The following is a 56,896-nucleotide window of genomic DNA, read 5'->3' as shown; positions in this document are numbered from 1 at the left end:
ACTCAGGGAATCCAAGATAATCTCCCCAACTCAAGATCCTTAACTTATTCACATCATGAAAGTCCCTTTACCTATGTAGGTTTCCAGGATTAGGCTGTGGGCATCTTTGGGCATACATTGTTCAGCCTACCACATGATATGAAAGCTTAACTGGCTGGGCATCTGCTCTTCAAGGGACCTTGTAACTCCTGGGAAGTGGGGAGAGGAGCCTGATGGAGGAATTTGGTGTGGCCTGATGCCTGGTTGCAGAGGTGAGACCTGGGATGCAAGAGTGGAGCCATGGGAAGGTGACTTCTGATGAGCCCTCTACTAGGATCGGGCAGTTGCAGAACTTCTTGAATGTGTCATTTTGGCCGGGAAGTGCTCAAGGCTGCAGGCAGAGAAATTGAGAGTGGCCTTAAAGGTTCTATCTACCCTGGCTGAAGATAGGACCTTGTGGTCAAGACCGGGGACAGCATCTGGGGCCATTGGGGTGGTGCATGGTGGTACTAGAACTTGGGGCTCCAAGGCAAGAGGATGAGCTGTGAGCCAGTGTTTGGGTGGTGACTTCTTGGGGAGACAGTGTCAGAAGTCACCTACTAGTAATTGAAGGGTGGGAGGAAGGTGTAATTCCATTTGGACAAGGGTATGGAGTGAGTGCTCTTCTCGGCCGTCGCCAGGGGCAGCGGCTGAGAGGAGCTACACCACTCCTGAGGTCAGGGGCAGTGGCTGAGAGGAGCTACTCCACGTTCAAGGTCAGGATGGGTGGTCGTGAGGAGATACCCCTCATTCAAGGTAAGGAGCAGCGGCTGCACTTTGCTGGAGCAGCCGTGAAGAGATACCCCATGTCCAAGGCAAGAGAAACCCAAGTAAGATGGTAGGTGTTGCGAGAGGGCATCAGAAGGCAGACACACTGAAACCATAATCACAGAAAACTAGCCAATCTGATCACACAGACCACAGCCTTGTCTAACTCAATGAAACTAAGCCATGCCATTTGTGGCCACCCAAGATGGGCGGGTCATGGTGCAGAGGTCTGACAGAATGTGGTCCACTGGAGAAGGGAATGGCAAACCACTTCAGTATTCTTGCCTTGAGAACCCCATGAGCCTATAAACAGGCAAAATGATAGGATACTGAAAGGGGAACTCCGCAGGTTGGTAGGTGCCCAATATGCTACTGGAGATCAGTGGAGAGAAAACTCCAGATAGAATGAAAGGATGGAGCCAAAGCAAAAACAATACCCAGTTGTGGATGTGACTGGTGATAGAAGCAAGGTCCGATGCTGTAAAGAGCAATATTGCATAGGAACCTGGAATAAATCAAGGCAAATTAGAAGTAGTCAAACAGGAGATGGCAAGAGTGAATGTTGACATTCTAGGAATCAGTGAACTAAAATGGACCGGAATGGGTGAATTTAACTCAGATAACCATTATATCTACTACTGTGGGCAGGAATCCCTTAGGAGAAATGGAGTAGCCATTATGGTCAACAAAAGAGTCCAAAATGCAGTACTTGGATGCAATCTCAAGAACGACAGAATGATCTCTGTTTGTTTCCAAGGCAAACCATTTAATATCACGGTAATCCAAGCCTATGCCCCAACCAGTTAATGCGGAAGAAGCTGAAGTTGAACGGTTCTATGAAGACCTACAAGAACTTTTAGAACTAACACCCAAAAAAGATGTCCTTTTCATTATAGGGGACTGCAATGCAAAAGTAGGAAGTCAAGAAACAACTGGGGTAACAGTCAAATTTGGCCTTGGAATATGGAATGAAGCAGGGCAAAGGCTAACAGAATTTTGCCAAGAGAACGCACTGGTCATAGCAAACACCCTCTTCCAACAACACATGAGAAGAGTCTACACATGGACATCACCAGATGGTCAACACCGAAATCAGATTGATTATATTCTTTGCAGCCAAAGATGGAGAAGCTCTATACAGTTAGCAAAAATAAGACCAGCAGCTGACTGTGGCTCAGATCATGAACTCCTTATTGCCAAATTCAGACTTAAATTGAAGAAAGTAGGGAAAACCACTAGACCATTCAGGTATGATCCAAATCAAATTCCTTATGATTATACAGTGGAAGTGAGAAATAGAGTCAAGGGACTAGATCTGATAGACAGAGTGCCTGATGAACTATGGATGGAGGTTCATGACATTGTACAGGAGACAGCGATCAAGACCATCCCCCAAAAAAGGAAATGCAAAAAAGCCAAATGGCTGTCTGAAGAGGCCTTACAAATAGCTGTGAAAAGAAGAGAAATGAAAAGAAAAGGAGAAAAGGAAAGATATAAGCATCTGAATGCAGAGTTCCAAAGAATAGCAAGGAGAGATAAGAAAGCCTTCCTCAGTGATCAGTGCAAAGAAATAGAGGAAAGCAACAGAATGGGAAAGACTAGAGATCTCTTCAAGAAATTAGAGATACCAAGGGAACATTTCATGCAAAGATGGGATCGATAAAGGACAGAAATGGTATGGACTTAACAAAAGCAGAAGATATTAAGAAGAGGTGGCAAGAATACACAGAAGAACTGTACAAAAAAGATCTTCACAACCCAGATAATCACAATGGTGTGATCACTCACCTAGAGCCAGACATGCTGGAATGTGAAGTCAAGTGGGCCTTAGAAACCATCACTATGAACAAAGCTAGTGGAGGTGATGGAATTCCAGTTGAGCTATTTCAAATCCTGAAAGATGATGCTGTGAAAGTGCTGCACTCAATATGCCAGCAAATTTGGAAAACTCAGCAGTGGCCACAGGACTGGAGAAGGTCAGTTTTCATTCCAATCCCAAAGAAAGGCAATGCCAAAGAATGCTCAAACTACCACACAATTGCACTCATCTCACATGCTAGTAAAGTAATGCTCAAAATTCTCCAAGCCAGGCTTCAGCAATACGTGAACCGTGAACTTTCAGATGTTCAAGCTGGTTTTAGAAAAGGCAGAGGAACCAGGGATCAAATTGCCAACATCTGCTGGATCATGGAAAAAGCAAGAGAGTTCCAGAAAAACATCTATTTCTGCTTTATTGACTATGCCAAAGCCTTTGACTGTGTGGATCACAATAAACTGTGGAAAATTCTGAAAGAGATGGGAATACCAGACCACCTGATCTGCCTCTTGAGAAACCTTATATGCAGATCAGGAAGCAACAGTTAGAGCTGGACATGGAACAACAGACTGGTTCCAAATGGGAAAAGGAGTTCGTCAAGGCTGTATATTGTCACCCTGCTTATTCAACTTATATGCAGAGTACATCATGAGAAATGCTGGGCTGGAAGAAGCACAAGCTGGCATCAAGATTGCCAGGAGAAATATCAATAACCTCAGATATGCAGATGACACCACCCTTATGGCAGAAGGTGAAGAGGAACTAAAAAGCCTCTTGATGAAAGTAAAAGAGGAGAGTGAAAAAGTTGGCTTAAAGCTCAACATTCAGAAAACTAAGATCATGGTATCTGGTCCCATCACTTCATGGGAAATAGATGGGGAAACAGTGGAAACAGGGTCAGACTTTATTTTTCTGGGCTCCAAAATTACTGCAGATGTTGATTGCAGCCATGAAATTAAAAGATGCTTACTCCTTGGAAGGAAAGTTATGACTAACCTAGATAGCATATTGAAAAGCAGAGACATTACTTTGCCAACAAAGGTCCATCTAGTCAAGGCTATGGTTTTTCCAGTGATCATGTATGGATGTGAGAGTTGGACTGTGAAGAAAGCTGAGTGCAGAAGAATTGATGCTTTTGAACTGTGGTGTTGGAGAAGACTCTTGAGAGTCCCTTGGACTGCAAGGAGATCCAACCAGTCCATTCTAAAGGAGATCAGTCCTGGGTGTTCATTGGAAGGAATGATGCTAAAGCTGAAACTCCAGTACTTTGGCCACCTCATGTGAAGAGTTGACTCATTGGAAAAGACCCTGATGCTGGGAGGGATTGGGGGCAGGAGGAGAAGGGGACAACAGAGGATGAGATGGCTGGATGTCATTACCGACTCGATGGACATGAGTCTGAGTGAACTCTGGGAGTTGGTGATGGACAGGGAGGCCTGGCGTGCTGCGATTCATGGGGTCGCAAAGAGTTGGGCACAACTGAGCAACTGAACTGAACCGAACTGAATGGGGTGAGTGCAGGAAGTCTCAGGCTAGAAGCTGGGGATAAGGAGTCTGTGCAGATGGTGTAAGCTGTCTAAATCAGCACCAGGACTTTCCCAGTTGGGGATGTATGCGGCTGGGGTGGGCCAGGGACTGCCTCTCATTGAGGCAGACGTAGATATCAAATGACCTAAGAAGAGAGCTGACAGACCCACGGGAGTCAGAGCTTGTCAGACTTGCTAGTAGGGTGTTGAGGCAAGGGTAGGGAAAGTCATTGGTCCCAAGACCCCTAGATATGCAGAGGCAGAGTATGCCATCCTAGGTGCCCCTCATCCCTCAAGAGGGCAACACTGCCTGAGAAATAGCAGCAGGGGTGGGGCTGCTGACACTGGCATCTACTGGATCCTGTGATGGTCAAGAAATTCTTGAGGAGCATGGAGAATGGTAACCCACTCTAGTAGTATTCTTGCCTGGGAAGCCCCATGGACAGAGGAGCCTGGCGGGCTACAGTCCATGGGGTTGCAAAAGAGTCGGACATGACTTAGTAACTAAACAACAACCATGGGGAATATCCACACCACTGGGGAACATCAAGGCTGCAGGTGTTCCAGGATGGGGGGGGGTGGGTTATGGTGATTTCAGCTGTGCTCGGGCTCTGCCCATGCTGTCATCTGGCTGGCTGAGCTGCCATGAGCTCTCCCAGGGCTTTGTGGCTTTTTCAGGAGAACTCCAAGCCAAGTGCCCTGTCCAGGTTGCCCTGACACAGCAAGAACTCTCTGACCCCACCTGGAAGGCAATGCCTATGACTTGAGAGTGTGGACCTTCCCCAGGGGACAAGGGTCTAGGGGGCTGGGTCGGCTGCAGGGGAAAGTGTCAGGGGCAGTGTGCCAGCAAGCAAGCATGACTAAGCAAGTACATGTACCAGAGGGCACTGCTGGTCCCTCCTTCCTGCCACCTTTGGGCATTAACAGGTGTATCTTTTCCCATGGCCTCCCCACGCCAGTGCTCACCTCTGCCCCAACTCCCAGCTTCCCTGAAGGGAGCTCCCTGGCTGAGGCAGGTGATTGGATATCCCTCTTTTTCTGACTGTGATCCCTAAATTCCCTTTATCCCTCACAGGTAGGTAGGTGGTTCCTACCCTGTGACCTCATCACTCCTCTTTTACCTTTCTCTGTGTTTTTCCAGCCCAGGAGGGAAAAGGAGAAGCACAGCCTCAAGGGGTGGAAGAGGCCAAAGTCTCAGTACCTCACAGCCCAGGCAGTTGGGGGGGGAAGGGGTGGGTAGGGGAGAGGGGGTGGGTCCAAGCACACACTTTCCGGATGGGCTGCTTCTAACCCTGACTCTGCAGTTTAAAAGCTGTGTGAATCTGGGCAAGTTGCTTAACCACTCCAGTGCCTTGACTTCCTTATCTGTAAAATTTTTTTGTTGTTCAGTCGCTAAGTCGTGTCTGACTCTTGGTGACCCTAGGGACTGCAGCACGCAGGGCTTCCCGGTCCTTCACTATCTCCTGGAGTTTGCTCAAACTCCTGTCCATTGAGTTGTGATACCATCCAACCATTTCATCCTCTGTCACCCCCTTCTCTTCTTGCCCTCAGTCTTTCCCAGCATCAGGGTCTCTTCCAATGAAGTCGCATTAGGTAAAATGCAGGACGATAATTGCGCGTCTCTCTAGAAAGTTATTGGGAGAACTGACTGCGTTAATACATGCAAAGTACTTAGAACAGTGCTTGACACCAAATTAGCACTCAGCTCTGGCTCTCTGGCTGGGTTTCACCCTCCCCTTCCTCTCCTCCCTCCTCTCCACCAGCCCAGGGCCAGCAGGCGGGAGAGCGGCCAAGAAAGCCCAGGAAATGCCGTGCCGGAGGATTAGGGTAGCCAGCGGGCTGAATGTCCAGCTGCAGAGCTGGAAGTGGCAAACTGGTTTTGAGTCCGGACCCTGCTGGAATCCAGAGGGGCAGGGACCAGCGTCCTGAGTTCACCGCTGTTCGGTGTTTTTCTCCTCCTTTTGTTGCCAGAGGTTCCCAGGAGCGTTCACAGAGGGGGCGGAGCCTGAAATAAAGCCTCTGATTGGCTGCTTTCATTTTCGAGGCTTGTCAATTTCCAGCCAGACAGGGCAGGGGTGTAAAGGATTTAAAACTCAGAAAATACTTAGGTTAGAAAAGGAAGGAGGGAAGACGCGGCAAAGGAGGGACAGGGGAGGGAGCAGAGGTAAAAGATCCTTCGCCAGTTGTCTGGAATGGTTTGTCAAATCCTGGGGGCTGAGGGCGGGGACTGGACGGTGCCCGCTGAAGTGGAGTGGCTGTTTCGTTTGAGAGAAGAGAGACAAAGGGAGATGCTGCGAAGAAACCTTTTAATATGTGGTCTTCGTATTAAGGGAGCGGGGGAGAGCTGAGAGGCTGCTTCCCTGAACCACAGCCCCAACTCTTGGGCCACGAATCCCCCTCCCCCTTCTCATGTGAGCTGCCTGTAGGACCCTCTCTTCCTTTAGGGCCCTGTAAGGCTCCCTTTCAGTGCCCAGAGTCAGTTCTTCACTTGTGCCGAAGCCTGGAGCGGGACCATCTGCTTCTGCAGCTCCTCTTGCTGCTTCCTCGTTTTCCCTCTCCTCCTGTGGTGGTGGGGACAGGAGAGTGGTGTCCTGGGTAGAAGCCTCCAGACCAGCTGGGGTCTTCCACGGGGCTCTCCAGGCAGCTGTGCCCAGCTACCAGCTCTCTGCCCCAAACAGCTACCACTCTCCAGAGCCAGGAGGGACCCCAGGAGACTTTCAGCTGATTGGGGAGGGGCGAGGGGACACAGGGACAAGGACCCCCACCCCTCCACTGGGAAGAGGAGGCCTAGGTTTGAGTCTCAGTGCTACCCCAGCCTGGATGTGTGACTCGGGGCGAGTTCCTGCTTTTCACTGGATGGGGGCCCACCTGTTTTCCACGTCTTGCACTGTGTCTGGCAGTGGCTGGCCCAGGGTCTCCGGCAGGAGGGCAATGGCAGCGCTGGCAGCCACTGGGACAGCACCGTAGATAAAGAGAGGCACGGAGGGGTAGAGCTCGGCGGTCATGCTCACCAGCGGGCTCACAATGCTGCCCACTCGCGCTAGGGTGCTGCCCATTCCCAAGCCCGTCTGCCTGTGGGATCCAGGGGGTTGGGTGTTGGTTAGTGTTCTGGCACAAATGCTGAGGTCCCAGCTGAATTTGGGGTCAGGGCAGCTCAGGCCCAGCCCCAGGAGACTCCCTGGTACCTGCTCTGTTCCCCATTTTATCAGCTAACCAATTTGGCATTTATTTTGGAGATAATAATAAAAAGAATAAGTTGGGAAGAGTTCTGGCCAGAGAATCAGGACATTGATTTTTGCCTTTGCCCTTAACTTGCTATGTGACCTTGGACAAGTTTCTTTTCCTCCCTGAACCTCGGTGTCAAATTAGCTGAGCTTGGTCAGTTGTTCTCAGATCAGCTGGGGGACTTGATTTTCAGTTGCCCTAACCCCAGTCAGAGGAGGTGGGCTTCCCCAGTGGCTCAGTGGTAAAGAATCCACCTGCAATTCAGGAAACATGAGTTCAGTCCCTGGATCAGGAAGAGCCCCTGGAGAAAGGAATGGTAACCCACTGCAGTATTCTTGCCTGGGAAATCCCATGGACAGAAGAGCCTGTTTGGCTACAGTCCATGGGGTTGCAAGAGTTGGACGTGACTTAGTGACTAAACAACATCAGCCCCACACAGACCTGTTGGATTAGAATTCCTAGGGTGAAGGGACCTGGAATCTTCATATTAATATGTTAAGAACATTCTCTATGAGAGCAGAGGTTAAAAACGTTGATAATAGGGAGATAAACTGCTTGGATTTGAATCCAAGCTTCCTGACTTAGAAGCTGTGTGACCTGGGACAAGTCACTTAACCTCTCCGTGGCTCAGTTTTCTTATGTGGAAAATGAGAATTATCATAGTACCCACCTCATAAGATTGTTATGAGGGCCAAAAGAGTTGATATTTGTAAAAAGTTTGACAGTGCCTTTATACTATTGTTCTTTCAGCTGAAATCCCTTGAGGGTATAGGACAATAACCATGACCTCTCAGGGTTCTCATTCCAAGTTGCCTAGGGAAGCTTGGCATTTCTTTGGTATCTCATGTGAATTTTGCATCCCATTCTGTATTTGTTGTTGTTTTGCATCCCACTCTTCAAACAGACATGTTTCTTGTGTCTTAATGCAAAACTATCCCCTCCTCCCAACCTTGGCACTCAAAAAAGTAGTGCTGTATTTATCTGTACAACTACCAGAACAACCGCTATTAAGTGTGGCTCTTGTGCTAGAAAACTCCTTTTCATGGTTGTGGTCTTCCGTTTCAGACATACCATTTGGTTTAAAGACATACCATTTGGCATTTCGATTTGGTGGCAGATTAGATCTTTTAATGGCATTTAGATCTTCTAACTTGTGCCTTGGAGATCTGGGGGGACTTCAGTTAATTGCCTCTGAGATGTGTCTTCTTGGCTCCCCACACTGTCCCAGTTGGTGGCCCCCTTTGACATGTGCCCTAGGGTCTGACCTGTATGCAGGGGGAATGTTTTGCCCCAAAGTTCCTCCCATTAAGCTCCCACTCACCGGATCATTGTGGGGTACACCTCCCCAGTGTACAAGAAGATGCAGTTGAAGGAGGAAGCCAGACAGCCCTTCCCCAGCACAGCAAGAGAGGTTCGGACAATGGACTTATCTAGAGAAAAAGGAGGAGGTCAGCGGGATCTTGGGAGAGGGGGTTGAGAAGTTGGGTCACTTCTGGGGATGTGGCCAAGGACGAGGGACCAAGGTGCTCATGGGTGCTCACCCTTGGGTACCACCCCATTGATGAGGATGCAGATGCCTGCCAGCAGCAGTGAGGCCATCTGGGCAGGCCGGCGGCCCACATTGTTGATGACAAGGAAGCTCACAAGCTTGGCAGGCAGGTCCACAGCACCAAAGATCACCTGGATTAGGTAGATGCTGACCCCAAAACCCTGAAGGTCCATGACCAGCCCGTAGTAGGCAAAGCTAGTGGCAAACCTAGTGGGGAGGGATGAGGGGTATGGAGTTTGTTAGGAAGCTTAAGGAGGGGGTGCTCATCCCAAATGGGTGAGCTGCACAGGGTACCTTGCTTAAGAATCTACAGTCTACCTTGGCTAATATTTCTTCTGACATTTAACATGCACTTTAGATATTGGGGTAGTCCTCTAATACTTTGTCCACCTGATGCGAAGAGCTGACTCATTGGAAAAGACCCTGATGCTGGGAAAGACTGAGGGCAGGAGGAGGAGGGGACAACAGAGGATGAGATGGTTGGATGGCATTACTGACTCGGTGGGCATGAGTTTGAGCAAACTCTGGGAGATAATGAAGGACAGGGAAGCCTGGCATGCTGATGTTCATGGGGTTGCAAAGAGTCAGACACGACCGAGAGACTGAACAACAACAAAGTCCTCTAATCCCCCAGATTTCTTAATCTGTGTCTCTAGTGTATTAGGGAATTTTCACTTAGTTGCCAGGTAGGATTTATATAGTTTTAGTCTTTATTTCATCTTGGATATCAAAGCAATATCTTTAGGGGAAAGGTGTTGGGAGAGGCCAGAGTTTTCCACGACCTGTCTGTAGTCCTGGGATGGGTATTGTGTTTCTTAAGATGCCAAGAGCCCAGAAAATAAAGCTCAGGTTATTGGACAGAACCCCAACCTGGAGCAAACTCCAAATTGGAAACAAAGAATTCAGTGGCAGGCTTGTTCCTTCTGACCATGTTTCTCTTAATTGTCATGGGATTGCTAGACGATGGGGTTAGGATGGTGGCATGTAAGAAGGGTAACAGGGAATGTTGCAATGTGAAAGGAAGATTTTTCATTGGTATCAACCTTGGCCAGAATCTGCTTTCAGAGATGAGCTTTGGGCATCTTATTGTTGTGCCAGTGTTTCTGGCAGACACCACAAGGCTAGTAAATGCTCCAGAAGTTTTGCAAGCCAGCCTTCGTGATATAATTCTGCAGACTCTGGGGGCCATCAATCTTGATGAGGTGTCTCCATATTGGAACAGAGCTGATAAAAGGAGAAGAATATGGAGAGATTGATGCCCAGTTGGGGACCAGAGGCAAATTGAGGCTGGAGGTTGTTTGATTCCTTAAGACTCTTTATGCCTTTCACAGCTGGTCTGTTGACTTCCTCCCTCTTGTCTGCCTTCTTCTACCCACTGTGGTCCACTCCTTCCCCAACCAGCCTCTTGTCTCTTGGTCTGTCTGTCTGTCCATCAGTCTGTCTGTCTGGGCCTACCACAGCATGGAGAGGCAGAGGAAGAGGCGGCGAAGGGCAGGGCAGCGTATCAGCTCCAGGGCTGAGGCCTGGCTCTTGCCTGTGGTCAGCTCCTTCTTCAGACTGGCCTGGAGCGCCTGCCGGGATGGATGGGGCTCAGGGCTTGGACTCCCCCAGGAGCTCCTCCCAGCCTAGCCCCTTACTCAAAGAAGCCCTCTGAGTCCTGGGTTTACTGATGGGTGGGATGTTGCAGGAGATCTCGGGGGTCTTACCTCCATACTTAGATTGGCTCCCTCTTCCTGCTTCCCATTGATCCAGGCCACTCTCTGCAGGTTTCTCAGGGTGAGGTCCAGCCTCCCGGAGGAAGCGTACCAGCGGGCCGACTCGATGAAGAACCTGGGGGCAGGAGTGAGCGTAGGTGTTGGCGTGGCTGCAGTTCCAAGTCATGTGGGCTGGAGGTAGGGCGGGCTTTCCAGAGGGCTGCAGTGGGATTTCCTCCAAGGCTGGGAGCCCAGGACTATACCAGAGCCCTCTCTCTAGGACCACAAAACGGTGTTCAGCTTGGTAATGACTTATTCCTCAACATGGGGTCTTGGTTCTTGGGTGCTGGGTAAAGGGAGCAGGGCAGACAAGCTGGAGAGCTGAGGAGGCTGGAGAATTGGATACCTTTGGGCAAGTCCTTCCACCCACAGCCTCAGTTTCCCCATCAGTTACACTGAATCCCTGGCCTGGGTTTGACCTTCTTGGACTCTGCAGGTGGAGTGTACAGCAAGATCTGGGGAAGTCTCATCCCCTCACATCTGTCTGGGCCCTACGTACCAGGAGTAGATGAAGAAGGCAAAAAAGGGCGCAGAGACCAATAGCTGTAGGTAACGCCAGTGGGGCACAGCATAGGCCATACCAGCCAGGAGAAACTGGCCCAGGCTGTAGACATAGCCAGTCAGGGTGCCCACGTAGGCCCGTGTGTGGATGGGCATCCACTCTACATCTGGAAAGAGGGTTAGAACAGAGTGGTGCAACTTACTGGGTGCCACGTGGTGGAGACCCCTGGGGCCCGCTGAGACTCCCACTATCTGTCCAAACCTTGGTTTGTCCCAGAGCTCAGTGGGAGATACATCAGATGAGGTTGGGGGCCATGGAAGGGGGACTGGGGGGGGCTTGTGGTGGAGGTAGGGATGGGGAGGTAAGTTTGGAATCCTCAGGAGTTGCCCCTCCACTTCCTTGCTGTGTGTTTTTGCTCCTCTCCAACCTACTGTCCTGGCCAGGGTCCTATTTCCCTTCGGAGCACCTCTGACTACTCAGTCCATCCTCAACAGCAGTCACTCCTCTGGTCCTTCTTAGCCTGGGCTGGATTTCAGCCTCAGTGACCAGAGCAGCTCAGAGGAGACAGAGACTTTCTGCCATCCCGGAGAGTTGAGGTGGGAATGGGAGCACCTTTCTGCTGAGGTCTGAAGAGGTCCAGCTTCATTCCTTGTGGGCTTCAGTTGTGTCCGACTATATGTGACCCTATGGACTGCAGCCCACCAGGCTCCCCTGACCATGGGATTCTCCAGGCAAGAATACTGGAGTGGGTTGTTGTGCCCTCCTCCAGGGGATCTTCCCAACCCAGGGATCAAACCTGTGTCTCTTACATCTACCTGCACTGGCAGGTGGGTTCTTTACCACTAGCACCACCTGGGAAGGGGCTTCCCTGATATCTCAGTTGGTAAAGAATCTACCTGCAATGCAGGAGACCCTGGTTCGATTCCTGGATTGGAGAGATCCACTGGAGAAGGGATGGGCTACCCACTTCAGTATTCTTGGGCTTCCCTTGTGGCTTAGCTGGTAAAGAATCCGCCTACAATGCAGGAGACCTGGGTTCAATCCATGGGTTAGGAAGATACCCTGGAGAAGGGAAAGGCTACCCACTCCAGTATTCTGGCCTGAAGAATTCCATGAACTGTATAGTCAATGGGGTCACAAAGAGTTGGACACGACCGAGCGGCTTTCACTGACACTGGCCTGGCCGCCTGGGAAGCCCTACTTTAGTCCAGAGAATCTCAAATCCTTAGATTCTCTTTTGGGCTTGAGGAATGACCTTGGGGGAATCCTGTCCCTTCCCCCTAGCCTCAGGTTCTCCATCTGAGAAACAGAGCCAGGGGGGTGACCCATCTGAGGATGCATGTTGATGAGTCATGGACAGGCCATGCTCCGTCCATAAATGTGTTTGGTCTACATAATGCTGGCTTGGCTTATATTAAAATATGAGAATTAATTGCAAATGTTAAACAGTTGGGATATTTGACAGTAATAAAAGAGGGGCAGGGGCAGATCTGATAGCCCCGATGCTTCTTGTCTGGAGCAGCTGAGTGGCAGCAACCCCTCTGGATGGGTGTGTCTCTCTTTTGGAGACAGTCTTCACGCTCTCTAATGCCTCTCAGCTCCTCAGTCATTTATGGGAACTGCCTGGCCCTAACAATGGAGTTTGTAGTTGCATGTCTAAAGAAGAGGTCAGGATAGTGTGAGCTCCAGGACGAAGGCTGTATGCTGGCTGCAAGGGCAGAACAGGCTGAGTGCCAGAAGGGTGGGCTGGGAGAGGAGGCTGGAAGGGGGCTGTGGGGCTGGGTGGTTGGAGGGCGAGGGTGGGGGCCTGCCCTGCCCTCCCAGGCCCCTCACTCAGTGTCATGCAGTTGAGGACAACGCCAGCTGTTGACATGCCCGAGAGGAACCGGAAGGCGCAGTAGGCGGGGAAGTTGGGAGCGAAGGCAGCACAGGTTCCCGACACAGCTGTCTGCAGGTAGTTGAAGATCAGCACCTTCTGGCGGCCCAGCCTGTCAGGGGAGGGGAGGCCTGCAGCAGGGGTTTTGAGGACCAGCAAGGGCCAGGCCAAACTGGGAGAGGCGCTGGCCTGGGACCGTGACGTATCATGAGGCTGATGCTGTATATCCTCAGTCCAGCCCCAGTTAGGCGTGCCAACCACCCACTGTGGCCCTCCCGAATTCAGCCAAGGAGTCCCCAGTCCCAGCCTGGCTCCTTGGCCCTGCCCAGGACTGACCTGTCTGCTAGGCACCCGAATGTCATGGCTCCAAGAAGCACTCCCATCATGTATAAGGACTGAGCCAGCTGGCGTAAGGCCCTGTGAGAGCACACGAGGTCCCACTGTGGGGAGAGGGAGCAAAGGTCAGGCCAAGGTGAGCCTGGGCTTCAGGGAAGCCCCCTACCCTCCTTCCAGCTGGCTCTCTGAGGCCGGAACACCCCCTTCCTCAACACTTCTGTTTGGTCCCGGAAGCCGAGACTCTTTTCTTGACCCTGCAACTCCACGTTCCCTTTTCTACAAAGGCCCCCATCTGGAACCCTTTCTCCGTTGAGACTGTGTGTGTGAGTGTGTGTGTGTGGTGGAGGGGATGGTAAGATGGGGACACAGGGGTTGGGAGAAGAAGCTAGGGGCCCAGGGCTCCTCACCTCAGTGACGATGGTGGAAGGGAAGGTGCTGTTGTCGTAGATCCAGCCGTGGGGACAGGGCTCTGTGGCCCCTGTGCCGTTGGTCTCTGTGCCATTGGGAAAGGGCGGTCCCCGCTGGGGGGAGGTGAAGAGGAGGCAGGACTCGGGCCGCCCCTGCCCATCCCGGGGCAGCCAGGCCTCCAGGTCCCCGTCCTCGCTGAGGTTGGTGTCGGCAGGTGGGCGGCAGTGGTGGGTGGGGATGGCGGCGGTGAAGTTCTGCAGGGTGTTGTGGGAGGCCAACAGGATCAAAGGGAGGATCACCAGGGTGACCTGGATCTTCTGGAAGCGGCCGACGCCCCCCAACTGCAGCAGGAGGTCATTGAAGGCCATGGGGCCAGGCCTGGCCAAGTTGGCTGGGGGCTAAGGACGTCCGGTCCCAGGCCCTCCGTCTCTGTGGCCCTCCGCCTGCTGCCCTGCACTGGAGGAGACGGAACGCTGTTGCTTCTGCAGCCAAGTCGCTCCTGGAACTGAATCTGAGCTGGCTCTGTGGGGGGACAGCAGCCCGGCCAGGCGGCCCCTCCTTCCTTCTCTCTCCTAGTTTTGTCCCTCCCTTTCTTTTGCGGCCTCTCCTCACTTGGTGGGGGAGGTGTCGCTCCACTTTCAGGGTCTGCTGTAGCCCTGACCCCTACACGGGCAGTATTTAATCCTTGGCCTGGAGGGAATGAGTTAAAGTGTGACTTGGTATCAGAAGGATTAACCCTCTGGGTATCCTGGTATCAGTGGAATTTCTCCAAGTGGGTATAAAGGGCAGGAGAGGGTGGACTGAAGTGGCAGTGGTGGGAGTGGATGTCCTGGGAGGACCCACCTGAGCATCTGGGGGCAAGAGGGGATACGGTGGGACCTTTTTGTCTTCCTTTTAGTAGGAAGACTGGATTCTGGGAAATGTGTTGGCCTCTTGTGGGGCTTCTGTCCTTTTTAGTGGGAAGGATCCAAATGGACCATTTTTGGGAGAAGTTGCCAGAGAAAATACAGGATGCCCAGTTAATTTGGATTTTAGATCAGCAAATATTTTTTTTTCTTTTGTATAAGTATGTCCCTAACATTACACGGGCTGTACTTATACTAGAAAGGTATTCCTTGATCTGAAATTCAAATTTAACCGGACATCTTGTATTCTTACTTGCTAAAATTGGCAACCCTGGCCTTTGGTCTTCTGGGGACAGCTTACATAATTTTTTTTAGTAACTTAAAAAATTATTGATTTATTTGGGTGTGTCGAGTCTTAGTTGTGGCACATAGACTCTCTAGTTGTGATGCATGGGCTCAATAGTTGTGGCATATGGGCTTAGTTGCCCCACAGCATGTGGGATCTTAGTTCTCTGACCAGGAATCAAACCCATGTCCCCTGTATTGCAAAGTGAATTCTTAACCGCTGGACCACCAGGGAAGTCCTGACTGCTTACATCATACAGGACCATAGCTTTGTTCAATTGGAAGACACAAAAGAGGCCAAAGACTACTTTTGAAGCAGTGGGATCTCAGACTAACATCATACATGTAGATTGAGTCTTTCAGTATCTCAGTTTCTATTTTCTTGTTCATCCTGATTCAAAATTTTCCTTTGTCTTGTCTCCTATCTATAGCTTCTTCTTTTCCTTCTCTTCTTTTTTTTTTCTCCTTCGTCTTCTCCTCCTCCTTCACAATAAGCATGAACTTATTTTACTTTTAGCTACAACTCTAAGACATTCACTTGATTTCCTCCAATAGTTTGGCTTCCCAGTCCAGTTCTCTCATGCTCAGGGCACTGCCGAGCTCTGATTGGGTGGGTTTCTATGGGATCCTACTGGTTGGATCTTAACTTGGGGTTGTCAAGAGAGCATCCAGTATGGTAGCTGCTAGCTACTACTGAGTGTTTGACTTGAGCTGATCCAAATTGAGATCAGCTTTATTTTTTTGGGCTCCAAAATCACTGCAGATGGTGACTGCAGCCATGAAATTAAAAGACGCTTGCTTCTTGGAAGAAAAGCTATGACCAACCTAGATAGCATATTAAAAAGCAGAGACATTACTTTTTCAACAAAGGTCCGTCTAGTCAAAGCTACGGTTTTTCCAGTAGTCATGTATGGATGTGAGAGTTGGACTATAAAGAAAGCTGAGTGCCAAAGAATTGATGCTTTTGAATTGTGGTGTTGGAGAAGACTCTTAGGAGTCCCTTGGACTGCAAGGAGATCAAACCAGTCCATCCTAAAGGCAATCAGTCCTGAATATTCATTGGAAGAACTGATGTTGAAGCTGAAACTCCAATATTTTGGCCACCTGATGCAAAGAACTGACTCACTGGAAAAGACCCTGATGCTGGGAAAGACTGAAGGCAGGAGGAGAAGGAGACAACAGAGGATGAGATGGTTGGATGGCATCACCGACTTGATAGACATGAGTTTGAGCAAGCTCTGAGAGTTGGTGATGAACAGGGAAGCCTGGTGTGCTGCAGTCTATGGGGTTGCAAAGAGTTGGACGTGACTGAGTGACTGAACTGAAATTGAGATACTCTGTTAGGGTAAAACACATATGTGAAAGTCGCTCAGTTGTGTCTGACTCTTTGTGATCCCATGGACTATACAGTCCATGGAATTCTCCAGGCCAGAATACTGGGGTGGGTAACCTTTCCCTTCTCCAGGGGATCTTCCCAACTCAGGGATAGAACCCAGGTCTCCCGCATTGCAGGCGGATTCTTTACCAGCTGAGCCACAGGGAAGCCCAAAATACATATAGATTTTGGGTTTACAGCTTCTTGCCTTTACTTTGCACAGTGTATATTATATAAAACATGGACTCCAGAGTCAGATTACTTGGATCCAAGTCCTCACTTCATACTTACTGGCTGTGGGCAAGTTGCTAAACTCCTCTGTATCTCAGTGTCCTTGTTTGCAAGGTGGGGATACTAGTTGTGCCTGCCTCACTGGAGGGTTAAATGAGCAAATACAGGTAAAGATCCCTGCCCTGTGGCTCAATGGTCATAAGCTGTTCTTATTATTTGTTTCTGGCCCAAAGTTGAGACTATCACACTGAATTTAGAGAGAAAATGTGCCTGGGACACCTTACCCCCAGAACAGTGAATTCTCCACTGGGGGAGATTTTTGTCCCCCAGGGAGGCTTCTTTAGTGGCTCAGACTGTAAAGAATCTGCCTGCAATGCAGGAGACGCAGGTTTGATCCCTGGGTCAGGAAGATCTCCGGGTCGGGAAGATCCCCAGGAGAAGGGAGTGGCAACTCACTCCAGTATTCTTGTCTGGAGAATCCCATGGACAGAGGAGCCTGGTGGGCTATAGTCCCTGGGGTTGCAAAGTCAGACACGAGTGAGTGACTAACACACACACTTGCTTCCCAGGGACATTTGGCCCTGTCTGGAGACATTGTCACTAGTGGGGGTGATGGTGCTACTGGCACCTGGTGGGGAGAGTCTGGGGATGGTACTGAACATCCTGCAGTACACAAGCCAGCTCCCCGTAACCAGTAATTTTTGGAGCTAAAATGTCAAGAACGATCAGAAACCCTACCTTAGAAGATGCTCTCAGACTTCTTTCGTATAGTGATCAATCCCATACCTGCTTGGCAAAGGACAGTGCAGTCAAATGCGTGATTCCTATCAACATATTTCTAAGAATCCCCGCGGGCTTATTTGAATGGGGAAATTTTTGCGAGCTGAAAATGAGACCTCTTCTTCCTCCCCTGAGTAGCTCGGGCCCCAAAGTGCTGCAGGTCTTCCCCTAGTTTTGCCTACACAGCCAGTTTCGCCACTGGAGTGGCTGAATCAGGACTCCGGTCCTCCTGTGTCCAGGCCAACAACCTTTCCCACCATGTTTTAGCTGGATTACTGGGCTCAGGTTACCACGAAAGACTTTTTTTGCCCTTCGTAATGTGTTTCCATTTGGGGTCTCTGACTGTCCTTCTCTGTAATCTGCTGCCTATTGATTGCTCCATTTCCCACTTCAGAGATTTTGGCGTGTGTCTGAACACATGGATTACTAGGGTCCCATAGTTTTTTGGGAGATACACCAGGCCCTGTACCCATTAGCCAATGCGAAGGGTTGAGAAGGGAAGGGGCATTTTTCAATTCCTCTGGGCACAGATCTCTGAGTCTTGTTGAGTTTGATTTCTGACTTCTCTTGTAAGAAGTCAAGATGCTCCGTCATCAGCTCACAGTTTCCACAAACTACACTTCTGTGTGTGAAGTTGGAAGAGTATTTATTGTCTATTGATGTCCTGGGGTACATGAAATCGTAAACTGGCTCAAACCTATTCTAGCTTCAAAGCCAAGTTCTTAAATGCTACTCTAGAGGAGTGGACTGCCCAGCTAAAGAGCTCTTGGAGACCATCTGGCCTCCTATGTACGCAATAGAATAGGGGAGGCCCAGAGAGAGACAGGACTCTCCCAGCTTCCCTCCTCCCCATCCAGTGTTGGTTCTGGGCTGGGACCCAGTGGGTATCCAGATGCCTGACAACATTTTCCAGGCCAAGGTATATAAGAGCCCTGTGACCTGGGGATGTGAAGACAGCTGGACAAACAGCTTGGGGGTTCTGGGGCCAGTCTCCTGCCAGGACTTGGTGCCCTCATGGGGGAGAGGGTGGAGTGCCAAGGGCAGTGGGTGGGGGGGATATGAGCCCCTATGAGCACCCTCCTTCTCTGAGCCTGTGTCCAATCCTGCCTAGGGAGAAGAGCTCCCTCCTTAGTGCCTGGCCAGCCTTAAGCCAGGCTAAGTCTGGAAGAGGCTCAGATGGAAACTCCAGAGACTGAACTGTGGTTGGCTCCTGGGATCATAAGGTTAGTGAGGAGATTTCCCATCAGCCTCCCATTTCACAATGAGCTTCTGGGTGGAATTGCTCCCATGGCAAATGATTTGTAGTGCCAGGAACTATCCTTTAGGGACATTCTGGGTCATTAAACACCCAGAGTTGGACTCCTCTGTGCTGACTGGAATGTGGACTTAAGTTCTGGCCATGCTCACCAAGTAGGGGTCAAATCTGTGGACTTCTGATTGGCCAAGAGCCACAGAACCACATGCCATTAACAATGAATGCCAGCACCCAGGTGACAACTTCCTACCAAGGCTCAGAGTAGTCAAGGGATTTATGATCACACAGCAAGCAAATCTCAAACTCAGACCTCCTGATTCCATTGCTCTTTCTACCACATTAGCAGCCATCACATATCCCAGATTTCCTGAGACATCCATATTTTGTACAACTTTATTCTATTAAACAAGTGGAATTTAAGGTGTGTGTGTGTGCAAAGTTGCTTCAGTAGTGTCCGACTCTTTGTGACCCTTTGGACGTAGCCTGTCAGGCTCCTCTGTCCATGGGGCTTCTTTAGGCAAGAATACTGGAGTGGGTCGCCATGCCCTCTCCTCCAGGGGATCTTCCCAACCCAGGGATCTAACCTGTGTCTTTTATGTCTCCTGCATTGGCAGGCGGGTTCTTTACCACTAGCTCCACCTGGAAAGCCCTTAAGGTGTGACTACCAGTGATTAAATTTTTTAAAATTTATTTGGCTGTGCTGTGTCTCAGTTGCATCACATGGGATCTTCAATCTTCAATGAGGCACGTGGGATCTAGTTCCCTGACCAGGGATTGAACCTGGGTCTCCTGCATTGGGAGCACAGAGCCTTAGCCACTGGACCTCCAGGGAAGTCATTCTACCCGTGACTTTGATTTTGATTATTTTGTGAGACTTTTCAAATAAATGATTTATAGATTACGAAAGCATTTTTGCTCAGATCACATGCCCTAAGTGTGAGTTTGAAATGACTGACCTGGAGAGAAGCCTGGCAGACTCCAAGTGCTTGCTAGGCTCACAGCAGCATTCTGAATAAGGAGCCAAATTGTGAGCTTTGTGCTTTGTGGCCTGGCTACCCTAGCCAGTGGGTGGTACAGAAATTAGGAATTCATCCAAAAGTCTGGATGTGAGTGTAGTAATCAATGAGGTTCTGAGTAACTAGCTCAGAATGATGCTGCCCAAGTGAGCTGCTCCATATTGGATAGCAATTCACTGAGCCAGTTGGAGGCTTGGTTCAGGGACAGAGAGAAGGGAGTAGGGAAAGTGGGGAGAGCTGGAGTATCTTCCCTTAAGTTCCTGTGTGTCTTTTCAATAAACATCTAGATACAGCACAAGAATGGTCATGGCTAGGATGTCCTGGGAGCCACCCTGAATTCTGGACAAGTGAAAGATGGGAGTGGGGTGAGAGGGTCATTGTTCTTTTCTCTGAGCCCAATTCTTTTCTCTCTAGATTGAGACCCACTCAAACCAAGAGGAGACATTGATGATCTCATTGTCAACTGATCCTAAGTCAAATGTGGTGGGGGTTGGATAGGGAGAAGTCAAGTGCTAGGCAGTATGAAGGGCAGGCGAAAGAGAAGTTGGTGCAGTCTAGGAACTGAAAGAAGTGAGATGAGGCTAGATTTCAGGGTGCAAAGTGGAAAGTGTTAAAAACTGAAGCCTTTGTTGGCTTGATCAGGTTGGGGCCTGATCATGACTGGCCTTATAACAGAGTTTAGACTTTATCCCAATGGGATGTCACCAAAAAACTGAGGTAGGGGTGTAATATGATCTAGTTTATGTTTATTAAGGTTTCCAGATTTGAGAGTATATCTAAATACAGACTTGAGAGTAATTAGCTCTGTGGCTGACAGCTGAAGCCCTGCAGTGTGTCTTGAGAGTCCCTTGGACAGCAAGGAGATCAAACCAGTCAATCCCAAAGGAAATCAACCCTGGATATTCATTGGAAGGACTGATACTGAAGCTGAAGCTCCAATGCTTTGGCCATCTGTTGTGAAGAGCCGTCTCATTGGAAAAGACCCCAATGCTGGGAAAGATTGATGGCAGGAGGAGAAGGGGACAACAGAGGATGAGATGGTTGGGTGACATCATCGATGCAATAGACACGAGTCTGAACAAAATACGCTGGGAGATAGTGAAGGACAGGGAAGCCTGGAGTGCTGCAGTCCATGGGTTGCAAAGAGTCAGACACAACTGAGCAACTGAACATGTGTGTCTGAGCTGTCTAGAATGGTGTACTAATATGTACTAGCAAGGACTCTGGGTGCTAGTATTGAGCTGATCTGAATTGGGATATGCTATTAGGGTAAAATGGATATAGATTCTGAGGACTAGTGTGAATTAAAGGTATGAAATATCTCACTGTTAACTTTTATATTTAACATGATAAAATGGTGATGTATAGATATATTTGCATTAAACAAAAATATTACAGTATTAAGATTAATTTCATCTTTTTAACTTAAAAAATAGTTACTAGGAATTTTAAAATTACACAGGTGGCTTGTATTATATTTTCATTGGACATGGCTGACAAAGAATCCTAGAGGAAGAGGTCCATTTAAAGGGTTTTGGAAAATGTAGCACTAAGAGATGATAAAGAAATTGCTTTTGGAATTGTTTGGTTATAAGGAACAGAAACCCTTGAGTTGAGCTTAAAAAGAAAGGAATTTATTCAGAGAATTCAAAATATTTGAGAGAAACCAGGGGCTGAAAGTGCATCTGAGGTTGAGAGGAATTGGGACCCGGAATCCATTAAAGATCAATGCAAATGGTCTCACCGTTTGCTTATCTGTTTATCTGGGCTCATGTTGTCTTTTTCTCTCTGTGCAGCTGCTTTATTCCTTCTCTGCAACTGATTTTTTCTGTTCTGCTTTTATCTGAGGCAGCCCACCCTCATGTTAACTTGCTTTCTTAGGACAAGACACAGAGATGAACCAGAACCTCCATGACCCAAATTCTAGCCCAGGAGGGAACATGTGATTAATGAGATTTGGATCCAGAGTGCTTTCTGGTCCAACCAATCATGATCAGAGGTGCAAGGTCATGTTAACCATTAAGTTAACAGGTTCTGCGGAATGTAGACCCTTGAGGAAGGGGTGGATGAAGGACAGACAAAGTGATTGCTGTAGCCTTTACAGGAAAAAACCCAAAAGAGACTTAGAAGGAGCAGCCAGAGTGTGGGAGGGATTTGCAAGGACATGGCATCTCAGAATCCAAAGAGGAAGGCATGACCAATAGAATGAAATCTTTTGTGAGATCAAGTAAGATGAGGGATAACCAATGACCTATGGATTTGGCACAGGGGGTGATGACTGTCCTGGGTGAAAACATTTTCAGAGAAGGGTGGGAGCCAGAGCACAGTCTGGATGAGGTTAGAAAGTGGAGGCAGGGGAGGCAGATGGGAACTTTGAGAAGATTGGCTTTGAAGGGGAGAAAGAGACAGTGTGGCTGTGGAGGGAGAAATGGCATCCAAGGAAGATTGGTGGGTTGGCTTGTTTTCAGATAGGAGAGGCTTGGGTTTATTTAACTGGTGATGGGAAGGAGCCAGGAGAGAGAGAAAGGGCAGAGGCCCAAGGGAAAGCAGATGGCTGCTGGTGGGAGAGGCTGGACACAGAGCCCCAATGAGAAGATGATTTTCTTCTGTGATTGGGACAAACTTGGGAAACATGGTGGCAGATATCAACTGTATTGTTATGGCTGCAGTTTTCTTGGTTAAATAGGAGACAAAGATACCTGGTGTGTGCAGGGCTGGGACTTGGATCAGAGACTTGGAGTGATCGGGCTAAAGGAGGTCATGGTTTTAGGAGCCCTGGCTTCTGTCTGCAGGCACTCTGGGCTTGTTCAATCAAGTGATCACATGCCTAATGGGACATGTAGATACACACGTGGTATTTCCAAGGACAAGATTTGCCATAGACTGTTTTGTGACCCCTAAGGTGGTGGTGGTGACAAAGGTCCATATAGTCAAAGCTATGGTTTTTCCAGTAGTCATGTATGGATGTGAGTGTTGGCCATGAAGAAGGCTGAACCCCAAAGAACTGATGCTTTTGAACTGTGGTGCTGGAGAAGACTCTTGAGAGTCCCTTGGACAGCAAGGAGATCAAACCAGTCAATCCTAAAGGAAATCAACACTGAATAATCATTGGAAGGACTGATGCTGAAGCTGAAGCTCCAATCCTTTGGCAACCTGATGGGAAGAGCCGACTCATTGGGAAAGACACTGATGCTGGGAAAGATTGAGGGCAGGAAGAGTAAGGAGTGACAGAAAATGAGATGGTTGGATGGCATCATTGACTCCGTGGCATGAGTTTGTGCAGACTCTGGGAGATAGTGAAGGACAGGGAAGCCTTGTGTGCTGCAGTCCATGGCTTTGCAAATAATCAGACACAACTTAGTGACTGAACAACAATGTGGCTGTAGTAGGAGGTGGGATCTTTGAGAGGTAATTAGATTTAGATGAGGTCATGGGGCTGGGACCCGCATGATGGGATTAGTGCCCTTAGTAGGAGAGAAACCAGAAAGCTTGCTTTATCTCTCCTTGTTCTGCCATGCAAGGATACAGTGAGAAGGTATCTGATTATCTGCAAGTGAGGCCCCCACCAGGAGGCATGTGCCTCTGTCCATCACACGGGCGTGGACACCAGGAATTGAGCCTGCCAGCACCTTGATCTTGGACTTTCCAGCCTCCAGGACTGTGAGGAAGAAATTGTTTCAAGGATCTGGTCTGTGGCATGTTGTTACAGCAATCAGAGTAGACTAATACAGGCTTGGTGTATACACACCTCGGTATGCTCAAACTACACACACATGTTCACATCAGCCCAGCTCACACGCACATATATACCTGCACCTGCATGTATCTGGCATGTGCATGCCAGTGCGGATGAACAGAATTGCACACTCGCGTGTCCACACCGGGGCCTTCCCCCTTTTCCACCCCCGTTCCTGAGCAGCAGGGCTTGAATTCTTCATTGCCGTTTATTGAAACCTCTTGTTGAAGAAAGGGGTGGGCACAAGAAGGCGAAGAGGGTGGAAACAATGAGGGGAGTGGCCAGTGGGGAAGGGCTGGACAGAATGGCAGGGTCTGGGCTGCGGGGGGAGGGTGAGGGCAAGGTGGGGTGTGCAAAGGCCTGTGGCCAAACCTTTGAACTGGCCCGGGCTGGGCTGAGGGGGCTCCGGAGGTGGTGGAGATGACTCCTGCAAGGTCTCAAAAGACTATGTCCTAGGAGCACGGATGTGCCCAGGCCCTCCCCAAGGTGTCCTCAGAGCCCAGAGACAGCCAAGGACCTGGCTGGGATTTGTTTGTGGAGGGCAGGGAACGAGGGTCTGTTGCCTTCAGCTGGGGTCCAGGCCTGGCTCATGAGGCTGCAGAGGGATCCTCTGGGATGCCTTTTCTGCTTCTGGCTCCTGCTTTGACTGCTTAGTCCGCAGGGACCTAGGGAAAGAGAGCTCAGGAAAAGCCCTGGGCTTCCCTGTGGAGGAGGACTGCTGGGGCCAGAGGCAGGGGACTGACCAGTTTTCTACATCCTCAATAGTCTCTGGCAAGGGCCGATTGAGTGTCTCAGGCAGGAAGAGGGCTGCACTGCCTCCCAGGAGGGCGATGCTCCCAAAGATGACATTGGGGATGAAGGGTTTCAGCTCCGCCGTGATTTTCACCAGGGGGGCTGTCATGCTTCCCACGCGGGCCCACATATTACTTATGCCCATACCTGTTTGCCTGGGATAGTTCAGAGCAGAGGTTGGCAGCCTGTGCATGCATTCTCAGAGAATGGCTCTGGGGCTCCTGGATCAGGTCCACAATTCCACCTGCCCCTGTATCCTTTGGCTGGGCCAGCCCCATGCCCAGCACCTACCGAGTGACTGTGGGGTATAGCTCGCTTGTGAAGAGGAAGAGGCAGCTGAAGGAGCCGGATAAGCATCCCTTCCCAAACACAGCCAGTACCGTCCTCAGGGTCATCAAATCTGCAGAGGAAAGAAAACAAGGTGAGCCTTGGGGCTCAGGAGTCCCCGAGTGTTCTCACTCCTCGGAGACCTCCTCTCCCTTTTAGTTTTGGTTGCTGGGAAGCTCAGATTCAAACTTAAAGCCAACTAATAGCCCCTCTGCTATTCCCAGGGCTGTGTGGGCTTCTGTCCTGCTGCCTTTGGGTCTTTCCCTGACTCTGATTCCTTATTCTCATAGTTTATTGTATCTTTTTAGTCCAGTTCCTTTGGGAAGATGTTGGTGTATTAACCCATGTGTGCATCTGTGCTAAGTAGCTTCAGTCATGTTTGACTCTTTGTAACCCCATAGACTGTAGCCCACCAGGCTACTCTGTCCCTGGGATTCTCCAAGCAAGAATACCAGAGTGAGTTACCATGCTCTCCTCCAGGGGATCTTCCCAACCCAGGGATCAAACTCGTGTCTCTTCCGTCTCCTGCATCGGCAGACAGGTTCTTTACCACAAGTGCTGCCTGGGAACCTCCCCCCACTTTACTTTATTTTTTCAATATAAAGTAAAATTGGCTTTTCCAAGGTCATGGTGAAGTAGGCAGCAGAGTGTTTCTTGGTCACTAGGCTCTGATGTTTCCCCATCCAAGCTCGTTTTCTGCAACCAAGTCACTCAGACCACACAATTCCTCACACGGTGCAGACACCACCATACTCTGCCTGGTCTGAGTCAGGTCTGGAAAGGATCTTCGATAGCATCTAGCCCAACTGAGTTATTTTCTAGATGAGAAACCTGGGCCCCAGAGAGCACAGGGCACTACTGAAGGGAAGAGAGAGGAAGATCCTGCAGAACTGGAGTCCCTGGAACCTTACTCCCAGCCTGCGAGGCCCACAGATGTAGGTCAGCCTCTCTCAGAGGGTTCTGGGAGTAGTGCCAGCTTCTCACCTGCAGGCACAAAGATGAGCGACAGGATGCACCCTCCTGCCAGGAGCAGAAGAGCAGCCTCAGTGGTGTGCCGGCCCAGATAGCTTATGGCCAGCGTAGTGATGAACTTGGCTGGGACGTCGACCCCGCCAAAGATGAGCTGGAGGATGTAGAGGTTAACTCCAAATTCCTCCACGCCCATAGCCAAACTGTAGTAGGCAAAACCGGTGGAAAACCTGAGGGGCAGAGAGTGATCAGTTATGACCCACAGCCAGCTGCCGGCCTCTCCCCATGCCGCTCATTGGGTCAACAGGATGATGAAGAGTTTCATTTCTTGTCCCAGCTGCAATGGATTGGTATGGTCTGCTTCAGTGCCATTTTGAGGCTTCTGATCCGTCTGGGCTCAGTGAGAGCATGCTGGGATTGATTGGTTATGTCTGACCCAGGCATGGGTTAAAGTAGGGTGACAAGAGCCATATAATTGACTCCAGAGGATACTGATACTGGGGGGACTCTTGGAGACCAACTGCTGCTGCTGCTGCTGCTAAGTCGCTTCAGTCGTGTCCGACTCTGTGCGACCCCGTAGATGGCAGCCCACCAGGCTCTGCCGTCCCTGAGATTCTCCAGGCAAGAACACTGGAGTGGGTTGCCATTTCCTTCTCCAACGCAGACCAAAGGAGGCAGCAAAAGATCTGTTTTGGTTGGGTAATGGTCTAGCACTCAGAATGGGGGAGGAGAACATCCCCAGGGCTGTGCTTGTGAATGAGATGCCTCCTCTCTCCCTCTCAGAGTTGTGGGAGTCCTCTTTGAGGGGAAGCATTCCTGGACACAGTGAATCCTTTCCACGGGGCGATGGCCGGGATGGAGAAGGGACTCAGAACCAGGTTGCGGAAAGGGCTTTGAAGGAGTGGTGGGATGGCGGGCAAAAGAGAAGATTCAGGAGAAACATGATTTCTGTTGTTAAATCTTGCAGCCCTGAGCACTAGCCTTGTTCTGTGGGGTCCCAGAGAGCAGAGCTGGACCAGTTGGGGGTGGGGGGCAAGAACAGAGAGGCACAGCTCACATTGTGAGATATGAGCTGGTGAAGGGGTTTGGAGCATCTGCCTCATGGGTAAGGTAGGTGTGACTCCAGGGGAAAGCAGACCCTGATGGCTGGACCTGTCTGTGGGGCAGGGATGCGAGGGATTTCTGGGGTTTGAGGCTGGGCAGGGGCAGCTCCGAGGAGGGGATACCTCTACTCTTCTTGCAGGTACTCAGGCCTTGTCTGTAGGTGAGCCTGTCAGAGACCTTGTTCATGACACCTGCTCGGCAGGGGTGCTGGGGTGTGGGCAGGGAGGGGCGGTGGGTTACCAGGCCAGGGAAAGACAGAAGGTCATTCGGCGCAGGACGGGTGTCCGGAACAGGTCAGCTACGCTGCGCTTGGCCTTGGCCAAGGCCACTTCTTTCTGCGTGTTGAGCTTGATCTCCTTGGGGCAGAGGAAGGGGAGGGGTGCATTAGTGACCAGCTGGTGGGCAGCAGGAAGAAGAGAGGGCAGTGCAGGCCTGGCGGCTTTAAAGAAGCTTGCTTAGCTCATCAGAGGCAGGCTTGTGGGCAGAGGAAATGGAGGCAATAGGAAGGGGATAGCGCAATAGCAGAGCCTGGGTTCCTGCCCCAGACCATAATCCCCCTCAGCCTCTACCTCCAGGCTGAGTTTCTTTCCTTCCTCCTTCTTCCCGTTGAAGGCTGCCACCTGCCGGAGTGTCTTCAGGGCCTTGGAGGATCTTCCAGATAGGACCATCCAGCGGATGGACTCTGGCAGCCACCTGAGGGCCAGAAGCAAGTCACAGTGTCTCCCTGCCCCCAACCTCCCAACGCCAGAAGCTCTCTTGAGAGGCTGGAACGAGATCATGTGCCAGAAAGAAGGAGGCCCAGAAACCTGAGTTGCCTTACTACAGATTTCATGGAATTTAAACTTGGCCAGGCTTTGCACCTGGGCTGCCTGCAACCAACACAAATTCCAGAGATCTCTTCTTCCCTTTCCAGAAGAGCCTTTCCCCTACACCCCCTCTCCCCACTGCCACCCACCTTGCAACTTGGGTTGTGTGTTGTCCTTGGGTGTCTTTTTGAGCTATGACCCTTGAGTCCTAGACCAAGGCAGGTGGGGCCTGGGGAAGGGACGGCACTTTCGAGACTGGACTGCAGGAGGGTCTTGTGCGTTCATGCACCCAGCCTTCCTTGGGCCAAATTCCAGGTCCTGGGAGAAGGTTGGGGCAGGGCTACAGCCCCAGGGCATCTTAGGAAGGGGGTTAAGTGCTAAGCTCAGGGTTGTGGTCTAGGGAGTGGGTCCAAGCACTCTTTGATTCTCCCTGCAAAAGGCCAACTCTGCTGGGTGCGGGGGGTTTGCAAGAGCAGCAGGGGAGCTTGGGGTTGCCAAGTGTGTGGCTAACCTCACTCTCCCCCACCCCTGGGCTGTCCTTTTGGGGTGGGTTCACTCTGAGCAATCCCCGAGGGTCACTAAGATGAAGAGAAATGCAGGAGACAGAGGTGTGGGGAGACAGGAGGGATGCTTGGAAAAGTCTGATCCCAGGGGTCTGCTCTGGCTGCGGCCCCCACAGGCATCCAGGACCTGGCTCCAGTGAGACCCTCTGGGGAGTGGACACTGGTCTCCTGGCCTAGACCTTTGGTCCAGCTGGTAGTGGCAGCCTACTGGGTCCATTGCTACCTGCTCTTGTGGTCTTGTTTCTGCCCGGATAGTTTTCTCAGCCTGCACCTACCAGAATGATTCATGACTTCCTCCCAAACCCCATAGCCAGGGTCTAGGTTCCATCCTGCTCTTCCGGAAAATAATGACAATTAGTGAACCTTTCTATGGACCAGGCTCTGGGTGAGAGGCATTAGTATCTCCACTTTGCCTAGGAAAATCTTGAGGCTTAGAATGGGTGAAGCTTGTCTCAAGTCACACAATGAAGGGGCCTGCTGACCCTTATTTTGCCTCCTAACTCTCAGCTCCCATCCTAGGCTGTGGACATGCCCAGTTTCACCCCAGACCCTCCGACCGTCTCTCTCACTGCAAGATTGTCCATCTGCCTGGGAGCTTATTTTCATTTTCAAATGGAGGCCCCATTCCAGTCCTGTGTCTTTTTGCACAACCTTCAGAGATTGCTTCACCTCATCGAACCTCTGTTTACTCATCTGTAAAATGGGAATACTAATGCACCCTTCACACACAGATGCTGTAAGCGTCAGGATGATGTGGACTGATGCCCAGAACAGGGCCTCACATATAGTAAGTGCTGGATAAAGGGTTCTCCAAGACTTCATTTCTGCTCCTGAGTTTGTTCAATATTTCCTATTCTTTGGGTCCTGCTATCAACTACCACCCACAATTTGGTTTCCCATCTTCATCATTGAATCAGACTCCTCGGTTCTCCCAGGTTCTCCAAAGAAAGTTGGAGCTTTCTTTTCCTTTTTTTGGCCACACTATTCAGCACGTGGAACTTCCCCAACCAGGGATGGAAGCCGTGCCCCCTGCAGTGGAAGCACAGAATCTTAACCACTGAACCACCTGGGAAGTTCCAGCTTTCCTTTCCTTTATACCTCAAATCCAGGAGTCCCCAGACTCTAAGGACTTTTCCTTCAAAAATGCCCCAAGCCCCACCTTCCCACACAGTCACCTCCCCCGTCTCTCATCCCCCGCCCACCCCCCCGGCTTGGGTCTGCCTTTCTGTGTAACTCTGTCACAAACAGAAGCTTGGTCAGGCCTTTCAGCACCCCAGGCATCTTCAGAGACATTCTCTGTTCCTCCATGTGAAGCTGAGGCCTCTCTGCTTTCTGGTCTGCCCCTCACCCAACCACGTCAACTTACCCTCATTTTCTACTGCCCTGGGTCCCCCCTGGGTGCTCCCTCCAGAGCCACACCTCTATGTGCAGTTCCTCCTCCCAGGAACCCCCTTCCTGACCATCTCAGGGTGTCTCAGGACAGACAGAATCAGCCAGCCTGGTCAGGCATGAGCTCCTCTTATTTGATCCCAGCAGGCCCAAGGAGGCGCACTGAAGAAGAGGGGCCACATACCAGGACAACAGAAAGAAGGCAAAGAAGGGAATGGACACGGTTAGCTGGAGCCAGCGCCACTGTGGAATGACATAGGCCAGGCCGGGCAGAACGAACTGTCCAAAGGTGTAGAAGTAACCGACTGCAATCGACTTGATGGCCCGCATCCGGGTGGACACCCACTCGACATCTGCAGGAGGAGCCCAAGGACCCAGTTAAGACCCTTGTGGGTCCTGGGCACCTCCAGAGAAGGGGTATCAGTTCCTGTCCCCTACTGGCCGCTTGATCTGACCCTGACCCTAAAGTTTCATCACCCCCATTTTAGAGATGCTATGACTGAGGTTCAAGAGGCAGGACTCAAATGTAGGTTTGTCTGATTTCCAAGCCCACATTTTTTTTTTTTTAAATTTGACTGAGTTAGGTCTTGGTGGCAGCACATGGGATCTTCTTTGAGGTGCTCAGGCTCTCTAGTGTGGCTCTTGGGCTCCAGAGCACTGGGTTCAGTAGTTCCAAGGCATGCAGGATCTTAGTTTCCTGACCAGGGATGGAACCCATGTCCTCTGCATGGCAAGGTGGCTTCCTAACCACTGGACCACCAGGGAAGTCCCCCTAGCCCACATTCTTGACTGCCTTTCCAGTGGCAGATGAGTTCCCTTGTTTTTAATCTACTTGTGTGTGTGGACTGAACGAGATCATGTACCTGGCAGGTGCCAGGCCAGGGTAAGTCCTCAGTATTGAAGCTGCTGCTATTATGCTTCTTTTGTTCAGAGTGGGCCCCTGGGGTCCTGAGAGGGGTACTGCCTGGCTTGACCAAGGCCACCCGGTGCTCAGCTGGGCCCAGACCCCACTCTCAGCTTCAGGCTGGCTGCTTCCCAAATTCTTGGTCCCTGCCCCTTCCCCCTGTGGCTCACTCAAGATGACGGTGCTCAGGGTAATGCCTGAGATGCCGAAGCCACACAGGAAGCGGAAGACTGTGTAGGTGGGGAAGGTGGGGCTGAAGGCTGCGCCTGAGCCGCTGGCCGCCAGCAGCAGGTAGCTGCAGGTCAGGATGGGCTTGCGGCCAAACCTGCAGCTCGAAGAAGAAGAGGGATGTTAGCGGCTGTGAGCCAGCCAAGGAGAGTGACTCTGCAGGCCTCAGGGCAAAGGGCTGGACCCCACCCCTCCACCTCCCAAAGGGCCAGGCAGGGCATGTAACTCCCTCCCGCGACAGAGCCTTGCTGGTAATTGCTATTTTTGTTGACAAGTTTGCAGTTAGATGTTTGAGTTAATGAGTGATCTCCTCTACCCCCAGCTTAGTTGCCTGAACAGGGTTCAAAGGACCACTCCTCTCCAAGCCATTCATCCGTCCACCTCCACGGCCACACCTTGAGGCTGGGGCCCAGCTCTGGGCAGACTGGAAGACTCAAGTTGTAGAGGTTTGAGGGCAGAGGGTAGGCAGTGGCCCTGGAAGGGGCTGGCCACACAGCAGGGACCCTCTTGCCCACCTCCCCCAGCTCTTTGCCTCTTTGAGAGTGCATGGGTGGTACAGAGATGGGGGAGGGGGTCTCCATGGGTTGGGCCCCCACTTTGGGGCCCCTGCATCTCACCTGTCAGACAGGGCTCCCAGCACGAGCCCGCCAATCAGTATGCCTGCCATGAAGATAGACTGGGCCAGCTCCTTCAGTTTTTTGGAGTTGCATACCAAGTCCCACTGCATGTGAGAGAGAGGGGGCCAGGCAGCTCAGTCCAGCCCACTCAGCCTGGGCCCCGCGTGTGCACTCCCTCTCCCAGTGCCCTCGCTTGGGTTCCCCTAGCTTATCCCCTTCGGCCTGGTCCGGGGCTCCTTGGGTCCCTGCCCCGTGGCTGTGAAAGGAGAACGGCCCTTCAGCGTGTGTGGCCTGCCATACGGCTTCTGGTCACTTTAGCTGTCACACACCCAGGTCTGTTCTCAAGCTCCGCAGGCTCACCCGAGTCCAGTGGCTCCCTGTGTGTCTGCTCCCCAGCCTCTCACACTCAAGGCGGGTCCCTCTGCCTGCACCCTCTCTCCTCCAGGGGACGTTCCTCCAGCCCACACCTGCGTCTCTCTCTCTCTCTCTGCCTCTCCAGACTCCTCCCCATCTGCATTTGCGTGTGCTCCAGTCTCTCCATCTTAGAGCCCTCTTCCCTTCCACATTCACTCCATTCCTCTCTTCCCTTCAAAGCCAAATCTCGGGAACAAGGAACCGTCCTTGCTGTTACCCGTCCTTATGTCCCACTCATTTCCCAAGTCTGTCCCCACTACACCACTGAAACTCTGCTTCTCAAACCCAGTGGAACCTTCTGGGTCCCGACCTGACTTCCCTTTGGCAGCCCCTGACCCTGCTGACCTCTCCTCCCCCTGGTCTTCCTTCTTTATCTCCCTCTGTGGTCTTCTTTCTCTCTATCCCTTGAGGGTTCCCCAGGGCTCCTCTTGGATCTTCCTCTTTTTATTCACTTTTCCAGGAAATATCATCTGCTTCTGTGACTTCAATTACTATTTTATGGTGAAGACTCCAAATCCCTGTGTTTAGCCCAACCTTTCTTCTGCCCTTGAGACCCAACGATTTAGCTGTCTACTTGAAATCTCTATCTGGAAGGTAGAGTCAATGACACTCATTACCCTCTCCCTGTAAGGTCGGAATCACAGTGATCGGCAACCTTTTTTGACTCCTTCCTAAATGGCAACCCATTCCAGTATTCTTGCCTGGAAAATCCCATGGACAGAGGAGCCTGGTAGGCTACAGTCCATGGGGTCGCTAAGAGTTGACCACAACTGAGCGACTTCACTTTCTCCCATGTTACAATTGCTTGATCCTCCAGTTTCTAACTTTTTAATATTTATTTCTTCTTTTCTGTCTGCCCCAGCAGCATGTGGGATCTTAGTTCCCTGAAAGGAATCAAACCTGTGCCCCTGCAGTGGAAGCACAGTCTTATCCACTGGATCACTAGGGAAATCCCTTAGTAGTTCTTGAATCTGGATTCTTCTATTTCCACTACTGCTATTTCAGTGCAGACATCATCCTCGTATACTTGGATTAAGAACAACAGCCAATATTCAATAGAAATAAAAGTAATGGGACCTAATGAAATTTACAAGCTTTTGTACAGCAATGGAAACCATAAACAAAATGCAAAGATAGCTTATGGACTGGAAGAAAATATTTGCAAACGATGAGACTGACAAGGACTTCATTTCCAAAATACGTGAACAGCTCATACAACTCAATAACAAAACACAAACAACCCAATCGAAAAATGGGCACAAGATCCAAAGAAGACATACAGTTGGCCAACAGGCATATGAAAAGATGCTCCAACATTGCTGCTTATTAGAGAAATGCAAACCAAAACTGCAAAGAGGTATCACCTCACATCAGTTACAATGGCCATCATTAAAAGATCTACAAATAACAAATGCTGGAAAGGGTGTGGAGAAAAGGGAAACTTCCTACATCATTGATGGGAAATTAAATTGGTGCAGTCACTATGGAACACAGTATGAGTATTCCTCAAAAAGTTAAAAATAAAGTTGTCACATGATCCAACAATCCCACTCCTGGGAATTTATCTGGACAAAACTATAATTCGATAGATACATGTACCCCTTCATATCAGCACTATTCACAATAGCCAAAACATGCTGCTAAGTCGCTTCAGTCGTGTCTGACTCTGTGCGACCCCATAGACGGCAGCCCACCAGGCTCCCCGTCCCTGGGATTCTCCAGGCAAGAACACTGGAGTGGGTTGCCATTTCCTTCTCCAACTCATGAAAGTGAAAAATGAAAGTGAAGTTGCTCAGTCATATCCGATTCTTAGCGACCCCATGGACTGCAGCCTTCCAGGCTCCTCCATCCATGGGATTTTCCAAGCAAGAGTACTGGAGTGGGGTGCCATTGCCTTCTCTAGCCAAAACATGGAAGCAACCTAAATGCCCACTGACGGATGGATAAAGAAGATACAGTGTATATATACAAGGAATACTACTCAGCCACAAAAAAGAACAAAACAATGCCATTTGCAGCAACACAGATGGACCTAGAGATGATTACACTAAGTGAAGAAGTCAGAAAGAGAAAGACAAATACCACATGACATCACTTATATGTGGAATCTAAAATCTGATACAAATGAGTTGTCTACGAAACAGAAGCAGACTCATAGACACAGAGAACAGACTTGTGGTTGTGGAGGGAGGTGGGGAAGAGATGGGGAGGTGGGGAGCTTACGATTAGCAGATGCAAATTATTATATAAAGAATGGATAAACAGCAAGGTCCTACTGTATAGCACTGTATATTCAATATCCTGGGATAAACCACATGGAAAAATATGAAAAAGGATGTATATATGGAGAACTGAGTCATTTTGCTGCACAGCAGAAATTAACGTGCGTGCTGTGTGTGCTAAGTTGCTTCAGTCGTGTGGGACTCTTTGCGACTTTATGACTGAAGCCCACAAGGCTCCTCTGTCCATGGGTAACACAACATTGTAAATCAACTATACTTCAATAAAATAGATTAAAAAAAGAATAGGATTTATTGAGGGCTTGCTCCACACCAGGCACTGTCTTTTCATGCCTTAGTGTTTTCAGTCATCACAACAACCTTATGATGTAGAGTTGCTGTCATCTTCATCTGACGGTTGAGGAACCTGAGCTCGGAGAGGATTATCAGGACAATCCTCTGATGGCCTTCGGCCTCAGTCCTTCCTATTCATTCTTTCCCCAATAAAACCAGAGTTGCTGCCTTGTCTGGAGCACTCACTGGCTTTCTCCTGCTCTCTGGTTAAACAGAAAGCTCTATTAACACAGATTTATGAAGCCCTCCAGCTCTGACTCCTGCCCACCTGTCTGGCCTAATCTTCTGCTAATCCCCGACACGCACCCTTGGTCCAGTCATCCCGAATTACTTGTGTAATGAAGCGAAGAAATCTCATTTGCTGGAAATGCTGCATGAAAATGTTTTGGATGTAAAACAGTGTGGGGAAAGAACCACGCACCCCAGGGAGCTGTTTTCACTTTCTTCGCGGAAAGCGTGGGAGTTTGGGGAAGGGCAAAGCCTCCAGGTCCTCCGGCTGACTCTGAGTGGCTGGCACTGGCCCGCAAACCCAGTGGGCTCATTCTGGCTGGAAAGAGAGCCTTCAGGGTATGTGTATGGGAGTCGAAGAGGGAAAAGAGTAAAGGAGGAAGTGAGGGGGTGTGCAAGGAGTAGGCCAGTGGGTGTCTAGAGAGAGTTCTGGTACCGTGTGGGGTCTGCGGGTTTAATCGGGTTACATTAGTGATTCTGCGGTAGCTTCAGGCTCTGCTGTTCCTCTTTGCTTTTGTGCTTATCTTCCCTTATTCTAGCAAGGTTGTCAGCCCTTTGAAACATGTCAAGATCATCTAACTCCGAGTGCTGGGAACACGTGTTTCTGGGTGCCTGACACAAGCAGGGAGTCGGCAAATATTTGTGAAACAGATAAATGTCTGAGAAGCACATCCAGACTCGCAGTGTCCTCATTCCTTCTTCCATGCGTCTGTCCTCTCCTCTAAGAGGACACAGGTCATGCAGTGTGATGCCTGCCTATTTACTGCCATAACTTTGCCGAGGGCAGAGATGTCTCGTTGGAGGACTCTTTATCCCTAGCAGCTAGCAGAGTAGTGGTGCACAGAAAATGTCAATATTTGTCCAAGGAATAGTCAATGGGGACTTCCCTGGTGGCTCAACGGTTAAAGCATCTGCCTGCAATGTAGGAGATGTGGGTTCGATCTCTGGGTTGGGAAGACCTCCTAGAGAAGGCAACCCACTCCAGAATTCCTGCCTGGGAAATCCCATGGAGGGGCTCCAGTCCACGGGGTCACAAAAGAGTCGGGTGTGACTAAGTGACTAAACAACATACGTATTTACTGATGAGATACAGAGCACAAACAGTAACCACAATTGGAGGGGGCTGACACCCAGCTTCTATCTCGCCCTTGGCATGGCCTGGGCTGGCCTCTTGCCTATCAGCTTTTGGCAGCTCCACATAGAGATTTTGCTCCCAATATCATATCCTCTGTTCTTGGCCTTCTTTTTCCTTTCTTGGAATGATTACTTCTTAGGGAGCTGGGTTTAGGAAGGGAAGAACAGGAAGCTCACTGCCATGTCTTCCTGAGTGATGTGTAACCAGAAAGGTGGTGGGAGGAAAACAGAGGGCCTACTATGCTCAGAAGCAAGCTTTGCAAATGATGCCATACTAATCCAATGAATTATCATTATCTCCAGTTTATCGACAAAGAACCTGAAGCTCAGAGGGTAAGCAACTTGCCCAAGTACAGCTCGGTTCATTTCAAGGCAGAGACTCAAACTCAGGTCTGTGGACCCCTAGCTAGTGCCCTTGACCACTGCTCCCTGATGTGCGCTTTGCTCTGAGTCCCGAGCTGCCAGAGGAAGGCTCAGTGCAGGGAGCTGTGGCCGTGCGCTGCTGGAAGACACTAGCATGCGGTGGGTCGGAGTCATTGCTGGGGAGGTGGCTGAGGCCAGAGCCAAGTGTGCTGGCCTGACTTCAGGCTCAAAGGGTGAGGGACAGGCTCAGGAGCTGGAGGGGCAGCAAAATCACGGGCCAGGAGGCTCCTTGGAGGACAGAGTAGAAGGCATATCATAAAAGATCAGGGCAAACAAGCATGGTCAGGGAGACCTCAGAAGAGGCCAAACTCAGGAAGAAATGCAGCCTGACTGATGTCTTGACTGCAGTCTGTGAGACCCATGCAGAGCATCCGGTTAAGCTAGACCCAGATTTTGACCCTTGGAAACTGTGAGATAATAACTGTGTGTTGGTTTTGAAAAAAAAAAAAAGTCAGGGCAAGCCATGGGCGATCAAGGAAGGATGGGGCTCCTGCTGGGTCTGTATGGACTGACTCTGCCAGGGGACTGCACACATGGTCCATACTTACCCCAGAGAAAAGACAGGGGGAACACACTTCCCTAGACTGGGGGCCCTTTAGACCCAGTTCAGACCTGGGGAGAATTGCCATGGCTCTATCTACTCTTGGGCCTCTAATAGAACCAACCCTGGAACACAGGGGCCAGAGGGCCAGGTACCTGGTAAGACTCTGAAGGATTTGCGTCTTCAGCTCTGTTCTGTAGTAGCTGTGTGTTCCTGGGCCAGTTACTTAACCTCTCTGTGACTCAGTCTCCTTATCTGTGTGTGTGTGTGTGTGTGTGCCTGCGTGCGTGCTAAGTTACTTCAGTCGTGTCCGACTCTTTGTGACCCCGTGGACTGTACCCTGCCAGGGTCCTCTGTCCATGGGATTTTCCAGGCAAGAATACTAGAGTGGGTTGCCATTCCCTTCTCCAGGGGAACTTCTTGACCCAGGGATCGAACCTGAGTCTCCCTCATTGCAGGCAGATTCTTTACCATCTGAGCCAATGGGGGTAATACTAATACTTACTTCTCAGACTTGTAAAGAAAATAAAGAAGGAAGAACCCGGCACTACACTGGGGCAAACAGTCGGCCCTCTGTGGAATAGCTGTTTTATTATTTTTGTCACAGGTCATTGTAAAGCCTGTGCTCACAGGGACATGTAATGCAACAGAAAGGGTATGGATTCTGGAGTCAGGACCCCCGACCCTCTTGCTGTAAAAGCTTGACTTCACCCTCATGGCTATGAGAATCACCTTTTTGATCTGAGCCCAGTGTATTCTTCTGTAAAAAGGGGTGACGTTCATAGTGCTCAGTTGTTCAGTTGTGTCCGACTCTTTGCGACCCCATGGACTGTAGCCCACCAGGTTCCTCTGTCCATGGAATTCTCCAGGCAATACTGGAGTGGGATGCCATTTGCTCCTCTAGGGGAACTTCCTGACCCAGGGATCCCACATCTCTTGTGCCTCCTGCATTGGTGGACAGATTCTTTACCACTGCGCCACCTGGGACTCCTGACATTCACATTGGCCACAAAAGAAGATTGGAAGGGTTTCAAAATAAGGAATGCAAAGTACCAGCCCAGGGCCCTGCACAAAGTAGGTGCTTGTGGAGCACTCAGTGACCCTGGAGAGCCCATGAGATGGCTCCGGAACTCCTCCTGCCTAGGATCACAGTTTCCTAGGTGAGGCCTGCCATGGAGGGGAGGTCAGACTGGCCCAGACGTGTGGCTGGGGTGGGGCCCCCTGATCTTTACCCGGGAGTCAGATTGGAGGCTAGGATAGGGGATATCTATCCTAGGATAGGAGGGGTACCAAGGGCAGGGTCTGGGGTGAGCAAGTAGGGGTGAAGCAGGAGCTCAGCTGGAGACAAGAGATGGACAGGTGGCCTGGGAGGTGGGCAGCCTGGGGATTCGGAGGTTGAGATGGAGGAAGACCAGAGACTCAGCAGGGCAACCTCACAGAGTGGAGACCCACTTCTGGGGGACCACTGAGCAGCTTCTCTGCTTCTCCAGCTGCTGACTTGGGGCCTCCAGGGACCTGTCTGGGCAACAGAATTTCTGTGGCTCTGGAGAGAGGACAGGAAGACTCCAGGCCCAGAGAGGAATCACAGGTACCTCAGAGGGAGGGCCTGCCCATCCAAGGCCAGACCCAGGCCTTAAGGAGCCGCCAGGCTGAGCTGGGCACCCACAGGTCTGGGTTCTGTGGTGTGAAAGCTGTGGCCTATGGCTCCTGTCCAGGGAACCCAGAAACCACAACCCACATGCCCCACACTCTCCAGACTTCAAAGAAAGGCCTTTGTTTCCTCTTAATGTGCTAGTAAAGCTCCTTCTGAAAAATTCCAACCTGGTCTCTGCTGAACCCAGAGAAAGGAATGTGTGGGCACCTCTGCCAGGGGAGCTTATGGGATCAGAGAGGGGGAGGGAAAGTCCCCATGCTCCTGACTGGACCCAGCGCGGTCCTCCCACCCTCATCCCCTCCACAGGGAAGTTCCTTATGATCCCATTCTAAAGATGAGGGGACTGAGATGGGGAGGGAGATGACTCATCAGGGCCCCAGCTGTGGCAGTGGAGAGGGGCCCTGTGTGGAGGTTTGTGCTAGGTGGGGGCCTGGGTGAGCCTGGAAGAGTTGTGACAGCTAATTCCCATTTACTCTCCCAAGGGCACTAACCCTCTCCTTCTAAGGACATCTCTATTAACGACTGTAACAGCAACAGCGTCAGTGAACATTAGTCGAACGCCTGGCAGGCTCCAGGCCCTGTGCTAATGCTGAGCTTGCATTATCTCTTTTAAAGTTCAGTTGCTCTCTTACCCCATTTTACGGATGAGGAAACCAAGACTTCTGGGGTTGTAACATCCCCAGTGAATGGCAGAGTCAGGATGTGAACTCTGTTGCTTGGCGCTGGCTCTCAGTCAAGCGCTGTCCACCTGGGAGATGGCCCCGTGCCTTCTAAACAGGGTCACTTGGACCGAGCTGGCTGCAGACACTGCTCATGACAACCCTTCCCCCTGGGCCGGCACCTCCAGGCCTGGCCTCCACCCCAGAGACCTACCCCTGGGTGAACCCTAGGTGCCTCTGCACAGTGGGGGCTCAGAAACCCATCCCACCGCAAGTAGATGGAGCATGGATTTGCCATGGGCTTGAGCCACAGACAGAAAAGTCAGAGGGGTCTGACCATGCTGGGCTGCTACCAGCACTTGGGTGGATCTGGCCACTGACTGGGCAGGGATCCCAATTGTGGGGTCTCCTGGCTGAGCGTCCTCAGGGAGCCTGGGCCTGACCAGGAGAAGAGGGGCAGACCCGCGAGATCTGGTGAAACCCTGCGCTGGGTTGGGATGTAGATTCACACAGCTCTGACTGCCAGAAGGGTGGCTGGGAACTCAACTGGCATGGATGAGAGCTGATGCTTGACCGAATACAAGACCTGCAAGGTCTGCTCTTGGCTGGGCTCCCTGAAGCTCGAGGTGTGCCCCCTGGAGGGGAAGCAGCTTCCCAACAGTCAGCACTGTCTAAGTCCCTCCTGCCGATATGGCCTTCACCCAGCACTCACTGAGCGCTGCCTAGCACCTAGCCCAGGGTGCAGTGGTTGGGGGATGCGGTCCCCAGGAGCAGGGGGTTGGGGAGGGGGAGAGGGGACTCGGAGTCCTGCTGCCTGTGTTTGACTCTCGGCCCCAGCATTTATCAGACGTGGTGTCTTGGGCCAGTAACCTGTGCCTTGCTTTCCTCCTCTGCAAAAACGGCATAGTGAAGTGAAATTCGCTCAGTCGTGTCCAACTCTGTGACCCCATGGACTATATAGACCATGGAATTCTCCAGGTCAGAATATTGGAGTGGGTAGCCTTTCCCTTCTCCAGGGGATCGTCTCCACCCAGGGATCAAACCCAGGTCTCGCGCATTGCAGGCAGATTCTATACCAGCTGAGCCACAAGGGAAGCCCCCAAAATGACATAACCTCAGAAGGCTGTGGTGAGAACTGAATGAGTCCATATGACCAAAGTGCTTAGCACGTTCTGGCATGGGGTGAGCACAGAGTAAGGGGTATTATTTCACGGCTATTATTTCATTGCTCCCTGGAGGATTTTTTTGTTTCCTTAGTAGGCTCTGTTCTGGCTTGAGGTACAGCAAGTTGCCCATACACCCGGAAACTTAACTTACAGGTATCGGAACATCTGTGACTCCCGTGCACTGCCCACGCTTGTCCCCCACCCTCATAGCCACTCAGGTTCCAAGTCCCAGAGATTCTGACTCCCTACCCTTCCTGGTGTTTCTTCCACCTATCCCTGATGTCTGTCGTCATGGTCCTGGGTCCCAAAGGCAACCGGCTCATGGGTCTCCCAGCCGCTGGACTAAAACGCTCCCTAAGCTGCTGTCCACCCTGTGGTCAGAATGACTGCCCTTAGCAGGTGATCTGAGCAGGTCACGCTCCTGCTTAACACCATTCAGTGGTTCCCGTTATCTTCGGGCCAGAGGCAGCACCTTCGCCTCAGCATCCAAGCCGGGGCCCTCCTCCTTCCTGCATCCATGGCCTCCACCCCCCACTGCCTGCCTCTCCAGCCTTCTTCGTCTCTTGCAGTCCTGACTATCTTGCTCTCTTTATGCTTCTATAATTGTGTGTTTGACACCACGCACACTGCTCCTTTTGCCTGGGATGCACTTGCCTGCTTCAGCCTGCCCCCTAATCCCTACCCCTCCTTTACACTCAGGGCAGGTGCTGCAGACTCCAGCAAGCCCTCCTGGGTTCCCCCTCCAGGCAGATTCCATGCCCTCCTCCGGGCTCCCGGAGTACCCTGAGTTTATAAAAGCTTGTATCCATTCATTACACAAATATTTGTTTCACAGAGGACCTCTCTGTGCCAGGCACTGTTCCAGCTCCTGGGGATACAGCAAAGCAGCTGAAAACCTCTGCCCTGGGAAGCTTGCCTAACCCTACCTGGCTTCTGGTCACCCTGGAAGGATGGGTCTGCCTCCCCACTGGAGGTGAGCTAAAGGAGGGCGGGCCGGGCTGATGAGTTCTTTGACTTTGTGTCCTCAGTCTGATGCGTGTAGCTGTCCATACATGTTGGTTGGATGTATTTCAGGCACTGTACTTGGTGCCGGGGAGAAAAAGTGCATGTGACAGGGAGGAAGTATCTGGCACTATGAGAGTCAGCAGAAGTGATGGCTGGGAGCACGGCCCTGGGGTCAGGGGCCCAGCTTCAGACCCTGCAGCTGCCTCTTACTAGTGGTACGACCTTGAACAAGCTACTTGAACTCTGTGCTTCGGTTTCCCCATCACAGCAATGGGCTTATCATTAACATCTTATAATATCAGGAAGGTTAGAAGGGTTAATATTTATGACGCACTTAGGACAATGCCTTGCACGCAGTCAGTGCCTTATATAGAAATAAACATTCACTAAACAAATGAATAGCAATCATAGATTCTGAACAAAGATGGCCCTGGGTTCAAATCTCTTCTCTGCTAGGTCCCATATGTGATCCTGGGAAAGTCATTGAACCCGGCTGAGCCTCAGATCCTTGGTCTATGAACTGAAGGTACCAACAATACTTCCTTCACTAAGATGTCATCTCCTGGGATTCCAGGAGCCTGTGCTCATAATGTGCCCAGCACAGGATGAACACCGGGTAAATACTTTGAAATACATCTCTTCTAATGGCGCAAAAGAAAGCTCTTGCCCTCAGGGGTCTCATGGTCCCCAAGGGAAGAATGAAAACATTGGCCTCTGCTCACTCTTCAGATGCCACTTCCTCCAGGAAGCCTCCCTAGAATCCTGCGGTTCCTCTATCTTTTGTACTGCCACAATGCTTGGCTCCCTGTGCCTACTATGCATTTTTCATTTTAAAGTTCCAGTTCTGAAGCTGACCACCTCTATGGCACTGAACTTTCCCTTCCTGTCTCTGAGCTTTGTTTTTTTTTTTTTTTTTTTTAATCTGAAAAAGGAGATAGAATCACCTTCAGCAGAATATTATTGCAGGGATCAAATTGTGGGAGACAGTGTCGGGCAAACACTAAGATATGCCAGATTAGTTGTAGATCCTCAATAAATGCCATTTTCCATTCCCCTCTCTTCATCTGACCATAGTCTCCAGTTCATTGAAGAGCCTGATTTAACTCTGTAATTCCCAGAGATGGCAGGTAAAAGAGTCTGTGGATAAATGAGCTGTGAATGAATGGAGTGCACACACGAGTGACTGCCAGAGTGGAGGGCATGTTTTCTGGGTCTGCTCAGGTACGTTCCAACCCTCCCTTCTGTCCATCCCCTGCTCCACACACTGTTCCACCTTGAGGCCTTGGCACAAGATGGAATTTTCCTCCTTTCCCCCATTGCCTGGCTAACTCTTGCTGGATTCTCTTAGCCCGGGGTCCCTTCTGTAGGGGGGGTCCCCCCTGCTCCGCCAACCCCGGGTCCCTGACCCCAGCTTAGGGCTAGGCTGTAGTCTCAGGTCACAACCTTAAGTACTTTAAAGTTGTAATCTGACATTTCCTGTGTGGTACTCTCGTTAATTGATGTTAACCCTGCTAGACTGTGGACCCCATGGGAACAGGGATGGTGCATTTTTGATTCCCCAGAGCTTGGCGCCATGCCTGGCATAGAATGGGCTGTTTATACTCTAAATGTGAAGAGACAGGACCTTTTGGTCCTCCGCACCCAGGTCCTTCCTCCCGGCCTGCCCAGAGCTCTGTCCCCGGGTCCTAGGGAGACTGGGGCCCCCACCTGCCCCCCTGTCCACGAGTGTGCGGTGCTGACTCTCAGCGGAGGGAGAGGCTGGGCCTCCAGTCATACCTCAGCCACGATGGAGTCCCTGGAGTTGACGTCATAGGTCCAGCCATCCAGGCAGGGCTCGGTGGCCCCCTGGGTGTCATTGGGCAGGCTGGCGTTGGATGGATATGCGAAACGGAGGCACGTCTCAGGCTTCCCATTCTGGCCCATGGGGAGCACCCAGGGCCCCGCGGAGGCATTGGGTGGGGGGCGGCAGTGGTGGGTGGGCGTGGCAGCTGTGAAGATCTGTAGCAGGTTGTGGTTGGCCATGCCGATGATGGGGAGGCCCAGCAGGACCGTGTGCAGGAACTGGAATGGCCCGTTGCTGGCCACGCGGTCCACAAGCTCGGCAAAAGTCATGGTGCGGGGCAGGATGAGCCAGGGCTGCAGGCGGGGGGCACCAGGCGGGAGAAAGGGATGTGTGCATGTGAGGTGATGGGGGGTGGGGGGCAGGCGGATGGGTGTGGAAGCACAGGTGGGAAGGTGAGCCCAGGTGCGTGAGTGAGCCCGCGTATGTGGACGTCTGTAAGGACGTGGGGCTCAGCTGTGTGCACCCACGGAGTTAGGTGTGGGTGAAGATGTCCCCGACTGCGTGTACAGACGTGGGGTCGCAGGGGTGGGGTGTGCCCCGAGTGGTGTCTGCAGAGATGGGCACAGGGAGGCTGGAGTGTCAGGGCACGACTGTGTGAGTTCAGATGTGCGTGTGGGGACTTGTGGGTGGGAGTGTGTGTCCAGCCAGCCTGGTCACACCTGCTGCAGGCATGGGGCAGTGTAGGCCACACCATGGGGACCAAGGGGTTCGGTCTTGGATGTGGGCCACCCAGGATGGAGGTCAGGAGTAAGTGGAAGGATTCTTGGTGGCCCTGAGCAGACACACAGGGTTGGCAGAACCCAGGTTGCCTGTTGAGAAGGTCTCCCCAAGCCCAGTGCTTCCTGCTTTTGCCTGTCTCCTGGGGCTGGCACACTACAGCCGAGCAGCTGAAAGGGCCCAAGCAGGTCCCAGAGGGCTGAAGGGACTTGGCCAGATGCACCGAGGAAGCAGGGCCTGGTCTTGGGGCCTTCCCGGGGTCCCTGGGGGCTGGGGGAAGGTGGGCCTCTGTCCCTCCTCACCTGGTAGCTGAGCCTGGCTGCTCCCTCTGGTGGGGCTGGTGGTCGCTGTGGCTGGAGCCCTGCTCTGTCCCAGATCTGGCAGCTGTTGTGGTTTTGCAGTTGAGTTCCAACAAGCTGAGTTTGCGCCTTCCCCCGGTGGGGGGGGATTATATAAGGCGTAAGTGGTTTGCCCGGGCTAATGTTTGACTTTCTTTGGGGATTAATGACACCGGCAGGGGGGTGCTGTGGACCCACTAAGCCCAGCTTTCCTCAGAGGACTGTCCCCATAGAGGCTAGGGTGGTGGCGTGGCTGAGCCGAGTGGGACTGCTGGCAGGACAGAGGGCTGGGTGGTCTGGGCAGGAGGGGTTGGGGGCTGGGATTGGGGGGCCGGCTTGAGTCCTGAGGGTCCCGGGGCTTCTCTGAGCTGATGGTCTGAAGAATCAGAGCTGAGAAGAGCCAATGAGAGAAGCGTTACTGCCCGTGAGTGGACAGTACGCCACAGGGCACCGGCTCCCCTTCCCTGGTGCCTCTTGGCAGGGTACATCCAGGCAGGAAATGTTACCTGTGTCTGCCCCTGAGGGCTCAGGGCTGTCACCCCCAGGGCTTCTGGGGCAGTCAGGGCTCCCCTATCTGCGTCTCAGACCCTGGGGAACACTCACCGCCCTTCCATCCCCATGCTCATTGGATGGGCTTTTCTTCAGATCAACTGTTTCCCTTTAAAGACAAATTGCAGTCCCTAGGGTTCTGTTTTTTTTCTTTTTTCCTCTGCATATGATTTTAATTGGGCTTCCCTGGTGGCTCAGACAGTAAAAAATCTGCCCATAATGCGGGAGGCGTGGGTTCGATACCTGGGTTGGGACGATCCCCTGGAGGGGGGCATGCTAATTCACTCCAGTCTTCTTGCCTGGAGACCCCCATGGACAGAGGAGCCCGGTGGGCTACAGTCCATGGGGTTGCAAAGAGTCGGACACAATTGACTGACTAAAATAATTATATAGAAAATCATCTGTTTCTTGCAAAAACTATAGAAAATAAAACAAGCCAAAATGCCCAGTATCACCGAGAGCCAGCCCTGTGGGTGATCTGATGTATCTTCTTCCAGCTCTTTCCTCATCAGAGACCCTGATCCAAGCTCCCATTTTCTAGTATTCAACATGAAGTTCATTTAACCCTCCTGGCAGCCCTGTTGCTGCTACTAGTCTAGCTTTATCCTAGGAAACGGAGGCACAGAGAGGTTAAGTAACTCGTTCCGGGTTCCCCAGCCAGGAAGTGGCAGGGCAGGGGCACTAAGCCCACTTGTGTCTCTTGGAGCCAACATTTCTGCAAAGTCTGCATCTCCTCAGCATGGCCGCCTAGCCTGGCCTTCAGCTTCACTCCTGCCTGCCTTTCGCTCTTGGGTTCTTCTTCCAGGGACCCTGGGAGCTATCCCTCCCATCTGCTCTGGGGGCTAAGGAGGGGCCCACCTAGGACTCTCTTTCTTGGTTGGGGAGGGGGCTTCTCATTCTCTTCCTTGGCCCCCTCGTCCACCAAGGCGGCATCCGACTCCTAGGGCTCAGGCTGGGCTCCGTCCCCTGAAGTTTCCTCCCCAACCAGCCTCCCGAAGGGCAAGGTCAGTGGGTAACCCGGGTCCAGCCCCTCCTCTCTGCTCTCCACCTGGACCCAGCAGTAATTGATGTTCTTAGAGTGGCCGGAGGCAGGGCAAGATCCGGAGTCATCAAAGGAAGATTAAATTATGCTCCGAGGCAGCCAAGGGGTTGTTTTAGGAAGGTTTTTCGACTGTGAAGCTTGCAGAGAACTGGGCCTCCAACCTGAGCCCCCACCCTGAGCCCCCCTGTTCCGGGCATTCTGCCTCCGTGAGATTTTCCAGTTCCTAATTGGGCCTGGGTTATCCGTTTGTTCCTCTCTTCGCGGAATGTTGTTTAAAGGGGCCCAGTGATGTCCCACTGTGACTGTTGGAGCTGACCCAGAGCATGGCCCAGTCAGGGGCAATGCCCCCGGCCCCCTAGGATGTGCTTGGATTCTTGAAGCTGAACTGAGAGGTTGTGTTCATGCACTTGCTGTACAACCTTGGGCAAAGCACCTCCCTCTGGGCCTCTTGTTTCTCTTCATTAATTGAGTGGCTTAAAACACACACACACCCACGGGTACACCAGAAACCTTTTACTCAAACAATATATCGGGTTCATAAGATCAACATATAAAGCAGATCCTAAAGGGGGTGGTCGGGCTAAAGTGGTGAAAGGGGTGGAGAGAAGCCCCCTCTACAGTTCAGCCCCCCAGCCCATCCTTCCTTTTGGCCTTCTCTGTCCCAGACCATCCCTGCCTGACGCAGCTTCATTATATCAGAGGATCCATCACTTCTTACATGCTGTGATCCTAAATTCAATATGCTGAAATTAACTTTTTTTTAAAAAGAAATGATGCATTTGGGAAATCTTACATATTAGCTGCATTTTTAAAAAAAATGCATTTTTAATTTGGGGCATGGGAATCGATTTTCTTCTTTCCTTCCTCCCTTTCTTCCTTCCCCCTTCTTTCTTTTTTTCCTCTTTCTTCCATTCATCTTTGTCTAAACTTTTTCAGAGCCTCTAAGCTGAACTAGGCTCAGTAGGTTTTCCTCTTCTTTTCAGGGAAAGCAGCTGACATGCTTTGCCCTGGAAGGGCACAAGGAATCATCTAGCTCCACGTCCTCATCTTATATAAGGGAGACTGAAGTTCAGTGCGGGAAGGAAGACAGATCTCACTCCCAGGGTCCTTTGCAGCTCCATACAGCACAGTCTTTAAATCTTCAATTCGTGGAGGCAAAGGAGGGGCTATGATAAGTGAAACAGGGAAAGCTTACTTCCTTGGAAGGGGCGTCTGGTTGTTCTGGCCAATTACAGAGGCCACACTGAACTTTCTGTGGACGGTCCAAACTCCTACCCACACATTTGTTCATTTCTCTGTCCATCCTTTCTTTCTTCCAGCCGTCGATCTTTCCTTCCATCCATCCAATGTGTCTCTTGCTTTGTGTGTATGAGATCCTGTACTTGGAGCTATGGTGCCCGATGAAACTTCCCGTCAGCTTGTCAGAGAAGACAGCATCCCAGAAACAATTACAGCACAAAGGAGGCTGACCTCAGTGCCACCGAGAGGTCCACACTGTTCCAGTGGTCTTAGGAGATGGAGAAGATGACCGAGGGATCGGGTGGGGGTGTGCTGTCCATAGACGGTGGTGTTTACACAGGCAGAAGTGGGGAGGGGGTTACACACCCAGCAGTGTGAATTCAGGGCATGGTGGGAAAATGGGAGGTACACTGGATGAAGCAGCATGGAAGGACGCTCTCTTCCTACCCAAGATGGTGGTTGTGGTCACATCGCTGTCTCCGGGGTGCTTGTGATCCCTGGATATCCCTTCTCTTTCTGTAGGTGGGAGAGGAAGCTCCCGAGGCTGGGGCTTGCTGACTGAGTCATGCTCAGTGGTGCCTAAGCTCACCTTGTACAGAATCTGGGTCTCTCGCCCCCTATCAAGGTTCCATCAAAGCTGGGCTGGTCATTCGTACCTTCCTGGTGTCTCTGTGCCTGGCTGCTGCCTGTTCACCACCTCCTCATGGGTTCAAGGCAGAAGGTATAGCATGTGTGGGGCCCGGTCCCATGGTTCAGTCTACAGCCCCAGGTAGGGGATTGGGAGGGGTTCAGTAAACTCCCAAGGGCCAGGAGCTGTTCCTTCGTGGTGGCCATGTTGGAGCCCTGAGCCTTCATCCCTGTTTGGGACTCCAGGTTCTGCCCCTGATCTTGGGTGGCTCCAAAAGAACGTGGCCTGAATGGAGTGGTTTCAGGCTGGGCCTGGGCAAGGGCTCGTCCTCTGCCCTCAAACCTTAACCAACCACTACCCCCGCCTCCACAGGCTGATTCTAAAATTTCCTTCACAGGAAGAAAGCATTCAGGGAAGAGGAGTCCCAAAGGCCTGAATCTGAATCTTGACTCCACCACTTGCTAGTTGGTTGGCCTTGGGCCAGTGATATTTCCCGTTTAAGCCTCAGTTTCCCCACCTGTAAAATGGGGGTTAATATCTACATTATGAGATGAGATGGTTGGATAACATCACCGATTCCATGGACATGAACTTGGGCAAACTCCGGGAGATAGTGAGGGATCGGAGGCCTGGCATGCTGCATTTCACGGGGTCACAAAGAGTTGGACGTGACTCAGTGGCTGAACAACAATGACGGCTCCACGACCTATGTTATACGATTGTTGGGTTTGTTTTTAATTGGAGGGAGACTGTTGGGATTTTAAATAACGTTTATAAGACCCTGAACACAGTACCAAGCACATAGTACTTAATTTGAGGGCCACCCCTGAGGGACCAGCAAGACTGAGGAATCCCAGGAGGACGAGAAGGTTGCTGGGAGAAGGGAGGACAGAGGCGTGCCCTTTGGCCGGTGGTCACAGGCTGGAAGGGTTTCAGCCGGGTGGGTGGACCTCTTGAGGCTGTCCTTGGGCACCTGGAGTCTAACGGAGCCCAGCCAGTCACGCTGAGCCCACGATGCCAGGCAGGCTGGGCCTCAGCTGTCACCCCAAGTGAGAAAGGGAGAGGACACAGGATCATTCCGGGACCCAGGAGGACTGAGGAGTTTTTCCCAGCAGCTGGAGTCCTGGTAGCCCCGGCGAGATCCGGAGTGACTCCCTCGCCCTCTCTGCCCTCGACCCCGCAGCGCTAAAGGCACAGCAAGGAGAGTCGCCCCCTGCTGGTGGACCTCGGGAACTGCTTCTCTCGCCTTGACCGAACTGCGGAGTTTTGGAACCTTTCCGCCACTTGAACCCAGAACCCGGCACAGAGAACCGATTTGTGTGGACCCGAGAAGCCCCACAGACCGGACAACCGCCGTAAGGAGGCTTGAGGGAGGGGACCTCGGTCTGACTCGCTGTAACTGCAGGCTGATGAGACAGATGCTACGGTCCCCATGTCCCCTGAACGATTTTCTGCTCATCAAGTCTCTTAAACCAGGGTTGGCCGACTCAGATGCCCACGAGGGCAGTGATGTGAACGAGTGGGGTGGGCTAGATGTCGGCAGCCCTGAGCTCCGGTCCTCAGCGAAGTGCAGAGCGCATGTCCAGTCACCAGGGCCGCTCAGCACCAGCTGGCGTTGCCATGGGGATATGCAGGCTCGGGGTTGCCAGATCCTCAGATATTTTAAAAATAGCTTGAAATCTGGACTTCTGTGCGAAAATTTCCAATTGTGTAGGCGACCCCTCCTCCCACCTTCTGGAATCCCTTTGTCTTTTCTGCTTCTACCACCCATATCAGCCGCAAACTCCATCAAGTGATGCCTTGGAGAAGAAGGTAGGATTTCCTTGGGTTTGTTCTCACACCTCCTCCTTGCTGGCCCTCGGGATTGGGTGAGCAGGGCCTTCTGGAGTTTGTTCATTTGACAAACGTTTACCTAGAGCCAGCTTTGGGCTGGGTCTTGTGCAGAAAGGTGTTGAAGATGAGAAGAAATGAAGATGACACAGAGCATCACAGATCCACATTCCGGGGGCAGGGCTCACAGACCCCTGGAGGGAGAGTGGAGGCATCCATGGAGCCCATGCCAGGGTTCTGGCACCCTGAGGACAACAGCCCACAGGCTTGCCAGCTGAGCCTCACATCAGAGCCACGTGGTTCCCTCTTTGTAATTACCCATTGTGGGTGGGCTGGGTACCATACTGCACTCATTCTCTTTCAGCGTCTCTTGTTTTTGGCTGTACCATGCAGGAACATTTTTCCTGACCAGGGATTATAATCCGTGGCTCCAGCAGGGGAAACGCAAGAGTCCTAACCACTGGGCTGCCAGGAAAGGCCTTCTTTCAGCAAGTTTATACTCGCTGTCCCCAAGGCTAGCTCCTCCCTAGCTCCTCAAGTGTCACCTCCTTGAGGCCTTCCAGGACCATGTTGCCTGAAGTAGCATCCTTAACTCTACTGACACCTGCTCTGCCTGGCTTTATGCTCTTTGTAGCATTTATCACTGCCTGAGTCATGGGCTGGCTTATTATTTATCTCTCCTGACCCCAAACGTGAGGCCAGGAGGGCAGGGCCTGACTCAGACATATTTTCTGCTGACTGGGCTTACGGTAGGAGCTCACTGAGTTCTGGTTCAGAAGATGCATTCTGTCCACGAGTCCCCAGTCTCTTTTCAGGAAGCAGTCTTAGCAGAGGTCATGTGCAGGTCTGGATCCCTCTTGCTGGGCCTCAGTCTCCTCGTCTACAAAATGGGCACAATGATAATGTTTCCTACCATCCGGGCTACTGAGGAGGGTGGGTGCCTGCATTGCTGTGATGTGGTAAGCCCAAACGAACCTTGTCACAGGGCATGGTGCCCCCTGGTCCTGCTGGGAGCTTGGAGCCCATCTCAAACCTCCCCTCCCCCATGGTGCAGTACTTTACTGTGCCCGCCTTCTTTCCTGCCCACAAACCTCACACAGGCCTGCTCTGCAGTTGGTCTCCCTCAATTTGGCAGAAGAGCTGAGCAAAAAAAAAAAAAAAAAAATGGTCTGAGCCTCCTGGAGCAGACGGTGAGGGAGAAGAGAAACCACAGAGGCAAGAGGGGGTGCTCAGAGCCTGAGAAACCCCAGCTCAACTGCCCTCTCCTGGTCTTGGGCTTCAGGTCTCCCTCTTGGGGATGGACATGGTAAAACAGAGCTTTACCAGGATGCAGACAAGGGCTAGATACAGCGGGGCTCCTGCATGTAGGTGACTTGGCAACGAGGACTGGTTTGATGGCAAAGACGCCAACAGCCAGATACACAGCTGCTTGGACAGGGGAGTGAACCTAGGGCTGGGGGTGGAGGGAGGAGAAGGGTCAGGGGGCTTCCAGCTGAGTGCATTTATATCTGCTGAGCCCACAGGGTGCAGAATCATGGATAGCTGTCCCTCTGGAGTAGAGGGACATTGGTGGCTCACCCCAGGGCTCTGACCTCATCTTAGTTTCATCACTGTTGTGGATGAAATTTAGAGAGGTTTATCAGGTTTGTAGAGAACCTAAAGCTGGGAGAGAGGGTATCTACAAAGGAGGACAGAACCAGAATCTAAAGTGACTGGAGGAATGAATGCTGAGCCTGCTGCTTTCCAGATATGCCACTTCAGACAAGTCACAAAAACCTTTTTGAACTCGGTTTCCCCATCTGCAAAATGGGACAATGCCACCTGCATTGCTGTGAGGGTCAATGAGACCAGCTACGTGCACCCCCAAGCCCAGGCACTGGCACGCAGCAGGCCCCTGATAGCTGGTGGCAGCTGCTGTGATTAATGATAGTGTGAGCTCCTCAAGGACAGGGGATCTGTCTTTCTGTGCTGTATCCTCAGTGCCTGGTATGGCGTGGGCACCGAACAAATGTTTGTCAGATGAATGAGCAAGATGAAATCTGACGGGGATAAATGTCAGTTCTTGGACTCAGATCCAAAGACCCAGCTGCACATGGACGCAGTGAAGGGTGGAGGGGGGGTGGTGGCGGAGAAAAGGCTTAGCAACCAACAGCACATGGGAGAAAAGTTGAGGGGTTTAAGCCGATGGAAATTTTGGTTAACATGAGCTGGCTGCCTAGATCAGCCCGGGGAAACTTGGGTGGTATTATTAGAGGCCTAACGCCCAGAAAGAGGGAGGCCATGGTGGTCAGCCAACCTCAACAAGATCAAGTGGGAATGAGGCCTCCAACCACACTGAGAGGTAGTTGAAGGAGCCAGGGCACTGAGCTTGGAGAGAGAAGTCCACCAGGCCCACGTGGCAGCAGGTGTTCAGACCTCTCCACCTCCACTGGCTCTGGACAAGCAGTGACTCTTAGGCTCAGTTTTCTCATCTGTAAACGGTGCAAGCCACAGGCTGGTGCCCACTGGGCCCCTGGAGAACAGCTGGACTGGGAACCCGAGCCTCTCCGGACTCAGAGCCTCGCCTGCCTCACTGGGCTCCTCTGTCGGTGGTTCCTGCTGGAGGGCGGCTGGCTGGGAAGCTGCACGTGGCCTGCGTCTGTCTCCTTTTGCAGGTTGGACGAAGAATGGCAGGGGCGACACCTCCCACCCCGACCTCCTCTCTTTCCTCCATCTGAGGCCGATCCTATAGTTGAATCGCTTTCTCCGCAGCCAGCTTCCCTCTCCTCCGCATTTTTCTGGGTGTGGGATGTGCCTGCAAGAAGCGGAGCTCCATCCAACCTGCTTTTCCCGCAACAAACAGCCAAGTGCCCGCGCAGCGGCGCCGCCTGGGAGGTTTTGTGTGCGCCCTCTGGTGTCCGCTGGTGGCATTGCGCTGAACTCAGCGCCAAGCACAATGGGGTTGGAATCAGACACCTTGATAGAAATCCTGGCCCTCCACCCACAGATGAATGGTTAAACACAGTGTGATGTACACACCAGATAGAATATTACTCAACCTTAAAAAGGAGGAAATTCTGATACATGTTACAATGTTTGAAAACATTGTACTGGGAATATTTCCTGGGACTCCTGCTTTCTCTGCTGAAAGTGCAAGTTCCATTCTTGATGGGGGAACTAAGATCCCACGAGCCCAGTGGTATGGTCAAATAGAAAAAAAGTTGTACTAAGTGAGAGGAAAGGGCAAAAGGTGGGTTGATACTCAGCATTCAAAAAGCTAAGATCATGGCATCCAGTTCCATCACTTCATGGCAAATAGAAGGAGAAAAAGTGGAAGCAGTGACAGATTTTATTTTCTTGGGCTCCAAAATCACTGAAGACGGTGACTGCAGCCATGAAATTAAAAGATGCTTGCTCCTTGGAAGGAAAGCTATGACAAACCTAGACAGCGTATTAGAAAGCAGAGACATCTCTTTGCAGACAAAGGTCTGTATAGTCAAAGCTATGGTTTTTCCAGTAGTCATGTACAGACGTGACAGTTGGACCATAAAGAAGGCTGGGCACCAAAGAATTGATGCTTTCGAATTGTGGTGCTGGAGAAGACTCTTGAGAGTCGCTTGGACAGCAAGGAGATCCAACCAGTCAATCCTAAAGGAAATAAGTCCTGAATATTCATTGGAAGGACTGTTGCTGAAGGTGAAGCTCAAAAACTTTGGCCACCTGATGCGAAGAGCTGACTCATTGGAAAAAACTCAGATGCTGGGAAAGGTTGAAGGCAAAAGGAGAAGGGGGTGGCAGAGGATGGGATGGTTAGATAGCATCACTGACTCAAAGGACACGAATTTGAGCAAACTCTAAGAGATAGTGGGAAAAAAAAAAAAAGAGATAGTGGAGGACAGAGGAGCATGGTGTGCTGCAGTCCATGGGGTCACAAAGAGTTGGACACAACTTAGGAACTGAACAACAACAAAACAAGTGAAATAAGCCAGACAAAAAAGAACACAAAAGATTCCACTTACAGGAAGTACTTAGAGGAGAAAATTCATAGAGCCAGAAAGAAGACCTCTATTATGGGCTACCAGGGGCTGGGGTAGGGGGACAGGGGAGCTATTGTTGAATGGACACAGAGCTTCTGTTTGAGATAAAACGTTCTTGAAATGAATAGTGATGGTCATATAACATTGTGAATGTACTTAATGCCACTGAATTGCACATTTAAAAATGGTTAAAATGGTAAGTTTTATGTTATGTATATTTTATCACAGTTAAAAAAGTACCCTCCATCCCCTCCTCCTCCCCTGCCAAAAAAAAGAAAAAAAAAATTCTGGACCTGCCACTTAAAGAAAGCTTGACCTTGGTCAAGTCACTTAAACTTCTCCGAGCCTCAGTTTCCCCATTTTAGAATGGGGGCAATAATGCCTGCCTCTGGGTACCATCTGGTCCAAGCCACCATTCTCTCTTGGCTGGAGGATTGCAAACAGCTTCCTCGATGGCTTCTGGGCTTCACCCTTAGCTCTCCCCTTAAGTATTTTTCACCTGAACAGCCAGAGTATCTAAAACTGTAAGTCCAATCAAGTCATTCTCCTGCTTACGATTGTCTCCAAATTGCTCCCCTTGGCTAAGAGACCGGCCCTGACCACTTCTCTCTCCATACTTTCCATACCTTCTTCTCCCCACACTGTCACTCCCTGCTCCTTTGCGCTCCCAGGCCCTTGGCCTTGCTCTTTACTCTGCCTTGAACCTCATTTTCCCGACTGTCTGGTGTTGCTACTTAGGCTCTCAGCTCAAAAGTCACTTTTTCTTCCTGAGAGCCTGACTTCTTACCACCCTGATGTTGCCTTGCCTCCTGGTCTTACCCTCATCACCTCTATCCTGTTTTATTTTTCTCTTCATAGCACCTGCCACTGTCTGAAATGGTCTTATCTTCTTCATGTAACTGTTTTTTTTTTTTTTTTCATGTAACTCTACAATACAAGCAGGAACCAGCTTAATTTTTCTTCCACCACCATCCTAGCACTAGCTCTGTTTCATCTCTCTTCCCCCTCCTTGAAAGCATTTCAACTAAATAGAGCTTTACCAGTTTCTTTCAGGTAATAGACCCATTTCAATTTCAGGCTTTAAAAAGTCAGATTGTTTAGGAGATGTACATTGAATGATCTTGGAGTGACGTGTCGTGATGTCTGAGGCTTGCTTTCAAAGGGTTCAGTCAAACCATGTCATACAACACACAGCATAATGTCAGCGATTTTTGAATCCAAGTGGTGAATGCATGGGCTTATTGCTCTATTCTTCTGGCTTTTCTGTGAGTTTGAGAATTCCTACCAAAAATTGGTTTAAAAAGAAACTGGTTTTGCCAAGTTAAAAAACAAGCCAACGGTGACCAGGGTTCAGCAGGGCAGGGGACTGGATTCACAAATCAGTTCATGGCAGGGACTTCCTTGGCGGTCTAGGGGGTTAAGTAAGACTCGCCCTTCCAATACAGGGGCCTCGGGTTTGATCCCTGGTCAGAGAACTAAGATACCATGCTCTGTGTGGCAAAAAAAAAAAAAAAAATCATGGCAAAGATAGAGAACAGACTTGTGGTCAAGGGAGAGGGATGGACTGGGAGTTTGGGGTTGGTTGATGCAAGCCGTTACATTTAGAATGGATAAACAACACGGTCTTAATGTGTGACACAGGGAACTATACTCAACATCCCGTGACAGACCATAATGGAAAAGAATATAAAAACAATGTAAATGCATGTATGACTGAGTCAGATTGCCATAGACCAGAAATTGGCACAGCACTGTAAATCAACTATGAACGTGAAAGTTTTAGTTGCTCAGGTGTGTCCAACTTCTTGCTACCCCAGGGACTACAGACCACCAGGCTCCTCTGTCCATGGAATTCTCCAGGCAAGAATACTGGAGTGGGTTGCCATTTCCTTCTCCAGGGGATCTTCCCAACCCAGGGATTGAACCCAGGTCTCCTGCATTGCAGGCAGATTCTTTGCCATCTGAGCCACCAAGGAAGAACTATCAGATCAGATCAGTCGCTCAGTGGTGCCCGACTCTTTGCGACCCCATGAATCGCAGCACACCAGGCCTCCCTGTCCATCACCAACTCCCGGAGTTCACTCAGACTCACATCCATCGAGTCAGTGATGCCATGGGGATGACAGAGGAAGAACTATACTTAAGTAAAAAAAAAAAAAAAATTAAAGTTCATGGCAAAGAAGCCAGATCGGCTCAGGTCCCTGGTCCTGCCTGGACTCAGCCTCACCCCCTGCTCCTCCCACCCCATCAGAACCGGCCAGACCTGGTCTTAATTTTTGCTGAGTTGAGTCAGCTCAACCTGGAAGGTTAACCTGGAAAGGAAGATGGTCCAGAAAGCAAAGGCTAAGCAGAGAGTGGGTGAGAGCACATGTGCATACCCGTTTGTGCACACGTGTAATGTGTGCAGGCATGTGTGTGTGCCTGGTGCTCGTGCAGACGTGTGCCCATGTGTGCATATGTCCTGCCGTTGTGTCTGTGGTGGCTAGTTTGCAGGGACTGAGGCAGGGCTGGGCAGAGGAGGTGGTTTGAGGGGTAGTGAATGTTTGCTGTGGCTGTGTAAGGGCAAACACGAATTAATTCTTCCTGAAGGGAAAAAAGGGAAAAGACTTCCCCTCCCTTTTCTTAGAACATTCAGTTTAGAAACCTTATAATTGTAAGCTCTGCCTCTTTGAAATGTATGTAAATCTTTTCAAAAGCTAAATAAGCCCCTTGCCAGTTTACCATCCCAGGAATGTTTCTTCAGGGAAGTGGAAAGTGAAAGTGTTAGTCACTACTCTTTGAGACCCCATGGACTGTAGCCCATGGCCAGGCTCCTCTGTCCATGGAGTTCCCCAGGCAAGGCAAGGAGCCTGGAGTGGGTTGCCATTTCCTTCTCCAGGGGATCTTCCTGACCCAGGGATGGAACCCAAGGATGGAACTCCTTTCAGAGTCTTTACCATCTGAGCCATCAGGGAAGCCAAAGAATACTGGAGTGGGTAGACCATCCCTTCTCCAGGGGATCCTCCCAACACAGGAATCAAACCAGGGTCTCCTGCATTACAGGCAGTTTCTTTAGCAGCTGAGACACCAGGGAAGCCCTCAGGGAAGTGGATGCCCTCTTTTGGAAATGGAGTTGTCCCGGGACTCAGCACAGCCACCTTCCACTTTCTGTGGGAGAGCAGAGAGTCTAACTTCACCTAGTGCCTGGCTCCAGGTTGCAAGCCTGGAGCCTCAAGACAGGAGCAAGCAGTTTTCCTCTGCATAAAAGCAATTATTAATAGCAAACACAGGTAGCCACTGTAATTGCCAGGAGAATGTAGCCGGAGCATGACAATTGTGCTGTCCAGACCTCCTGCTGGAGGGTTAGCTGTGGTTGATCTTGAGAAGATGTGAGTGAGGGTGGTTATCTGCCTGGCTATGTGAGAGGATGGTTGGATGGCATCACCGACTCGATGGACATGAGTTGAGCAAGCTCTGGGAGTTGGTGATGGACAGGGAAGCCTGGCTGCTGCCTTTCATGGGGTCGCAAAGATTCGGACACGACTGAGCGACTTCTCTGAACCGGTATGAAAGGGCGAGGGTTCTTTGTAACCTCTTAGTGAGTCGCCTGTGATGTGTAGCACGTTCTGGTCCAACGCTCATTCCATATAAAACTTCTTGCCCTCCCACTTTTTCGGAGGGGTTTTTCTGGGTTGGCAGATCTTGTCTTTAAGTTTGTACTTCCCCAGCGGGTGTCTGGGCGCCCTCCAGGTTTTGGTCAATGCGTGTGCATCTTTTCCAGACAGAGGTGGCAGGAAGTCTCCCAGTTGGCCTGGGCCCCCTGGACCACTGGGGCCTCCTGGGGTCAGCCGTCCTGGA

General features: G+C 51.1%; 2 protein-coding genes across 2 annotated transcripts; both read right to left on the bottom strand.

The window, feature by feature from the left end:
* Positions 1-6,417: 6,417 nt before the first annotated feature.
* LOC113886353 (solute carrier family 22 member 6) lies at positions 6,418-14,430 on the bottom strand. Its single transcript, XM_027532509.1, has 10 exons — positions 13,778-14,430; positions 13,371-13,474; positions 12,992-13,146; positions 11,156-11,324; positions 10,609-10,732; positions 10,358-10,473; positions 8,895-9,109; positions 8,675-8,783; positions 6,997-7,200; positions 6,418-6,689 (listed from the first exon to the last, which is right to left on the bottom strand). The coding sequence occupies exons 1-10, from the start codon at positions 14,144-14,146 to the stop codon at positions 6,605-6,607; spliced, it is 1,650 nt and encodes a 549-aa protein (XP_027388310.1). The 5' UTR covers positions 14,147-14,430; the 3' UTR covers positions 6,418-6,604.
* Positions 14,431-23,550: 9,120 nt separating this feature from the next.
* SLC22A8 (solute carrier family 22 member 8) lies at positions 23,551-43,837 on the bottom strand. The gene is made up of 11 exons (XM_027532454.1): positions 43,720-43,837; positions 42,634-42,993; positions 31,061-31,164; positions 30,386-30,540; positions 29,496-29,664; positions 27,123-27,246; positions 26,794-26,909; positions 25,465-25,679; positions 24,445-24,553; positions 24,105-24,308; positions 23,551-24,026 (listed from the first exon to the last, which is right to left on the bottom strand). The coding sequence occupies exons 2-11, from the start codon at positions 42,967-42,969 to the stop codon at positions 23,927-23,929; spliced, it is 1,632 nt and encodes a 543-aa protein (XP_027388255.1). The 5' UTR covers positions 42,970-42,993; positions 43,720-43,837; the 3' UTR covers positions 23,551-23,926.
* Positions 43,838-56,896: the final 13,059 nt, after the last annotated feature.

Source organism: Bos indicus x Bos taurus, chromosome 29 (assembly GCF_003369695.1).
Source record: "Bos indicus x Bos taurus breed Angus x Brahman F1 hybrid chromosome 29, Bos_hybrid_MaternalHap_v2.0, whole genome shotgun sequence".
In the NCBI taxonomy this organism is placed as follows: Eukaryota; Metazoa; Chordata; class Mammalia; order Artiodactyla; family Bovidae; genus Bos; species Bos indicus x Bos taurus.
Note: the sequence above shows the minus strand (reverse complement) of the source record. Positions and strands in the feature narration are given on the sequence as shown.

What these genes read in the sequence shown, in the direction of transcription:
- LOC113886353 (XM_027532509.1), bottom strand. Translation starts at nt 14,146, where the DNA reads ATGGCCTTCAATGACCTCCTGCTGCAGTTGGGGGGCGTCGGCCGCTTC. An exon ending in CTTCCACCATCGTCACTGAG is followed by an intron (nt 13,475 to 13,777) that starts GTGAGGAGCCCT and finishes CTCTCCCCACAG; the next exon opens with TGGGACCTCGTGTGCTCTCA. An exon ending in CAATGGGGTGGTACCCAAGG is followed by an intron (nt 8,784 to 8,894) that starts GTGAGCACCCAT and finishes CTTTTTCTCTAG; the next exon opens with ATAAGTCCATTGTCCGAACC.
- SLC22A8 (XM_027532454.1), bottom strand. Translation starts at nt 42,969, where the DNA reads ATGACTTTTGCCGAGCTTGTGGACCGCGTGGCCAGCAACGGGCCATTC. An exon ending in TTCTGTCTTTCCCTGGCCTG is followed by an intron (nt 25,680 to 26,793) that starts GTAACCCACCGC and finishes TCTGCCCCTCAG; the next exon opens with GTTTTCCACCGGTTTTGCCT. An exon ending in CTATACCCCACAGTCACTCG is followed by an intron (nt 24,309 to 24,444) that starts GTAGGTGCTGGG and finishes GAACTATCCCAG; the next exon opens with GCAAACAGGTATGGGCATAA.